General features: G+C 58.8%; 2 protein-coding genes across 22 annotated transcripts; both read left to right on the plus strand.

Moving 5' to 3' along the window:
• Window positions 1-2,071: 2,071 nt before the first annotated feature.
• ELMO2 (engulfment and cell motility 2) lies at window positions 2,072-40,928 on the plus strand. Of its 7 annotated transcripts, XM_089307078.1 has the most exons (23): window positions 2,124-2,206; window positions 11,879-12,031; window positions 14,086-14,213; window positions 15,158-15,198; window positions 15,654-15,726; window positions 16,381-16,431; window positions 19,049-19,230; window positions 20,780-20,879; window positions 21,785-21,936; window positions 25,182-25,260; window positions 26,251-26,286; window positions 28,018-28,068; window positions 32,008-32,130; window positions 32,464-32,598; window positions 33,159-33,263; window positions 33,366-33,474; window positions 33,854-33,990; window positions 35,047-35,210; window positions 35,297-35,409; window positions 35,497-35,604; window positions 36,326-36,408; window positions 38,412-38,489; window positions 39,476-40,928. In XM_089307078.1, the coding sequence occupies exons 3-23, from the start codon at window positions 14,136-14,138 to the stop codon at window positions 39,674-39,676; spliced, it is 2,199 nt and encodes a 732-aa protein (XP_089163204.1). In that variant the 5' UTR covers window positions 2,124-2,206; window positions 11,879-12,031; window positions 14,086-14,135; the 3' UTR covers window positions 39,677-40,928. The 7 variants fall into 7 exon arrangements, with proteins under 7 accessions (XP_002721248.1, XP_089163206.1, XP_069907863.1 ...); XM_002721202.6 differs by lacking the exon at window positions 11,879-12,031 and having other exon boundaries at window positions 2,072-2,206; XM_089307080.1 differs by lacking the exon at window positions 11,879-12,031 and having other exon boundaries at window positions 2,072-2,206; window positions 36,338-36,408.
• Window positions 40,929-42,541: 1,613 nt separating this feature from the next.
• SLC35H1 (solute carrier family 35 member H1) lies at window positions 42,542-54,621 on the plus strand. Of its 15 annotated transcripts, none has more exons than XR_016215803.1 (11): window positions 42,542-42,678; window positions 46,836-47,185; window positions 47,362-47,477; window positions 47,713-47,792; window positions 48,434-48,497; window positions 49,029-49,101; window positions 49,511-49,679; window positions 49,776-49,859; window positions 52,104-52,238; window positions 53,114-53,243; window positions 53,480-54,621. XR_016215803.1 is itself a non-coding variant. In XM_089307083.1 (11 exons), exons 2-11 carry the CDS (start codon window positions 47,066-47,068, stop codon window positions 53,602-53,604), a joined length of 1,137 nt encoding a protein of 378 aa, XP_089163209.1. In that variant the 5' UTR covers window positions 42,542-42,678; window positions 46,836-47,065; the 3' UTR covers window positions 53,605-54,621. The 15 variants fall into 15 exon arrangements, 12 of the variants coding, with proteins under 12 accessions (XP_089163209.1, XP_089163212.1, XP_089163208.1 ...); XR_016215802.1 differs by having other exon boundaries at window positions 47,399-47,477; window positions 48,434-48,624; XM_089307083.1 differs by having other exon boundaries at window positions 52,063-52,238.
• Window positions 54,622-67,625: the final 13,004 nt, after the last annotated feature.

Raw genomic sequence — 67,625 nt, forward strand, 5'->3', positions numbered from 1 at the left:
TCGTCCACTGCCAAGAACTCTCCAAATGGCCACAAGGGCCGGGGCTGGGCCAAGCTGAAGCCAGGACCCTAGAGCCTCTTCCGAGTCGCCCAGGTGGGTGCGGGGGCCCAAGCACTCCCGCTGCTTTCCCAGGAACATTAGTAGGGATCTGGATCAGAAGTGGAGCTGGAGGGACTCGAACCATTGCCCATACGGGACGCATCACAGGCAGTGGCTTTACCCACTATGCCACAGCACCGGCCCCCAACGGGCAATGTTAAAGGCTGCTGAGTGCAGGCATCACCTAGGCTCAGGGAGAGGTGTTTCTGAGCTGCAGCAATTGCAGAAGGCAGGGAGTGAGCCTGAGGAGGGGACTTCAGGAGCAAGCCCTGGAGCTGGGGACATCACAGGGGCATGGCCTGTCATGGGGGGGGGGGCAGAATGGAGAGGGGAGATCTGGGTGGGGCCGTCACCAGGGCTCTAGCCCAGCAGGGTGGACTCTGGAGAGAGGGAAACAACGCCAGGGCCCTGTTGTGATGCAGTGGGTTAGGTCACCGCTCCTGATGCCAGCATCCCACGTCTGAGCCCCTGTTTGAGACCCGGCTGCTCTGCTTCCAATCCAGCTCCCTGCTAATGCACCAGGGGAGGCAGCGGAGGATGGCCCAGCGCTTGGACCCTTGCACCCACGTGGGAGACCCGAACGGAGTTCCTGGCTCCTGCCTTTTGTGGCCATTTGGGAAGTGAAGCAACAGATGGCAAATATCCTCTCTCTCTCTGTCTCTCTGCCTCTCTCTGCCTCTCTCTGTCTCTCTGTCTCTGTCTCTCTCTCTCCCCTTCTCTCTCTGATGTCTGCCTCTCGAATAAATAAGTCTTGTAAAATAATAATGATACCTTAACGATGAACAACAGTGGTCAGGGTAATGATAATTGTGAGGATCCTACAGAGCAATGGCCTCTAAAAGGCTTTGATGCCCTGCAAAGTGATGCATCCCAGGGATGCTGAAACCAACTGGAACCAAGGCGCGGCCTGATTTGTGGGCGAGGTTCTGCTGGGTCACAGCCACACTGGTTTCTCTGTGTCTGCGGCTCCGTTCGCCCCTTGGGAGTGGAGCTGAGCAGCCGGGACTGAGGCTGTAGGGCCGGAAGTCGGTACCGTGGGGACCTCTGGGAAGTCAGGGACAACTGCTGCCCAGCCTTGCACAGGGCCAGCTGTGAGGGCGCCTCAGCCTCTGCTGTGTTCACCTGGAAGACGCACTCATCGAAATCACCTGCCATTCCAGAACATTCTGAGGACTCCATGAAACAACACACGTAGAACTGCTCTGCACACCTGTCGGGGCCATGGAAAATGCAGTCATCGTGTCGGGCCTTTGTGAGTGCCCCGGTCCTCCGACCCTTGTGGGCACAGCCTGGCGCTCTGCCCACCCCCAGTCCCGTGATCTTTCCTCCTCGCTGGGCCTCAGTTTCCTGGCTGGAAAGAGATCCACACACTGCCTACCTCCCAGGGTTGCTGTGCGCCTTCGGGGAAATGGCAGCAGTGGTCCCTGGCGCGGCGCCCGCCCTGCAGGTGCACTAGGAACGCCACCGCCCACGGGCGCTGCCAACAGTCCCGCCGAGCGCGCCCCCTGCCTGTGCTCGGCGCCCACGGGCAGCCCCGGGTGCCGGTATAATTAGCTCCTTCTCGGTGGTGAGCCTCTGACACGGCTGTCACCTCCCACTCAGCTCCCCAAACCGCTGTGGAGGTGCACGCTGGGCACAGAGCTGGGGGCCTCCCGAGGACAGCATCGTCCTTACCGCCTTTCATTTGCCGCGAGGAACCAAAGCCTTTTCCGTCACTCCGGGGCTGTGCATGCAAACAAGCAGACAAAAAGTTTGGGGGCGAGGTTGGGGGTGGAAGCCGCTTCATGGGCTTGCTTGGGAATCACGCTCCTCCAGACCCCTCGGCCAGCGAGGGAGAGGCGTCCTGTTTCTTTAAGAGGCCTCCAGCAGGGGGCGGGAACTGCCGGAGTTCCCCACCCCCTCCCGGCGGCTGCACCCGCCCTCTCATCACTGACAGATAAACTGCCCAATTAAAGAAAGAGAGTTCAGCGTGACGGCAAAACAGAGCAATAGGAGTTCGGGCCGAGCTGCGCGGGGCGGGGTTCCAAGAAGGCCGGGCGGGCGGAGGCTTGGAAGAGCCGCGGCTGCGAGACCCGGGCGCAAGAGCTGGGCCTAGGTCCGCGCCCTGGTGAGTGAGGGGCGCGGCGGGCGGTGGAGAGGGACCCGGCCCGGGGGACACAGGACGAGAGGCCGAGCGGGCATGGGAGCCTGGGGCTGCGGCCTGCTTCTGCCCTGGGGGCTAGGGAGAGGGCGGGCCTGGGCTGGACCGCGCGGGTTAGGCAGGCCCCCCGAGGGTCTTGGCCCAGGAGGGTCCACCCGGCCGGAGGGGAGACTGAGTCCCGGACCTGGAAGGGCCACCGGGTGGGCAAGGGCGCGGGCGGGACCGTGAGGAGCGGGGGTCGGAGGGCGGAGGATGGAGCCGGGCGCGGTGAGGAGATGGGGGCGGGGGTCGAGAGAGCCGATGGGATGGGGCCTGGGAGGAGCCCAGAGAGCTTTTGGGACTGTGCCTGGCCTCGTCCCCCTCCCTGGTTCATCACCCCCTGCCGTCGATCCTGGCGGCTCCGTAGCCGCTTTCTGTCTCCACCGCCTTCCTCGGCCCAGGCCTCGCTCCTTGCCTGGACGGTGGCGATGCCCACAAGCACTGAGGCCGCCCTTCCGTGGGCCTCGCACCGGGCCCCGAGAAGTGTTTTCAAAATGCAGACGAGGATCGGACACTTGGGCTTCAGGCTGGCCGGGTGCTGGGCCCCTGGCAGGGGCGGCGCCCATCGGCACCCGGGCCCTGAGATCCGGTCGCCCGGCCTCAGTGTGCTGCTAGTCCCCCATCCCTTCTCCAGCCCAGGTCTTGTCCCGCGCAGGGTCTCTCCCTCCTCCCTGAGTTCAGTCTGGTACATTTCTCTCCATGCTTCAGATCTCCCCCACGATGTCCAGGGAGCATCCCTGGGCCCTGACCAGGCCAGTTCCCCACTTTAACTCCCCGCAGCCCAAGCACACCTGCAGCTGTGCCTGTTTAACAAGGTGCGCTAGTAGCTGTCCCACCAGATAGGTCCACGAGCGAGAAGACTGTGTGGTTTTGCTCCCTGTTCCGTCTTCAGCGGCTTGCATAGGACTGGGCGCTACACACAGGCGCTAGATAAATGAGTGGAGGGCTTGGATTGGACGAGAGGAAGGGGCTGTGAACCCTGACCCCTGATGCCGTGCCTGGGAAGGAAGGAGACTGCCATTTGGAATACTCCGTGTATGTCCGCCTCTGTGCTAAAGTGATGCTGTCCAATAGGAAGATGGTGTATATCCTGTTTAGATTTTTCCAGTAGCTTCATTATATGAAAAGAAACCGGGCTGGCGCCGCGGCTCACTAGGTAATCCTCCGCCTGCAGCGCTGGCACCCCGGGTTCTAGTCCCGGTCGGGGCGCCGGATTCTGTCCCGGTTGCCCCTCTTCCAGTCCAGCTCTCTGCTGTGGCCCAGGAAGGCAGTGGAGGATGGCCCAGGTGCTTGGGCTCTGTACCCGCATGGGAGACCAGGAGGAAGCACCTGGCTCCTGGCTTCAGATGGGCGCAGCACACTGTGCCAGCCATAGCGGCCACTTGGGGGGGTGAACCAACAGAAAAAGGAAGACCTTTCTCTTTGTCTCTCTCTCTCTCTCACTGTCTAACTCTGCCTGTCCAAAAAAAAAAAAAAAAAAATGGGTGCAAGTAATTATAGTAACATATTTTATTTCACCTGCTATGTTCTCAATATTGTTGTGACATTGTTATAAAAACATTCCTAATGGAATATTTTACAATATTTGTAATAATTTTTTGAAGTCTGGAGTGTGTTTTCCACTTAGGACTGCCTGTCTCTTGTCACAGTAGCCACTTCAGCCAGGTTTTTATTTTTTTAAAAAAGATTATTTATTTGAGAGGCAGAGTGAAAGGTCTTCCATCCGCTGGTTCACTCCCCAAATGGCTGCAATGGCCAGAGCTGTGCTGATCCGAAGCCAGGAGCCAAGAGCTTATTCCAGGTCTCCCACGTGGGTGCAGGGGCCCCAGGACTTGGGCCATCTTCTACTGCTTTCCCAGGCCATAGCAGAGAGCTGGATCGGAAGAGGAGCAGCCAGGACTTGAACCAGCGCCTATATGGGATGCCGCACTGCAGGCGGCGGCTTTACCTGCTGGGCCATGGTGCTGGCCCCTCTGCCAGTTTTGAGATGCTCAGTAGCCACACGTGAGTAAGGGCTGCTGCATCAGGCCGTGCAGCGTCACAAGTGTCTGTCACTCGACGGACCTGCCGAGGCCTAGTTCTCCCTCGGCTGTGCTTTGAGATGACCTTTGTTACCTGGTTTACTGATGAAATAGGGGTGGTCCTATTGTGATCCCCGCCAGGGCTCATCCTGGAGTTTGTGGGTGGAGGGGGCGGGATTAGGACTCCGTGTCTTACTCTCCAGTTGGACTTTTCCCTACCTCATGCTGCCCGTAAGTGGTGCCAAGGTTTAGCAGAGCAGGAAGTGGGGACCCCTGCGTGTTCTGGCTTCTTCTGTGCTGGGGTGACGGGTCTGCATGTATCCACACCCCCTGCCCAGGCGGCTCGAGGGCAAGCGTGCTGGGTACAGTTGAAGGAAATCCTCCAAGGCCAAGTCCTTTTCTGACTCCGTCACGTGGCTCAGCCCGGCTGCGCTGACTCAGCCTGGTCCCAGCATCTGGGCAGAAAACCTTCCACAGCCTGCAGCATCTCAGAGGTGCGGGGAGTGCGGGCTTGGGGCTGCCGTCTGGCTGTCGCGTTCAGCAGCCGCTCACGCAGGCCAGTAGCCACGCGAGACCAGCAAGGCTCTAGGCCCTCTGCGGGGCCAGGCAGGTACAGGCCACAGCCTTCATCCTCACCTCAGAAAGACAAGGCCAGATCACGTAAAATGACCAGGGAAGCTGCATGGCATTGCGTGGGGTGGCCAAGAACCAGAGCCCGCAGGATGCCAGGGCCGCCAAGTGGCCGTCTTGGCCGAGGTGTGGGCTGCTTGGTTTATTTACTCCTCTGCCTGGCCTCTGAAGGGGTTAGAATTTGTGATCCAGTCGTATGCTGGTTTAATCTGAGCTGGTGGGAAACATTTGTTGGGCACCTAGTGTTTGCCCGGTGCTGCGTTGGCTGCCACTCCGAAGAGGACCATGAAGGAGGTCCTTCCATTAGGGAATGGTCATCGCAGTGGTAGACAACACCGACGGTGCTCGCCTCTGTGTTGACTTTCCCCGCCAGGTGCCCTCCTCTGCGTCCTGTCTCTCTCGGAACAAGGCGCCACAGCCTGGCACGTGTGCGTTTTATTTCTCATACCGGGAAACATGGCTGTAATGTGCCTCAAGTTCACACAGCACGCTGCTCACTCGGTGCCAGGTATCCTGCTGGCGCTTTCCACGTCGTATCCCAACAACGCACAGGTAGCGTTAATCCTAATCTCATCTGACAAATGGGGACATTGTTAGAGCCGTCCCACTCTGGAAGGCAGGCTCTGCTCCACTACCCTGCCCCACTGGAAAGTCAGGATCTGCAGAGACCTGGAAGCCCCCTGTGCCAGCCCCCTCCTGTCCATCAGGACTGGGTTCAGAGAGGCCTGTGCTGGGGGCAGGGATGGGCTAAAGCAGAGTGGGAGCCGAGCCCTCCTTCGTGCCCCGCTGTGGCATGGCCTTGCCAGCCTCTCCGGACCTCTGTTCCCTTCTTTATGAGGGCGCTTGGCTGGATTTTACAACGAGAACAGTGCCGTGTTGTTAGGGTTCCTATTGAAGAAGTCGGGCGCACAGCCTGAGGCTGCAGGCGTAACCCGGACCCTCCTCTGCCCCGCCACCCCTCCCTGCGCGACCGCGGGCATCTGTTCACGGGAAACAGTTTCTTCAAGTTCATCTGCACCTTGCGTCTCAGTTTCTGTTTCCTCTGTCACTTCCAAAAACAGGGCAGTGGGCTATGAACTCTGACCCCCTTCTCAGTCCATCTCCTCGGTTACTGCAGTAGGGATTGGAAAGTTGTGGAGGGTGGATTATTCTCTGCTGGTTTACTTTTGTTTAAAGGCATCAGGTCTGGGGTCTGTGGAGGGTGTGTGTGCTGTCAAGTTCTGTGGATGCAGCCGTGTGCTGGGGGCGGGGGTAGACACAGGTTGGCAGCTGTCCTGGAGCTGAGGCCTTAAGGACCTGGGTGGGCAGTGATGACGCAGAGCTGAGAAGCACTGGTTCAGGGCCCACCCCCCAGCCTGTACCAGGCACACGGGCCAGGCCGGGGTCTGTCAGGGCAGATTCTGGCTCGGTGGGCCCCGGGCTGGAGGCGGGCTGTTGCAGGCTGCTGGTGCTGCCCGCGTGCGGATCCCACCTTTATAGCCAGGGAGGAGGCTGTGTGGGGGGAATTAGCACTCAGCAGGCTCGCGAGAACACATGTGCACTCCGGGAGCACAGGTGAGGGCCCGATGAACGCTACCTGAAGTGAGAAGATGCGGAGAGCCGCGTAGGAGAGGCTGAGCTGGCCCTGAAGGTGGAGTGGGAGTGTGCCAGCAGGAGGAGGTGGAGGGGACGGTGCACCTGCAGATGGGGCCCCGGGAGACGTCTGCAGGGCTGAGGCCAGAGCCTGTTCCCTAAGTGTGGGAGTGTGAGAAGCCCAGGGGGTTCTTCGGGGAGGGGCTACGGGGGAGAAGCCCAGTGAGCCACCCCCACCTGCTCGATGCACTCTTGTCCCCGTGCAGCTGAGTGGCTTTGAGTCACGTCTGGCTGAGTCCTAGCAGTGAACGTTGGAACCTGGGTCTCTGCCAACGGAATCCCCCCCTCTTCTGAACTCAGAGCTCGTCCTCGCCCAGTGGCTCTCGGCCCTCGGGGGGAAGTTGAGTCACTTCTCAGATGAGAAGATTTCAGCGGGGGAAGCCTCACTGGCTCGAGATTGTGTTCTCGATGAGAGGGAAGGCGTGGCCCCCCTGGCCTGCCTGGGGAGGTTGCCTTCCGTGGCCGGAAGCAGACTTACCCTGCCTCCCCCACTGAGCCAAAAGTAAAAGAATAGGACAGAAAGCACACATGGATCCAATCCTCAGAGGAGCGGGGGAGGGAGAGCGCAGGCCTCCTCCTAACACAAGGGATCGTCTTTCACTTCCTTCCCCGAGCTGGAGTTGGGCCGGCCCACCCTGCGGTCAGGGTGATTGATCACGCTCCACCCTGGCTCCTGGTGAGCGCGCCTCCCAGAGCGCATGCCCTGATCGGCCCACTGGGGACCCGATCCTCAGCTTTGGCCTTGGCCGGCCGGGCTTTCTCGTGCCTCATAGCAGAACCGTCTCCCGAGCAGTGTGGGCCTCCTGTTCTGTGACATCTCACAGTTTCCAAGCCGTCTGTATATCTGTGTGCTTTAAAGGGGATGAGGAGGAGGAGGGTGGCGAGGTGGACCAGAGGGCCCTGGGTCTGCATGTGAACCCCGGCTCCCGGGTCCTGCCTTGGGCTGTGGAACCACAGTACTGCTGAGGGCAGAGCTATTTATAAGCCAGAGAATTTTGCAATGTTATTGAATGGCTTCGACCTAATTTCCACTTCCTTTGTAAAGTGAAAATGGGGAGTAAGCAAACATGTACTGGAGGCCCCCAGCACGGCTGCGTCTCTTGGGAGTGTGATCGGAGGGTGTTGTAGGTCTGTTCCCGCACCTCCTGCTGCCGCCCCAGGAGGGACGGCAGAGGCTGTCCCTCCCCCTTTTCCTGTGGCTGGAATCTGGCTTTCCAGGGACACTTGTTCTGGTGTTAGGTGTGACACACAGGTGTAAGCAGGGGACCCGCCGGGTGGCCGGCAGGCAATGGGACACGGAGGACACACCAGAAAGCTGGGCAGTCTGTGCCCGCCCTCGTCCCCTTGGAGCAGCACTGGTTCGCGGGGCTGGAGGAAGTCAGAGCCACAGGATTTCAGCAGACACAGGCGCTTCCTGAGCCTTGACGGTGGGGCAGGTGCTGCGCCAGGCTGAGGCCACAGGGTTGTACCTGCCCAGTAGGAGGCGCTGGAGAAGAGGCGATGCAGATACGGACTTTGCTTGTGTGGTTCAGGATCCTTCAGAGAAGTGAGAGCCGGACGCTGTGAGCACACAGCGGCTCCCGTCCTGTTTAGTTTTGCTGGAGGAAGGTGAAGAATGGTGCAGACAGGAGATGACATCTGAGCTCTTCTGACCGGGCAGGGAGAGTGTGCAGAGGCCTCAGAGGGAGAGAGTGTAACCTGCCTTGCAGAGACCATGTAGTCCCGGGCAGGATCCAGCTAGATTGTGAAGGACTGGGTGGCACCCAAGGAGTGCGGGTCACCCTCAGTAGCAGTGGAATGCTCTGTTAAAGCAGTGAATACTTAGGGTCGCCATTGTGGTACAGCAGGTTAAACCACTGCCAGCATCCCATGTGAGCACCGGTTCAAGTCCCGGCTGCTCTACTTCCTGTCCAATTCCCTGTTGATGTGCCTGGGAAAGCAGCAGAAGGTGGAGCAAGTGCTTGGACCCCTGTCACCCACGTGGGAGACCTGGATGGAGTTCCAGGCTCCTGACTTCAGTCTGGTCCAGCCCCGGCCATTGTGGCCATTTGGTGAGTGAACCAGTAGATGGAAGATTGTGTGTGTGTGTGTGTGTGTGTCTTCCTCTCTCTCCAACTCAGCCTTTCAAACAACTAACTAAATAAATATTTAAAAAACACAAACAGTGAGTACTTGTTATGTGGTCCCCTGTGTTCAGTGTAGTTAGCTTCAGGTGCACAACCCGAAACCTGCCGTCCACGCAGGGCTTTCCACCAGCGCCAGACATCCCGGGATCAAAGCTTACTGAGCCACCTACTGGTTGTGTGATGTTGTGTCAGCTGCTCTTCCTGGGAACTGGGGATGACGACGTGCAGCCCTGTATGGATTAAATGACCCAGCCTCTGGAGCATTGCCTTTGCATAACAGAACCGTACACCGGTGTCGTCATGCAGAGGAAGTGTCGTGTAGACAGAAGAATGGACTTTGGAGTCACAAGGCATAGGCTTGGGACCCATTCTGGTGCCCTCCTCCCCCCCCCCTTCCCTCCCTCCTTCCCTCTTTCTTCCTTTTTGCCTCTCTTCTCCCTACTTTCCTTCCTTTTGGGGGAGAGCCTTAGAAGGAGGTGCATGAAGGACAGGGTTCTCAGTCTCTCAAAACCGTAGCTGCCCAGCCCGTAAACCAGGAGTGCTGTCCAGGATTCCGGTCCCGACTGTGCTAAGATACTAGAAGTGAGCAGTCAGCTCAGAAGAGGCCGTCCACACGTCCTGTTTCGCACAGGGCGAGCGCCGCAGACTCACTAATCTCTTAAACAAACCAGACCCTTCCGAGCAGAAGGGCCGTGCTCTCGTTCCCTGAGCCAGTGTTCAGTGCCCCTCACCCCCGCGTCTCACGCCAGTGCTGTGCTGTCGGTTCTGACCCGGCTTTAGAGCTCCTTCAGGTCTTGGGGTCAGTCTTGCCTTAGACCTTCCACTTGCGATGACCGGAAATGCAGGCAGTTTAATGTAGAAATGTCCGATCAGCAGGAGCTTCAGGAACCCCAAATGTAGGAAGTGTAGCCGTGGAGCCTGGCAAGTCACCAGGCCGCGGCTTTTCCATCTCTGAATGGGATTTTGTGGTTTCTTGTTTGAGACCTCAGCTGGTCTGTCTGTGTCTGGAGTCTCCCGCGGAACGGCTGCTTCTGCACGGCTCTCTGTCTGTCCTTCTCCCAGTCCTTGGTGGTGAGTGGCTCTGGCTTGCTCTCAAGCTGACTTGTGACCTTACTGCTCCAGGGCCAATGGTCGCCCAAGTCCCTTAGTCTTTGTCTTTTTTTATTTCCTAATTATTTTTTAAAAAGATTTTATTTATTTTTTAGGAGTCCCTTTTTTTAAAATATTTATTTATTTGAAAGTCAGAGTTACACAGAGAGAGAAGAGAGGCAGAGAGAGAGAAAGAGAGGTCTTCCATCTGCTGGTTCACTCCCCAGTTGGCTGCAATGGCCGGAACTGTACCGATCCAAACCCAGGAGCCAGGAGATTCCTCTGGGTCCCCAACATGGGCGCAGGGACCCAAGAATCTGGGCCATCTTCCACTGCTTTCCCAGGCCATAACAGAGAGCTGGATTGGAAGTGGAGCAGCCGGGTCTTGAACCGGTGCCCATATGGGATGCTGGCACTTCAGGCCAGGGCATTAACCCACTGTGCCACAGCGCAAGGCCCAAAAGATTATTTATTTATTTGAGAGGTCTTCCATCGCTGGTTCACTTCCCAAATGTCCTCAATGGCTGTAGATGCGCTGATCCGAAGCCAGGCACTAGCAGCTTTCTCTAGGCCTCCCATGCCGATGCAGGGTCCCAAGCACTTGGGCCATCTTCCACTGCTTTCCCAGACCAGAGCAGAGAGCTGGATTGAAAGAGGAGCAGCTGGGACACGAACCAGTGCCCATATGGGATGCCGACACTGCAGGCGGAGGCTTAGCCCACTACACCACAGCACTGGCCTCCTGATTCTTAAAATTTATTTTCATCTACCTGAAAGAGCAACTGGAAGCAGAGGGAGAAGGGGAGAGATCTGCCTTCTGTCTGCTGGTTCACTTCCCAGACGCCTGAAACAGTCAGGGCTCGGCCCCAGACCAAAGCAGCAGCCAGGAACTCCATCTGGGTCTTCCACGTGGGTGGCAGGGGCCCACGCCCTTGAGCCAGTGTCTGCTGCCTTCCGGGATGCATTAGCAGGGAGCTGGATCAGAAGCAGAGCGGCCAGGACTCGAACCAGCGCTGTGATATGATGGGCAGGCACTGAGCAGTGGCTTAACCTGCCACGCCACAACACGCGCCCCAGTGTTTGTGTTTTAAGTTCAAGAAAAAGAATTGGATTCCTCCAGCCAAAGTTGGTTTTATTTCAGGCCCCTCTGCTGTGGTGGAGTTGGGGAGAGGGCCACTTTGCACAAGTCACTGCCGGAGCTTTGGGGAAGGGAGAGAACGGGGGCTTGCCAGTGTCTCCTGAGTGGTCTTGGTGGCCGCAGATTTCCCTGTTTCAAAATGACTGTTTTTGGAGCTGCCCCAGATCATTCCGAGCCAGCTTTAATAAACAGACAGTCAACCTGTGAAGTGTCATGTGCAGTCAAAACAAAGCTATCAAGTCACGAGCTTTAGGTTGCCTGTCTCCAACGATGTAGGCAGGAAGAGGTTTTCAAGAATATGGTTTGTTTCTTAGCAGCAACACTGAAATAAGGTTACGGTTTTCGCTGAGGACTTTAAAAGGGCATCCTCATTTGCATTTTTAAGTTCTGCTTTAGATCATGGACTTTTAGACTTAGAAGTCCCCTCGGACACATGTGAGTCCAACATTCAGATCTTACAGCTGAAGAACGCTACACCTGGGTGACGGGACGTGGATACACCGCGGTGGAGTTAGGACTGGGGCCTGAGCCCCTTGCCTGTAAATGCAATTGCTTTCTCAGGCAGGAGAATCATTCCAGCCCTGGGCTCTTTCTGTTCTACCTACATGGCCTACTTACCTTAAAAAGCAGAAGAAATCAGACTAACCAAGAAATGGTCTTGAAAGCCACACTGTGCGAGCACAACTCCTCCATGGCGCTAGGGATCAGAGGTTGCCTTTGCGTGGACCAGAAGGTGGGGGATTGAGGGGAGGAGGTAGGAGGGAATTTTTTGGGCAATGACAGTGCTCAGTGTTTTATTTTGAGGAGCGGTTGCAGTGTGTGTGTGTGTGTGTGTATGCATTTATATATATATATATTTGTATACACATGTACACTTAAGTTCTATGCATTTTGTTGTATGTAAATTATATCTCAGTTCTTAAAAACGATCTCTTCACTGTGCAGTCATATCTCCTAATTACAGCTGACTTCTTGATGGGAGGAGGGTACCTGCTGTAGGCATCCAGGTGTTGGTGGTGCCACCCCTGCTGTGAGAACCCCTCGCCTTGCTGTGGCATCATGGGAGCAGAGCGTTTCGACCCGAAGTGACGCTGATGGGGGCAGTTTCTTTTCAGAGGTCTGTTGGTGTCTAGTTATATACAAACTACAAGTAAAAAATTCTGCCTGCAGCTGCAGAAGTTGTAGAAATTTTAGGGGCGATTCAGGCCAGTCCACTGAAGTCCTCTTAGGACTTAAAAATTCAAGCTGCAGAACAGGCATTTAGCCTGCCGTATCCCACATGGGAGTGCCTGAGTTTGATTCCTGGCACTAGCTCCTAACTCCAGCCCTTGGAGGCAGTGGTGATGGCTCAAGTAACTGGGTTTCTTCCACCCACGTGTGAGACCTGGATTGATTTCCCAGCCGCAGCCCCAGCCGCAGCCCCAGCCTTTGCAGGCATTTGGGGATTGAACCAGCAGATGGGAATGTGCTCACTCTTTCTCTCTCAAATACATTTTTAAAATAATAATAAATTCAGACTAGCTCAGGGGAGCGGGGACAGACACTGTCCAAAGCTGGCTGTAAGGTCTGCCCCACTCTAGTGCAGGGTGAACTTGGGCACGTAACCAAACTCGGAGTTTTAGTTTAGCGGTCTTCATCAACATGAGGAAACGCACTTGGAAAGCCCTTTCTTTATGTTGTCATGTTCTAGAAATGCTGTTTTTGCTTTTGTTTTTTATTCACTTGAAAGACAGAGTGACAGAGAAAAGGGGAAGCAGATTTTCCATCCTCTGCTGCACTCCCCAAATGGCCTCAACAGCCGAGGCTGGGCCTGCCCAGAGCCAGAGCCTAGAGCTTCCTCTGAGTCCCCTACGTGGGTGGCAGGGACCCAAGCCAGCGTCTGCTGCTCCCCAGGCGCAGTCACGGGGAGCTGGGTCTGACGCAGGGCAGCCAGGACTCTGCTGCAGCCGCCACACTGGCCCCTGCTGGTACCTGTGAACACTGACTTCTGAAACAGCCCACCTTCACCTTGACCGTGCTTCCCTCTTGCTGAGGCCTGTGGGTTTGTAGGGGACTGACTTCACACCTTTCCACTAAAGAGGTTTGTACCTACCAGGCTACGCGAGCTGTCACCCGTGTTTGGGCTGAAAAATTGATAGCGCATATGAATCACAGCTCAGCAAACGCTGCGCTAGCGCGCCAGGAGAGGATGGCGGTCCTGTTGGTGAGCCGTGGGTGAGGGGCTGAGCTTGGAAGATGTGGAAGGGCTCTTTTCATTAAGAGAGGGGCCTCTCCTGGGCCCGCAGGCAAGGAGTGTGGACCCTGGAAGAATCCAGTTGAGCGATTTCCCTTCGTCAGACCTTGGGAGAGAAACTGCTCTAGCTATGGCTTGGAATACCACTAAGCTGTCAGGGTTGCCTAGGATACCAGTCACGTGGTCCCATCTTCCAGACTTGCTCAAAATGATTTATTTTTCCTTTATTTTGCAGAAAAGTTGGGTGGGGGGCAGTTAGAGGTACTTTCAAAGCCTTGTTCTTCTATAGAGGGGCCTTTGTGTGGCGATAGCCTTAACCCCCTACACTTGAGCCCTCAGCAGCCCTGCCCTTGGCAGTGGGGACTAAAATAGCATTTCCTGTCCCAGTTCTCTTCCCCATTTTCTGAACCCTGCGTCATCCCACACGGAGGAGGCTCCGCATTCTGTCCTTTGAGGGAAGGAGTCGCAGCCGTGAGTAAGGAGGCGGCCAGCGAGCGTGCCGTGGGCCGTGTGACTCGGGAGCCCCCTCGGGCGTCTGCAGAAAGAGCTCGCTGCTTCCAGGCCACCACTCACCCGGGAAAAGGCTGTTTGTGGCTGTCTTGGAGCATATGCTTCTCCCCTCCCAAGGCCCCAAGGCAGGAGTTCGCAGTAAATACCGTCTTCCACCGCGGCGTCCTCTTGACCCTGAACCGAGTGTCACATTGGCAGATCTCGCTGCTGGCTGATCTGTAGACGAGAGATAGGTTTGTTGCATTTCTGCTTGCTGATGTAATCTACTGAGACAAAAGCCCAAGGAGAGGTTGTGGTATGATCTGGAAAAAACTCAAGCCAAGTTCCATGTATTACCACACGCAGATCCTGTCTCAGACCCCATCGCCCCCAAAACAAGAGTGAAAAATGAAAGCATGCCTGGTGCCCTTGTCCATTCTTCTCTCCAGGCAGCTGTGTCTGCGTGTGTGTCGTGGAGAAGCAGGGCCCACGGGGAGCCATGCCACCGCCATCGGACATTGTCAAAGTGGCCATTGAGTGGCCGGGTGCTAATGCCCAGCTCCTGGAGATTGACCAGGTAAGCTCCTGAAATGAGAAGCTGAGGTGCGAGGGAAGGATACGGGGCACGCGTGGCAGAGGACGTCTGTAGAGACAGGACCACTGGCATCAGAGGAAGAAGCAGCCACACAGGAGGGCCCAGCCACCCCTGGGGCAGGTTGGCTACCCGGCTTGGCGGGGGGCGGCATTCAGCATGGCCCTTAAATACCTGCCTGGGTACCAGACCCCGTGTCTGAGTGCCTGGGTGTGCGACTCAGCTGCAGTCCCAACCCCAGCTTCCTCTAGTGCGCACTGTGGGAGCTGACAGGGGATGGCTCAAGTACTGGGGTCCCTGCCACCCGCATGGAAGACTGGACTGTGCTCTGGGCTTTTGGCTTTGGCCTGGCTTAGTGCGGGTTGTTGTGGGGATTTGGGGAGTGAATCAGTGGATGGGAGATCTTTGTCTCTCTGCCTTTCAAATTAAAAAAGAAAAAAAAGGGAAAGAAAAAAAAAAACTACCAGGAAGGAAATTTATTCTTTTTTTGAAAAACATTTATTTTATTTATTTGAAAGACCAGATTTACAGGGAGAGGTAAGACAGTGAGAGAGAGAGAGAGAGGTCTTCCATCCGCTGGTCTACTCCTCAGTGGCCACAACAGCTGGAGCTGAGCTGATCCGAAGCCAGGAGCCAGGAGCTTCTTCCAGGTCTCCCACGTGGGTGCAGAGACTCAAGGGCTTGGGCCGTCCTCTGCTGCTTTCCCAGGTGCACTAACAGGAAGCTGGATCAGAAGTGGAGCAGCCAGGACTCGACCTGGCACCCACATGGGATGGCAGTGCTGCCGGCTGGGGCTTTAACCTGCTGTGCCACAGCGCGGCCCCAGGAAACGTATTCTTATGCCCCAGCTTTATGCTGCCTGGGAGCCCCCTTGTCAGGATGCGATTGCTGTTGGGATCTCTCTCTCTCTCTCTCTCTCTCTCTTTCAGAAACGTCCCCTGGCATCCATCATCAAGGAGGTCTGCGACGGGTAGGTTGAAGCTGACCTTGTTTTTGACAATGGCAGCTAGGACGAAAGGAGAACAGCCAAAGCTTGAAGAAGGGACTTCTGCGGGGAGCTCCAGTGAGGGGGGCCCCTGGTGGGCTCTTGTGGACCCCCGTCTTGTGAAGGATTCGTAATTGGCAGGAATGCCCCAAAGACTTCCTGTAAATCATAATGTCCCCTTAAGTCCAGGAGTGGCCTGTGTGAGGTCCTGGTAGCACCTGAGATCCACCCTTGCATACTCCTTACGGAAGGCAAAGAAGGCTCTTTTCCGAAACCCAGCCTTAAAGCCTCGTCCTGCCCCATGGCCCACCCTGCCCCTACACACACACACACACTGCACTGCACGGGGGCCTCCCGGTCCCTTGGGCCGCTGTTTATTTGCGCCTTCTGCACAGGCTCCGAGGAGTGGCCGAGTGGGATGTACTGTTTTGCTTCCACAGGTGGTCGTTGCCAAACCCGGAGTACTACACCCTCCGGTATGCGGATGGTCCCCAGCTCTACATCACCGAGCAGGTCAGTGCTCAGAGGGGCAGAGCGACCCGGCAGCCAGCGGGCGCACTGCGGGTCGCACTGAGGAGGAGGCAGGGTCCAAGCAGCTTCCGTCCCCTGGACACATCGGGGCGCACCAGGCCTTGTTCTCTTCTAGTGGCTGGGAATGGTGCCTTTTGCATCCCGGGAGCCCGGGGCGCTGGAAGGGGATCTTAGAAGCTTTTTGCCAAGGAGCCCACGGAGAAGAGGGCCTGACTGGAGGGCCCTTGTTGCAATGGCAGCTGTCCCTTGGTGTCTGGGGGATTCACTCCAGGACCCCCAGGGGATACCATGGTGAAGCCTCTTATCTAACATGGTGCAGCGATTGTATAGAAACCAGCGCGGCCCCTGGACGGCAGGCGTCTCCAGGCTGCGTTGCTGTGTAAGTGGTGGTCGCGCTGTATTGTTTCGAGAATAATGTCAGGAAAAAACAGGGACGTGTTCAGGACGGAGACAGGTGTGTTTCGGGACACTTCTGGTCAGTGGTTGCCCAGCTCCAAGGCTGTGGGACCTGTGGCGTCGCAATGCCAACCGCACTTCAAAGTGACAGAAAGTTCTAGTTGCTTCAGCCTGCTGTGCTACATTAATTGTTCATTTTTGTGACTTTCTGGTCTTTCTGTTTTTCTCTTTGCGCCACAGACTCGCAGTGACATTAAGAATGGGACCATCTTACAGCTGGCCGTCTCCCCGGTAGGTGCTCACCCTCCTTGGTTCCTTTATTTACCCAGCAGCCCCGCGGGGGCGCCTCCCCGCTTCCTGCATGACTTGTCCCTAAAGGTGACTGTGGAAGCAGCCAGAGGCCAGAGAGAAAACCGGGCGTGTGCGGTGCCCCAGGAGCTGCCTGCGGTCCTCGGAGGTCAGGAGGCCGTGGGTGGCCTCAGAAACAGTTTTGAGGGGAGGTTGGGCGGCCGATGGCCGTGGGTTGAGTACAAGAAGGGTTCAAAGGTGACGCCCTTGGGTCCACCACTCTACCAAGGAGCTGGGTTTTAAAAGGAAGCAAACGGGGAAGGTAGCGTCTAAAATACGCGCTGTTTGAAAACAGGTTAGCATCACTCTGTTTCAGACATCAAAAGCTTTGACCAAGGTCAGTGAAAGGTCTCTGCCACACACGCTCCTGCCCCCCATCGACTCGGTTCCCCACCTTCCCGAGCCTTCACAGGTGCAACGCAGATCTCAGTGTTGTGTGCGTCCTCGAGATGGACGAAGGAGAGGTGGGAGGTGGGAGGTGCCGGGAAGAAGGGGTGATTGACAGAACAGAACAGAACCCTGCAAGGTGGGGCACCCTGACTGCCAGGCGCCGAGGAAGGTGGTCGGCCTGGGTGTATCTTTGCTTCTGTTTGTGCCCGAATTAAGGGCATGCTGGCAGCCGTTTGCTTGGCGGTGGTGGGGAAGTGGTTCATCTGAGAGGCGGGAGGCACGGGGGATGCCAGCCAACCTGACTGACGGCCCGTATCCTGCTAGGTGCTTGGTGTCCCTGATGAGACAGGGACTGTTGATAGCTCCATCTTGCAGGAAAGGGAACCAGGACTCGAGAGGTTAAATGCCTTGCCTCCTGCCACTCAGCTAAATCAAGCTGACCCTCAAGCTGACCCTCAAGCCCAGCCCTGTCTGTCTGGGGCCCCTTTCCTCACTGTCATGTTCTGCCCCTGTCTTCCCCCTGAACTCTCCTCAGCTTAAGGACTTGATGCCTCCCTCCTGAGTGTGGCCAGTCTGGCTTCCCGGGAGGTATTCTCTCGAACGGAAGTGCGGAGGCATCTCACAGACCTCTGCACGGCATAGCCGGCTCTCCCAGAAGCGCATCTCTGGAGCGGGAGCAGCAGCCTGGGAAGGCTGTCCCAGGAGGAAAATTGACATTTGGGGCTGGAAGTTGCTAAGTGTGAGGCGGACCAGTGCTCTTCCGATCCTTCTATCCTGTGACCTTTTCTTGTGGGGCTCGTTTTCTCCGCCGCAGGATTTGCAGGATTTCTGTGTGGACAAGGGCTGTCTTTGTGCTACTAAAAGAGGGGAGTTGGGGGGAGGGATAGTGGGCCTGACCGAGTGGCCAGAGCAGGAACTGGGTTCCGGACACACCCTGAGCACCGCAAGACAAAACACTGCAGGAATGTGTGTGCCCCTGACTCTTCCTTCTTTTTTTTTTAAGATTTATTTATTTATTTGAAAGGCACAGTTACACAGAGAGAGGTCTTCCATCCGCTGGTTCACTCCCCAATTGGCCACAATGGCCAGAGCTGAGCCGATCCGAAGCCAGGAGCCAGGAGCCAGGATCTTCTGGGTGTCCCACGTGGGTGCAGGGGCCCAAGCACTTGGGCCATCTTCTACTGCTTTCCCAGGCCACAGCAGAGAGCTGGATTGGAAGAGGAGCACCCGGGACTAGAACTGGCGCCCATATGGGATGCCAGCGCTTCAGGCTAGGGCGTTAATCCGCTGAGCCACAGTGCCGGCCCCCTGACTCCTCCTCTGCAGGGGAGAAAGTTAAATGAACACTCCTAAAAAATAGAGAATGAAGAAGTGGTAAGTGGTGAGGCTCTGGCTTTGCAGTTAATAAACCCAGCAAAGGGAAAGATCGATGAACTCGGAGCGGGGACGTTAGCCACAGCATGCGGGCAGGAGGCAAGCGTCCCGCTAGGAGACGTCCACGTGCCGGGAGAGAGAAGCCTCGTCTTTGCCAGCCATCGTTTTAAAAAAGGCATATTTGGAAATTAACTGTGTGTGGCTTCCTAAAAGCTCCCCAGACTATTGCCTGGAGGAATGATGATGCCGACTTAGAGCACACGTTAAGAAGACATTGTTAGGCTTATCGCATTCTAGGACTGAAAGGCCTGCAGAGGTCGTCAGACTAAATCCTCTACCCAGACGAGAAGCTCTTCCGCAGCGTCTTTGACATGCTGTTGGCTGGACTCTTCTTGATTGCTGCCGGGGACAGGGAGCTCAGTGTCTCCGAGGAACCTTTTCTACTGTCTGATGGCTATACTTAGTAGAAAACCCTGCTCTGTTAAGCCAGTATCTGTTTTTCTGTGACTTACCATAGGTAGTGGATCTCTCCTGTTTTTCCTTGGCGGAAATTATTTTTTAATCCATACACCAAAGTGGTACAGAAAAGATGCACATTACTATAGACTGGTCTTGGCATGCTGGTAATTCCCTGATTGATCTTCAAATAAACATTTATTTAGCAACTCCTAAGCAGTGTGAACAACTCGTTATGCCCTGGGCTTGGATGTCCATAGACAGGCCCAGGCGAGCTGTCCACAGACTAGTAACCCGGAGCAAGGAGCAGATGGCCAATGTCTTGTCCCTGGTCTCACAGTCCCGGGCTGCCCGCCAGCTGATGGAGAGGACCCAGTCATCCAGCATGGAGACCCGGCTGGACGCCATGAAGGAGCTGGCCAAGCTCTCTGCCGACGTGACGTTTGCTACCGAGTTCATCAACATGGATGGCATCGTTGTGCTGACAAGGCTCGTGGAAAGTGGAACCAAGCTCTTGTCCCAGTGAGTGGCACCACGCTCACGCCCTTGTTCTGGGGCTCTCATGGGTTCATTACACTCTGCAGGGCCCTGATTTCCGTTGAGTCAAATGAGGAGTTTATTGAACACGTTCTGTGCACAGAGCCGTGGGCCAAGCCCTGGAGCCCACCCAGAGGTCTGATTTACTTGTGGGTCTAAACCTTGTAGTCTAGCTGGACTCCCACAAGTTAAGTAGCAGTCCAGACAGTGCTGCTCCAAGTGTGTAGCAGAACGGGGGCTACAGAAGTAAGGAGGCGGGGTCAGTCCAGGGCAGACCTCTTCCTCGATAGGAAGTGCTGGGCCGGGGAGGAGGGTGTGGATGAGCAGAGTGTCCATTGTCTCCCTGAACAAGTGTTTTTCTACTTCTGACCATCACCCCCACACACCCTGTATGCACACCTGCACACAGGCCTGCCTTGTGTTTGCCACAGGCTGCCCCTACCTATTTGCCACCTATTTTCAGGGGTGTGGGGGTAGGGAGGAGACCCAGAGGTTTATAACACTGCAGAGCGGAGGTGAGTTTGTTAGGGAGCTGTGCCTGTGACAAGCAGTGAGTAAACAGACGTGGAGGTTTCCAGCGAAGCCTGCAGAGCCGAAGCTGGCAGAGAGGGAGTCAGAAATCTCTCAGCCGAGGGATCAGCTGCGGACATTTCCAGCTAACACGCAGCTGATCGTAGCTGTTTGCTTTCCGTCTTGGGCCTGCAGCTGCACCGAAGTTCTGAAGCCCTCAGCTGCCGTCCACGCTGACTTGGGAGTTTTGCAGTCTCCCAAGAGTGCAGGCTTAGACTGGCCTTAGTTTCCTTCTCTTTAAAATGGGGTAATACCTCCCTTGGCAGCGCAGCTGTGAGGCTGTGTGTCTGCACTCGCTTTATAAATGGGACTGTGGTTTGTTAATTATGGAGCACAGCGCAGATGTCTCAGGGATTAGGCATTTACAGAGGAGGAACAAGGAGAGAGCATTAGATCCGCCTGCCCCACCAGCCCTGCCGTGAGGGCTCTGCACACGTCTCACCAGAGCCCTGTGGGGTACGGCTGTGAGGCCGACCTGACTCTACAGAGGGAGGGATTGAAGTCGGAAGGGATTTCGTGTGCACAGTCAGTACTTGGACAGGAATTGAACCCATGCCGCTCTCTGTGCTCTGTCTCGTGCACTCTGCTGCCTCTTGGCTGCAGGTGAACCTGGGACGTAAGCGCCTTGGGTTCCCAGCAGATGCTGCAGACCGACAGTGGTCTCCCGTCCCTTGGTCTTGGGGAGCAGGTGAGTGATTCTGCTTCCCTGAGATGCTGCAGTCTGCAGAAGGCAAAGCTATAGGCGAGCAGTCGGGTTTTTCTCTGGTGGTAGAAACCCGAGCTGAGTCTGCTCCACATCTGGTTAAGGGTGCACACGGGCGTTGGTGCTACGCTGACGGATTTCCCGAGGGGTGTTTACATTGACATCTGTCCCTTTGTGGCTGTCTTTGCACCTGAGTTCCCCGACTGAATCTTTATTATTTTGTGTATGTGTGTGTGCGTGTGTGTGTTGCACGTGTCTCAGCTACAGTGAGATGCTGGCATTCACCCTGACTGCCTTCTTAGAGCTCATGGACCATGGCATTGTCTCCTGGGACATGGTTTCAATCACCTTCATTAAGCAGGTGAGGCCTGTGACATTCACTCATCCTCTCTCGCGCTCCCTCCCTCTCTCCCTCTCTCCTCCCCCTTCTCTCCTCCCCCTTCTCTCCTCCCTCAGTTGCTGGTTGTCCTGTGGGCTAAAGGGGAGATTCTGGGCCGTACAGCCGCCCTCCCGAGGGTCGGCTTCTATCTGGGGCCAGATTTTCCATCCTCAAACGCCAGTCTCCCTGGGGCTCCTGAAAGATTTAGACCCTGTTGCACTTTCAAGGGCCTGTGCTGGGAGGCTGGAACGGGGCTCTCAGAATGGACTGTGGTCAGAGCAGAACTGGGTTGTCAGTGAGATTTGGGATGAAGCCAGCCCGTGAGCCAATACGATCCCTGAGGGCTGCTTCCTGAGCGCTTCCTCCTCTCTGGATCAAAACATGTGCATTGATTCCCAACTCCGCGCAGCAGCCTGTTTGGATTGTCAGAGTGAACTCAGCGGGCAGGGGGGCTTCCTTCTGGTTGTGCTCTCTTCCATCTGGAGGGGCAGTGCCCGTTGAAAAAGTGAACTGAAGCTAATGAATGCTGCTATATCCACTGACCCAGAATTTCACTGATCCTCGGCTTGTGACATTGGGAGTGCACCCACACTGGAGATATTCGGACAAAAGTGAAGTGGCCACGTGCGGAGGATCTGATGGGATTGAGCAGGGGGATCAGATGATAAGGTTCACGGCCCTTTCAGCCTCCTGGCTTTCTCACACTAAACTGTTATTCTGGGGAACAGGACTAAGCTATTAGATTCCGAGGAAATACCATTGTATGGAGACTATGATCTGAGCGTGAATTACCCTCGCCTAGGGTTCGTGTCTCAGAGGAGAGATGCGAGGGCTAGCGTCAGGTGCCTGAAGATCCAGCCCTGATCTGTTGCCCCCTCTGGCTCCAGATTGCAGGGTACGTGAGCCAGCCCATGGTGGACGTGTCCATTCTTCAGAGGTCCCTGGCCATCCTGGAGAGCATGGTCTTGAACAGCCAGAGTCTGTACCAGAAGATCGCCGAGGAAGTCACCGTGGGGCAGCTCATCGCCCACCTGCAGGTGTGAGTAGGAGACCCCACCCACCCCGCCCCACACTTCGCTGCTCCCTCCTCTCCCCTAACTCGTTGAAGTCTTCCAGTCCTGCCTCTGCCTCGCTCCTATCGCAGGCTGCAGGCTGCAGGCTGCTGGTTCATTCATGTCACCTTCCACACCGCTGCCGAGTTCAGGCCTGACCAGGGCACAGGCCTGCCTGGAACCCTCTGTGCTCCAAAGTGAAGGCTGCCACCCCCTCCCCCACACTGGTGCCAGACAGTATTCGAGGCTTTCTCCCCTGAGGGCCCAGTAGTCTCTGTACCTGTCATGGTGTTTATATAAGATACTGTGTGTGTATTATCTGTTGCCCATTTTGAACTGTGAGCTCCTTGAGAACAGGGGCCAATCATTTTGCATCCCCTACTTTAAGCAGAAACTCAGCCAGTATTTGTTGAACGAGTGTTTACTGAGCTCACGACGCGCCGTGCGAATTGTGAGAAGCACCGTGTGAGACGTGAGCTCGGGTGTCAGTCCAGATCCAGGCCCTGCTGCTTCCCGGGCCTGTTTCAGCAGGTGGCTTGCTCTCTTCTGACCTCAGTTTCTCATCCCTAGACCCCAACTCTCAGACAGTGAGATGATCAAAAGAGTTTAGGGCACAAAAGGGCTTAGCATAGAGGCCAGCGTAGGTTAGGTATTTAAGAAATTTGGGGCTTTTTTTAATTTTTAAATTTTTTCCAGTTTATTCAAAAGGCAGAGACAGATAGCCCAAGAGAGGGAGAGAGCTCCCATCCACTGGTTCACTTCCCAAAAGCCCAGAACAGCTGGAGCTGGGCTGGGCTGCAGCTGGAAGCCAGTATCTCAATCTAGGTCTCCCATGTGGGTGGCAGGAATTCTGTTACTGGAGCCACCACGGCTGCCCTCCAGCGTCTGCTTTGTCAGGAAGCTGGGGTCAGGAGCCAGAGCCAGGAGTCAAACCCAGGAACCTGAACGTGTGCTGCGGATGTCCTGACCGCCAGGCCAAACAGCGCCTCCTTTTGTTTGTTTTTTAAGAAGCACATCCTAAAATATTTTACCAGATAAGAGACTCGGATGGCGCCGAGTGTCTCTGCTCTCTGTTGGTTTGACTTCACCCCTAGCCGGTCTGCGCAGCGGAAGGCTGCTGGACTTCCCCAGCAAGCGCCGCCATCCTGCTGACCCCTTCCTGACCCTTGTCACTTCTAGTCCAGTGGGTGCGGCCAGAACGCGGCCAGATTCCACTGCCAGTTCCAGAGGGAGTCCCGGCTCCCAGATCTGGGGGTTTATAGCAGCCTCATCCTCGTTCAGCTACACTCCCAACCTGCGTCTCCCCACCAGCCCAAGTAAAAAGAAGGCAGCGATTTTTTTTTATTTATTTTTTTTTTTTTTGCAGCTCTGATTTCTCCTGGTCACTTTTCAGAAGTTCTTTAGCCTCAGCTTTTAACATCCAAAGAGCCAACAAGACTAATGAGACACGGGGACACGGAGACATTGGTTGGTGTGAGGACACTGTGAACTCTGGGTAGACAGTTCTGATCTTCCTGTGACCTCGCGCCTGCCTCTGTTTCTTTGCCTCTGAGTAGGGAATGAGTAGGACAGTAGAGAAATATGGCATTTCTCAGGGGTCCCTTGTGAATACTTTGACCCCAGAGCTGTCACTGGCACTCGTGTGCTCTGCTGGGGGTCGCTTGGTTCCCTTCATGAGACTCCTAGGAGTCCCTGCCTGACCAGGAAGCCCATCAGCCGCCATGGAGAGAGATCCACAGAACACACCCAAGATACGGCAGGTGGACACGTGGTATCAAGTGACAGGATTACAGATTCCAGAGTGTGGTTGTAGTTGTTTTGTTTGTTTAAAATAATGTAAGTGTGGCCGGCACCGTGGCTCACTTGGCTAATCCTCCACCTGTGGCACCGGCACCCCGGGTTCTAGTCCCTGTTGGGGTGCCAGGTACTAGTCCCAGTTGCTCCTCTTCCAGTCCAGCTCTCTGCTGTGGCCCAGGAGGGCAGCAGAGGATGGCCCGAGTGCTTGGGCCCCTGCACCCGCATGGGAGACTGGGAGGAAGCACCTGGCTCCTGGCTTCGGATTGGCGCGGCACCGGCCGTAGCAGCCATTAGGGGAGTGAACCAACAGAAGGAAGACCTTTCTCTCTGTCTCTCTCTCTCTCACTGTCTATAACTCTACCTATCAAATTAAAAAATAATAATGTAAGTGTGTAGTCAAAGCCTGACAATGCAGAAAGCACAAACAGTAACTCACCTGCCTGCCGTCTCACCTCCAAACGTGAGCACTGTTAACCACTGACCTGAACATCCTTCCAGTCTTCATTCTCTATGCATATTTGTGCCACAAGCAGGATCTTACTACACATAATTTGCATACCTTGATTACTGCTATTCTTTTTTCAAAATTTATTTTATTTATTTGAAAGAGTTACAGAGAGACGTAGAGACACACACACACACACACACACACACACACAGAGTGAGAGAGATATCTTTCATGTGCTGCAGCAGCCAGAGCTGCGCCAGTCCGAAGCCAGGAGCTTCTTCCAGGTCTCCCACATGGGTGCAGGGGCCCAAGGACTTGGGTCATCTCTGCTGCTTTCCCAGGCACATTAGCAGGGAGCTGGATGGGAAGCAGAGCAGCCGGGACTGGAACCTGTGCCCATACCGGATGACCAGGGCTTTAACCCACTGCTATTCTTTTACTGAATAATATATCTTGAATATTTCTCCATGACAAAGATCGCTCTGAAAGGGTCGTTCTGATTTGCATCTCAGATACCTTTCAAAATCCAGTGATTACCTCGGACTCCCGCCTCCTTGGGAAAAGTAGTCTCGGTTAATGAACTACTCAGAAGGTTTCCATACTAGTGCTGGGGTTCACAGACACTCTAAGCCCATCCCTGACCCTAGGTTAAGAAGCTTTACCCTAAAACATGGTTTGAATAATTGCCTAGGATTCTCATGTATCAGCTGAGTTGCTGTTGGGAGCGTCTGGATTACTTACCACTCTTTCTGTTTTTAAGAGTACTTCAGTGTAACACCTGTCGGTGAATTTGCACAGCTCTCTGATAACTGTCTTAGGATGAAGTCCTATTGGAGGAATTGCTGGGTCAAGAACATCCCCGCTTTGAATGGTTTCAGACTTAGCCCTGGATCCTTATCTGATTCTAGCCTGTGAGTGGTTGTCTCTAAGCGCAGTCCTGCTATTCGGCCCTCTAATCCCCCTCTGCTTCCTTCTCCATTGACACAGCTCCAACCAGGAGATCCAGACCTACGCCATTGCCCTGATTAACGCGCTCTTCCTGAAGGCTCCCGAGGACAAGCGACAGGTCTGTGGCTGCCTTTGCAAACTTCCCACCTGGGCTCCTCTGTGAGAACTCTCACCCCACTCTCCCCAGAGTTCCCCCCAGCCCGCCGTGGTCAGAGTCCAGCAGGGCGGCTTTGCCAAGGAAGACCTGGGGAAGACCTGGGGGCAGGGTGGGGAGGGGGTAGCCAGGCCTTTCCTCTACAGGCCCAGAGAGCAAACACTTCCTGCTTCATGGGCCATGTTTGGCCACAACTCCACCTTACCATTGTAGCCAGAACCACTCTGATAGGCGAGTGAACGGCACAGCTGTCTTGCTGTAAAACCTCATTTACATGAGCAGCTGATGTGCCAGCGTGGCCATCGTTGCTGACTCCTGATCCGGAGGATCGAGAGATCAGCAGTAAGGAAGAGGAACCCCCGGGCATCGCTGTTGAGGCCAGTGAGTCCAACACCAGGCCTTAGCGTGACGTTGCTGCGTGACGATTAGCCATGTGATGTTAAACACACCTTCCGCCCCGCCTCAGTTTCCTCACCTGTGACGCGGGAGTGCCCTCTGCCCTGATTACAACTGGAGAAACCAGGAGCAAACTCCTGACCCGCGAGTGCAGGGGCCTGGGACTGAGCCCCTCTCCTGCCACCGGCTGTAGTGCTGTTAGCCTCTGTGCGCCCCAGTTTCTCCTTTGAAAGGAAGAGGCCAGGTGAAATGACTCCTGAAGGGCCCTTCCAACCCTAGCATTTCAGTGTCTCTGATAGAAGCGCACGTGCGACACAAAAGTCGGACGTTTCTACTCTGTCAACACCATGGGCGCAGCAGGATGAAATCCCAGTGGGGCCTTCTGCCAAGCTCTTGAGATTCGAGAGGGAGGACCTGTACCATCTGTGGTTCTGTCTGTCCTCGTCTTTTTTGGATGGCTTGGCTCCGTTAACCTCTTCCTTCCCGGTCCTCGTTTGAACGTAAGCTGAAAGCTCATTCCGTCTGCTTCTCTCTGTGCCTTTTGCTTTCTGCCGGCAGGACAAGCACCTTAATCCTCTAGACCTGCCTGTCACTGTAAGTAGCCCCGCTGTGTGGAAAGGTGGGAAGGTCAGAGCTGGGCTGGTCTCCGTGTCAGGGAGAGGTGGCGCGCTGGCAGGACACTCAGCACGAGTGAGGCTGGAGTCCCAGGAAGGATCAGCGGGTGCCTACCCCAGGGACGGGGACCCAGGCTCCCCTCTGCCGCTTGCCTTTGCGCGGGTCTCTGGTTCAACCAGGGAAGACCAGAGTCAGGAACAGCCTGTGGCTTTCATCTAGACGACGCGGAAGCATCGCCTTCCACCTCATGCTAGCACAAGACTCAAGGTAGATCCGTGCCCTTTCTGGACTCCGAGTAGACGGCAGGGCTGTGACAGGTTCGGCAGTTGACAGAAGGGAGCGCGGATGCTGTCCCTGGGCTAGAGGAAGCTCTGGGGAGGTCAGCCGCACGAGGCTGAGAGAGGGCGCGCTGCCCCCGGCCCTGTGAGAGGCTTTGGTCTACGACCTTTATGTCCAGCTCTAGACCACTGTCAGTTACCCACTCGGTGGGTTTCATCTCAGCTGACCCCCTGCGGCTTCCAAAGAAGCTTCTAGGCTTCCTTCCTCCTTTGCCAGCCGGGACGTGCGCAGAGGACGCGAAGTGAAATGTAATGTTGCTGGCAGCCTCGGCCACGTGGAATGTGTCTGGGAAGCCAGAGTGAGGGCGGCCTGCAAGCCCTGGGCGAGATGACAGAGCTCACAGATACGGCTCCGCGGGAGGGTGACAGCTCCCTCAGGCCTGCTGAGGTAGAATTATCTCTGCAGTGGAGTGAAGGCAGCAGTCTGGAATGGGAAGTCATGCTAATTAACATTAGTGAGAAGCGATGGCTGACATTGGAGGGAGGAGACAGAGAATTATGAAAAGCTGTCAGAAAAATTAAAAGCATTGTAATCCAGGACCGTTTTGTTTAGGGGGAAATAGCTTCGCATCTCTATAGCTCCTCGGGGTATTCTAGCGACACAACACAGAATAATAACTGATGTTCTTTCTGATGAAGCCAAGGCCTTGGCAGTGATTAAATTATAATCACTGTGGACTCTTCAGAAATAAATGTATGTGATGGATTTTTTTTTCTCACTCGCTTATAATGTATTTTTTTAAGATTTGCATAAGAATGGTCAAAATAATGACTCCAAGAGAACCCTTCCAGCTTTGTTCCTGAGAAGACTGATTTATTGCAGGGCACTTTATTTCCTGGGTGTGCTAAATAAATAAAACACGTAGCTGTCAAAATCTGAGCCAAATACAATAAAAAAGATCATCTCTTATGAAAATTTGCCCAAAAGTACTCGACACATCGCTCTTCTGGCCAGTCAGAATCCCGGGTCCGTTTGCTCTGGAGCAGCCGTGCCAAGCCCTTTCCTCACCTGCAGCTTCGGGAGAGCCCCTCCCCGCCCTGGCAGGGGGTCCGCCTGGAACACTGCATGTGGCTTTGAAACCGTCATCTGCTGTGTGCCCCACGCGCGTGCAGTGTCCACGCCCGGCATCTTTGTCCCACGGTGTCTCGGCATCTTTGTCCCACGATGTCTTGTCCTTGAGCCGTCTGTGTCCCTCTTTGAAGACGAGGCAGCGAGTGTGCCACTGGGAAGGGGACGCCACTTGAGGACATCTGCAGAGGGCGGGGAGTTTTCAGAGGAGATGCCCCAGAGCTCGGCTCGGCCTGCCTCTCCGTAGCACGCCCAGGTGCGTGTCTGCCGCTCTGCCTCACCCTCGCTCCTTCTTCTCCCTAGGACATGGCCAACGCCTTCGCACAGAAGCACCTTCGGTCCATAATCCTGAACGTGAGTGCCTGGAACACAGTGTATTTGGTTACGTTTGTGGCAGTAAACACTCAGTATAGGTAATGTGCTATTGAATCACTACTGCGTGGGGAGGGCATGCAGAGCAAACTTAGGACAGGTACCAAACCTTCTTAAACTGGAAGCCTCCTTCTAGTACTTCTCCGTGAGCCGAGCTGAGCCTAGGACACCGTCGCACCCGGGTTCACAGAGCCTCTGGGAGGGCTCCACCAGCTATACTGTTTGTTCACCTGCAGCCCCAGAGGGAACACGTGGGAATAGATACATCAAAGGAACGGAATTCATCCGCTAACCCCAACCAGAGAGAAATAAGCAAGTCCTCTGGCCCAGCGGGACAGTGACCGTGGCAAGGTGTCGGCAGGGTTTTGTAGAGGTGTAGAGTGTAGGGAGACAGAGCAGGGTCCTGCTGGAGTGGCTCTCAGGAGCCCCCAGGTGAGCCTAGGAGGATCAGGGCAGACCAGCTGGGGCAGGGGTTCCAGCCGGAAGCCCCCTGGAACCCAGCAGCGAATGGAGTTGGGGAGGGGGGTGCCGAGGAGCATTGGTCATTCCTAAGGACAACTGAGGGCCTGGAATCAGGTTGGAGAAGTCGCCAACGGTCAGCTTAGGAGGAGCGCACCAAAGGACTTGCATGGTGATGAGAGTGTCTGAGGAAAGAAAGCAGAATAGGAGTCGGGGGCCAGGGTCTGGAAAGAGGTCTGAGTCCCTGTAACCCCGAGGGCTGAGGGAAGGGGGCTGGGGGCTGGGCTGAGAGCCAAGGATCTGGATAAAAAGGAGACAGTGGCAGCAGTTGTCAAAGACAAGGGGAACAGAGACACAGTGAGGGGCGTGAAATGCAAGCTCAGGAGCCGTGTCGAAGGCTCAGGAACGCAGCATCTGGGCCTCGAAGCCCACCCGCCCCTGCTCTGCCGCTGGCCGGCCTTTGATCCCGAGCAGGTCACATCACTGCCCTGGGCTTCCATCTGCTTCTCTGGTTGTGAGGACTAGAGTAGCTGATGCGTGCACAGCGCTTAGCGGGTGCCTGGCGCGTGGCTAGCACCCTGCCTCCCCGACCTGATCAGATGCAGAGGTGAGAGAATTCGGGAGTAAGCTCTGCGCGTCTGCAGACGTGAGTGGTCTGCCAGACTTCACCTCGAGGACCTGGTTCCTCCCTGCTGGCTGTGGCCCTGGTCGCCGCCCGGCAGGAGCCCCCGCCCCAGCAATCCTAGCCTGCTGCCTCCCGGTGACGGCACGCGCAGGTGGCCGCCCTGGACACCGCCCCTGCCTGTGGGCTGAGGGCGGCCTTCTGACGCAAGTGCACTCAGGCGTGATTCTCATCATTTACCTTGTGGGCTCAGAAATCCAGCTCCCTTCCGCATCAAGCCTGTGAACCAGCCAGGATCCCACCGTAGAAGAGAAGTCAGTGCCGGGACTCGGGCTTGGGCGCTCTGCAGGATCGTTCCTGCCCGCTCACTGGCGTACAGGGGTGGGACTGAGTCATGCCAGAGAGCTTCAGCTGCAGGGTTCCTGGCAGCGGAGTAAGGCCCCCGGTGGAACCTCTGAAACTGCTCCTCGGGATGGAGCTGTGCCGTGAGCCGGTGCTGCCCAGTGATTGACTTCCTCCCCGCCACGGTTTCTGCTAAGGGAAGGGATTGAAGTGAACGCAGACCAAGAGCGCGTGAACCTTCCTCTCTTCACAGTGTCTTATAAATTATGGAGAGGAGTGAGGAGGCAGGAAGGAGAGGCAGGTAGGAGGAAATCAGGGTGTAGAGAGAGGAGAGAGTAGGGAAGAAAAGGCTTAGAGAGGCAAACGAAGAGACGCAGAGGAGGCTAGCACGGGCAGGGGGCAGGAGGAGGCCCCGGGCTCTGGGAGGGACGGGGAGGAAGGTGCAGGGGGAGGAGGCACAGAGCCCAAAAGCAGGAGAAAGTAAGCTTGGGGAGTGGGGGGAGTGGACAGGGACGTTGGGACTGAGCCTGTGCGAGCGAGCGTGGCGCATCTCGGAGAGAGAGCCTGGTCCTGAGGCTGGAAGCTGTCCCCTGTGGGGGCGGGTGGGGGCAGGGATCAACTCAGGCAGGCTCACGGAAGCCCTGTGTGGCTGCTGAGCACCTAGAATAAGCCCAGTGTGGCCGGGGAGCCACGTGTGTGATTATAGTACTAGTTTACTTTTTTAATAATTTTAAGGGTTATTTAAAGGCAGAGTTGGAGAGAGATCTTCCATCTGCTAGTTCACTCCCCAGATTGCTGTTAACAGCCAGGGGTAGGCCAGCTGAAACCAGGAACCAAGAACTTCCTCTGGGTCTCCCACATGGCTGCAGGGGCCCAAGTACTCTGGCCAGCTTCTGCTGCTTTCCCAGGTGCGTTAGCAGGGAGCTGGATAGGAAGTGGAGCAGCCCTGCTATGCCACAGCGCCAGCCCCTCTAGTTCCACTCGCCCATATGTGAGTGGTGGCGACCGTGGTGGGCTGCACAGCGTAGGAAGGAGACCACAGGGCGGGGAGAGAACTCTGGCGTCACACCGCGAGGGAGGAGGTCTGAGCAGCACTGTCCCCTGCACATGTGACGAAGCCACATGGGTAATGTTGAACATTCTCGTAGCGACTTTAAAAAGAGGAATAGGAAAAATGAAGTTTAAAAATTATTTAATCCAGGCTACCCAAAACATCGCTTCCATCAGTGCTAAGGGTGAAATACCACTAAGGAGGTACTTCACACTTCCTCCTAAGACTTGGAGGTCTGGGGTCTGTCTTACAGCACGTCTTGCTGTGGACGAGCCTCACTTCCAGTGTTCAACAGCTCCACGCACCTGTAGCTGCCACACTGGGCTGCACACATCTAAAGCAAATGATCTAGAACCAGAACAAGCTCTGAGAGTCGACCTGAAGTTAGAGGGAGCTTGAAAGACACTGGCCCAAGGTTGCAGAGCTGGGAGCAGTGCTGTCGGTAGACCTTCTGTGCCAAGGGAAGTGCGCCACGTCTCCACTGCCCCGTACCATGGCCACCTGCCACAGGGGCCTGCCGGGCGCTGAAAGGGTGGCTGGTGCAACCGAGGAGCTGAACATGTAACTTCAACTGGCTTTCACTGGTTTAACTGCAAATGACCACATGTGACTAGGGGCAGCCGCATCGGCCCCGCACAGCCCTGGAGACAGAACTGCCCAGTAGAGGGCCTAGCCGTGGTCTGCGGGGAAGTGAGGGGACAGAATTCAAGACAGAGGGGGACCCAGCAGCACGGGAGCAAAAAGGAAAGAACAGGACATGGCAGGGGTGAGAACACAGTGCAGTGTGGATCGACCGGGACAGACAGCGGGGGAGGTCGGTGCGAGAGAGACACGCAGGGGCACAGCCTGAGAAGACGGGAGGCCGAAAGTGGGGGGTGGGCAGCGGAAGCACAGGGCGGGGTGGGTAGAGGGAGCTGGAGAGTAGGGGGTGGGAGGGGACACAGGGAGGGGCACACAGAGTAGGGACAACACGGGGTGGCGGGAGTAGGGGGGGCTGCATCGCAGAGTTCCACCTCCTCCTCTGTGTGGGTGTCTCGGGAGCGTTGCAAGGAAATGACCCTGTCTGAGGGCTCCCTGGCTGCTGAAGCTATCGAGAGGTTCCATTTTTCTACGGGGAAAATGAGCATCGGGCACGCTATCCACTCCCTGGACTGAGTAGCCCTGGGAGGTGCCTGATTGACAGGGCCTAGCCTCCTCCGTGTGGGGAGTCTAGGGTGGGCTGTGGTCCCGGCCCTGGGAGTGCGGAGGAAGGGATAGCGCCCTTCAGGCCTGCAGTGACTCGCGTCTGCCTGAATGCAGCTCATTCATAGTGCAGCCCCCTCTGGAACGCAGAGTCCCAAGTCCCCGAGGGTGGGAGGAGGCGCTGTTCCGCCCGTGGCATGGGCGTGCCTCCTCAGCGAACCAGGCGGTCCATTCAGTCCTTTGCTCCCGCCTTCGCTTTTTTTAGCATGTGATCCGCGGGAACCGCCCAATCAAAACAGAGATGGCCCATCAGCTCTATGTCCTTCAAGTCCTGACCTTTAACCTCCTGGAAGAAAGGATGATGACCAAGATGGACCCCAATGACCAGGTAGGTGCTCAGAGGGGCGCTGCCCTCCTGGCTTAAATCCTACACTGCCTGTCATGGCTGTGCTGCCCCGCGCCCTGCTCTGTGGGCCAGGCACTGGGCGTGGTCTTTGCAGAAGTGGTTTGCATCTGCCCTGGAAACTAGCATGAGCTGCGCCTGCTGGCAACTTCCTGTGGGCCGTGCCCATTTCTGTTGGGCTGCGGTAGAGGTGATGCCTCCTAAGAGACTGGCTGGGGCCAGAGGTTGGTCCAGAGGGGCCTGGCCCCAGCCCGCTGTTTCCTTCCTCACTTCCCTTACCTGGCTGACTCACCTGCTGCTGTCTGTTCCACCTCCCAGGCTCAGAGAGACATTATATTTGAACTGAGGAGGATCGCATTTGATGCGGACTCTGACCCCAGCAACGTCCCTGGGAGTGGGACTGAAAAACGCAAAGCCATGTACACCAAGGACTACAAAATGCTGGGGTTTACTGTGAGTACTCAAAACATGGGTGATGGTAGGCCTCCTCCCCAGACAGGAGGTTGGAGGCCCAGCCAGATAGGGCCCCGAGGACCTCTTCTTCCGGATGGTTTCCCTGGGACGGGTGGCAGCGGGAAGCTGGCAGGGCCCTGATGCTTGGTTTGCTTTGAGGAGGCGCTTTGCAGGTGCACTGTTTGGCCCCATGAAACGAACCTACCTGTAGGAGGACCCAGGAGGCCGGCCGGGGTGGGGAGGGGATCTTGGCGCCCCAGCGGCTCAGTTCTTTGCAGAGCTACAGTGGATATTTGTGACAGCTGATAGGTGAAGATGGGGTTAATTTGCTGAAGTATGTGTCGTGCATACGGCATATACAGCGCTGGGAACACAAGTGAGGCCGCCACAGTCCTGCACCCCGGGGCTCACGGTTCTGAAGCAGAGATGGGTGTGTAAAAAGATCCCGGACAGGAGAATCGGGTGCCGGCGGCACAGGGAGCAGGGTGATGGGGCTTCCGCTCGGTTCGTGCCGCACACGGCAGGGCACCGCATCGCAGACCAAACCTTTCCTTCTCCAGAACCACATCAACCCAGCCCTGGACTTCACCCAGACTCCTCCGGGCATGCTGGCCTTGGACAACATGCTGTACTTGGCGAAGGTCCACCAGGACACCTACATCCGGGTAAAGGCGGGGCCTTCCCTCCTGCTCCTGGAGCCGCATCTCTTGCCTTCCTTCCTCCCCTCCCTGACCCTCCCTGACCCTCCCATTCCTCTCCCCCCACAGATCGTCTTGGAGAACAGCAGCCGAGAAGACAAGCACGAGTGCCCCTTTGGCCGCAGTGCCATCGAGCTCACGAAAATGCTCTGTGAGATCCTGCAGGTTGGGGAGCTCCGTAAGTCCCTGCGGTCGAGAGCCCGGTGACCCCGAGGTCATAAGCGGATGTCAGTAGGACTGACAGCCTCGGGGGGTGGGGGTTTCAGTTGTTCCTAATTACTGCATGAAATGACGCACCCTGGTCTGATATCCGGGAGTCACAGGTGTTGCTCTGGTTTGAGCCTTGTTCAAGAGCTATCCCACAGCCTCGTGTGAGGCCAGCTGAGCCTGTAACAGGGCAAACCCCGGAGCAGACGGCCGAGGACATGGAGAAAGGCCCGCCCCACACCCTTGTTAGCCACAGTCCTCGGGACTCGGATGGAGAAGGCAGGTCCTGGACGTGAGCTCCAGGCCCACGGCGGGCCCTTCATGCTTCCCCCGCTTCTCTACCTGCACAGCAAATGAAGGGCGCAACGACTACCACCCCATGTTCTTCACTCACGACCGAGCATTTGAAGAGCTCTTCGGTATCTGCATCCAGCTACTGAACAAGACCTGGAAGGAGATGAGGGCGACAGCAGAGGACTTCAACAAGGTCAGTGTCACAGCGGCCCTGGGGCGCACAGAGGGAAGCTGTCACACACAGCCTCTGACCACTGGCCACTGCCGGGGGACCCCACAGCTGGAAAACCAGCTGGCCTGCGGGCTGAGTCAGAAAGCTGGGGTGTCGGAGGGCCCCAGGCACAGCTCATTGTGGCTTCCTCTGCGACCCCAGCAAGTGTCCTTCCCATGGTGCCCCGGGCCTTCATTTGCTCCAGGAGCCAGCACTTTCTCCTGCCCCTGTGCGGGCACGGCCGGAACAGCTGGCGCTTCCCAAGCACCTGCTGTGTGCAGGCACTGCTGTGGTTTTGTGAACTGGAAGAGTGAGGAGAGGCAGGAGTGGACTGCCGTGGTGTGCACGTCCCAGGTTCTCAGGAGATTGCCATCCCTCAGTGCTTTCTGGGGGCCCACTCCAGTGGAGCATTGTGTGGAGCCCCCAAAGCTGAGCCCCTCAGAGCTGAGTGTGTTGAAGGTGGTCCTCCCATCGTAACCCGTCTGGGAAGCAGGAAGAGGAGAGAGTCAGCCGACCGCATCGCTTCCTGTGTTCCTCCAGTCTCCCCTCCAGTCTCTGCATCTGCCCCGCTAGCGAGGCTGCACTGCAGGGCTGTGTGGGGTCCTGCTTGTTGCTCTGACGGGCGTCGATTGAGAGGAGCAGACACGTGTTCCAGCACGCGGCGTGCCACGTGCCGGGCTCTCCGTGCATCGGCGTCTCGCACTGCAGGAGACGCCGCTTCCTTCCCTTCACTTTAAACACAAGTAGATGGAAGCCCCAGGATGTCGAGCGAGTTGCTCCGTCAACAGACGAGGGGACAGAATCTGCGCCTTTTCTCTCTGACTCCAGAGCCCCCAGCTCCTTCCCTCTATTTGAAATGTGTGAGAACTAAGCCGTGTGTCGTCACCAGTCACCTGCCCGGGGAACCTAGGAAGGTGTGCACGCTCTCTCGCCCGGCCGGGGTCTGTAGTGGCCGCTCTGCCCAGACCCCGGCCCGGGTGAGCACACAGGTGCACGGCAGCTGGCCGTGCCGTCACCGCGGCGGTCCTCTCCCCGCAGGTCATGCAGGTGGTCCGAGAGCAAATCACCCGAGCCTTGCCGTCCAAGCCCAACTCCCTGGATCAGTTCAAGAGCAAACTGCGCAGCCTGAGCTACTCAGAGATCCTGCGTCTGCGCCAGTCAGAGAGGATGAGTCAGGATGACTTCCAGTCCCCGCCCATCGTGTAAGTGCCGCCCCGCACAGCCCCGCCGGCCCCCAACAACCGCCACCGTGGCCGGGCCCTTGGCTTACGCGCCGTGTCTGCCCCAGGGAGCTGAGGGAGAAGATCCAGCCCGAGATCCTGGAGTTGATCAAGCAGCAGCGCCTGAACCGCCTCTGCGAGGGCAGCAGCTTCCGCAAGATTGGGAATCGCCGGAGACAAGGTGCAGCAGGCGGCCCACACGCCGCCCTTGGCAGCCCGGGCCTTGCCCGGCACCGCCCTGACCTGCTTGGCTTCCCCTGTGTTCCAGAGCGCTTCTGGTACTGCCGCCTGGCCCTGAACCACAAGGTCCTGCACTATGGCGACTTGGACGACAACCCTCAGGGGGAGGTGACGTTCGAATCCCTGCAGGAGAAAAGTAGGCTCTCGCTCTGTTGCTGCGTCGTAGCTGGGCCCGTCAGGAGGCCTGCGTGCGGTGCTGGCTGTGCCAGCCGCTTCCCTGGCCTTCGGGCCCTCGCTGCCCCAGACCTGTTTCCCTGTCTCAGAGGCTGCCTCTCCCTGGCTTGCCTCACCAGGCTGTGTGGGAAATGCATGTGATCAGCCATGGGGACGCGTGTGCGCATCATGACCAAGTTGAAAGGCAGTCGTTAAGAGCCCAATCTCCAAAGCCACATCCTGAATTCAGATCCTGGCCTTATCCCCGCTGGGCCGTCAGTTCTAATGAACTGCAAGTGCATTCTGCCGCCTTCCTTGGTTTCTTCTCCTGTACAACAGGAGTAATAGCCTCACTTCCCTCCTAGGGGGACAGCGTGAGTAATACATGCAGAATGGCCCCAGCTTTCTTATGGGGAGGGGGAGGGGAGGGGAGGGGTGTCCAAGGCCCCGTTCCCTGGGGAGATGAATCCAGGAGCCCTGAAGTGACCCCTGGAGAGCTTTGACACAGCTTCGCCAGGCCCTGGTCTACCGGAAGTGACCGCCGAGGAGGGAGCCGTCCAAGGCCACCCTCCCCTGCCCCCCCACCCCCGAGCAAGTGTGGCCTTTGAGGCTGGGGACTGCGCCTCCTGGGCACCCTGCCCAGGCTTCCCTGCCGGCACCGACACCAGCACAGACCCCCAGAGGCTAATGCCCCGCTCTGTCAGTTCCTGTTGCAGACATTAAGGCCATCGTCACTGGGAAGGACTGTCCCCACATGAAGGAGAAAAGCGCTCTGAAACAGAACAAGGTGAGGGGCCGCCCCGTCCGGCGGGTGAGCAGCTCTGGCCCAGGGGAGGGTGGTCTGCTGGGGTACAGCTGCTTGAGCTGGGTGCTCCCTCCGTTGAAATTCTTCCCGAACGTGCTGTGTCGTTAAGGAGAACTTGGGACGTACATGAGACCAGGTGGAACCCCGGATGTGGATCACGTGGCCTCGCAGCCAGGCAGAGTTCCTCTGCAAATATTTAGTATAGATCTTTTTTTTCCCTAAAGATTTATTTATTACTTACTTGAAAGTCAGAATTACACAGAGAGAGGAGAGGAAGAGAGAGAGAACGAGAGAGAGAGAGAGCTAGAGACTGAGAGAGAGGTCTTCCAACTGCTGGTTCACTCCCCAGATGCCTACAACAGCCAGAGCTGTGCCAATCTGAAGCCAGGAGATTTCTCCAGGTCTCCCACGTGGGTGCAGGGGCCCAAGGACTTGGGCCATCTTCTACTGCTTTCCCAGGTGCATTATCAGGGAGCTGGATCAGAAGTGGAGCAGCCAGAAACACAGGGAGTCTTAAAAAAAAAAAAAAAAAAAAAAAACACAGGGAGTCTTTGCACATAACCACAATCCCATTATCATACCTAACAGGAAATAAAAATGTAGTAATTTAATATCAAATATTTCATCGATGTTTGAATTTCTACCAGTTGTCTCATAAAGGTTATAAGGTACATATTTACGTGTATAACACACACAGACACACACACATACCTACTTTTGTTCAAATCATGATCCAAACAAGGCTGCTGTGATAATTAGCCTTTCACATTTCTTAATTCTGATGCTCTCTTCTGTCTTTTCCATTCATTGCTTTGCAGTTTGGTAGTAAAAATGCCAGTTGCAGCCGGCACCGAGGCTCACTAGGCTAATCCTCCACCTAACAGCGCCGGCACACCGGGTTCTAGTCCTGGTCGGGGCACCAGATTCTGTCCCGGTTGCCCCTCTTCCAGGCCAGCTCTCTGCTGTGGCCCGGGAGTGCAGTGGAGGATGGCCCAAGTGCTTGGGCCCTGCACCCGCATGGGAGACCAGGAGAAGCACCTGGCTCCTGCCATCGGATCAGCACAGTGCGCTGGCCGTAGCGCGTCGGGCGCGGCAGCCGTTGGAGGGTGAACCAACGGCAAAAGGAAGACCTTTCTCTCTCTCTCTCTTTCACTGTCCACTCTGCCTGTCAAAAACAAACAAAAAAATGCCAGTTGCTTGTCTGATAGTTTTCCAGGGATTTTGTGGGTTATTTCCCCGTGACACAATTTAAGCTATCTGCCTGTGCCAGCTCTGTGAATTGGTGGTGGCATCCCAGAGGCCAGCCCAGTGCCGGCAGGACCCTGTCACAGCCCAGTGCCTGCCGTCTCCTCCGACAGCAGCAGACTGGCGGTGCTCGCTGCTTCATCCCGGTAGTAGATTCAGCTTCGCAAATGAGCGATAGTCGTGCGGTCATCCCTTTTCATTTAAGAGCCGAACTCCTTCTGTAAGGGGAAGCTTGCCCTTGTGCCCTGTTGGTAGGAAAGGGGGACAGATGTGTGCTGCTGCTTGTGTGGACCGCTCTGAAACAACGAGTGAATCCCCTGCTATCCTCCAGCGGTGGCCTCGTTGTCTCCTCCTTGTCTGCCCGCTGTTTTGCTCTGACTTTTTCAGCTGTTCTGAATTCCCCACGCTGATCACAGCACGACAGAGGAAGTCGCTGTCGTGGTCTTGAAGCACAAAAGCCATGGGCTAGGCCGTCATGGGCTCTGACATTCAAGAGTGCGAGTGTGGAGGACGAGCTTCTCCAGTCTTAAAAGCACCACGTCTTAGGGGCGGCTCGGTCTCCAGCCGCACCTGAGCGTGTGCCGGGGGTGGGGAGTGGAGGGAGGCCGCGAAGGCTCACCGCACACCTGAATCCTCACAATTGGTGATGATGCCCAACTGCTAGGACTCTGGCCCCGGTCTTGGTGTGCACAGCCCAGGCCGTCCACTGCGCCGAGGAACTGAACCCCTTTCTCCTGCAGGAGGTGTTGGAATTGGCCTTCTCCATCCTGTATGACCCTGATGAGACCTTAAACTTCATCGCACCTAATAAATATGAGGTGAGCAGTGCGACGCTGTGCCGGGTAGGGAGCTCTCGCCGTGACTGTGCCGCTGGGCAGCACAGGAACGTCCCCTAAGCCAGGTGGCCGCAGCGCAGCCAAGGCCATTGGACACCAGGGCCTGCTGTGCTGTGGGCGGGGGCTCCGCAGTGGCTGCAGGTTGCCTCCAGGCAGGCAGGGTCAGCTGGGGATGGCTGCCCTGCCTGAGGGAGGGAAACTCCCCCCTTTCAGTTCCTCTGGCCCCCCGCCCAAGTGACCTCAACGGAGTCCGTCTCCTCAGGGCTCCTGTTCACACGCAGTAGCGAGTCCGGCGTGGGCTGTGAGCTGGATGGAGCTCTTCTGACTTAGGTCCCCCGGGCTCCAGGTCCTGGTGAGCTCCGGAGCCGCCAGCTGGGACCAGGGGGGGCCTCTGCAAGAGGGGACACCGGCGGGGCCTGAGCGCCCGGGGTTTGGTTGGGAGGAGATGAACAGCAGGTGGGGGAGCAGGTGAGCAAAGGCCTGGGGGAGGGAACAGCGCCGAGGCGGGCGTCCAGGGGACGGGGGCTGGGCAGGCGAGAGGCGCTCTGTCACCCTGAGACCCTCTGGTCCCATCTTAAACAGTTTTTGTTTACACATTTAATGACTAGGTTGCTTTCAATTTGCTATTTCTGGGACAGAATTAGGACCCTACAGGGATTCCTGCGCGTGTCCCTTTTCCCACCCAGTGCGTGTTTCCCCTCCCATTCCTAATTCTAGGGGGAGTTCCGGGGAGGTGACGGCCCAGTACTTAGGTCTCACGCTGCTGTATTTCTTAGTTGTATTTTTAGGTCATGTTTGATAAAAACCAAAAGGTCTCTCGGGAAAGTGGTTAATCAGTGCCGTTACCACGTCTGCCCATACCGGACACTGCCGGGGCAGTGCTGTGAGTCCCGGCAGCAGAGGGGCCTCGGCGGGCGCTCCTGCTGCCCGGGGCCAGCAGGTGACATTTGGCAACTTTCTCCCCACAGTACTGCATCTGGATCGACGGCCTCAGTGCCCTCCTGGGAAAGGACATGTCCAGTGAGCTGACCAAGAGTGACCTGGACACGCTGCTGACCATGGAGATGAAGCTGCGGCTGCTGGACCTGGAGAATGTTCAGATCCCCGAGGCGCCCCCGCCGGTGCCCAAGGAGCCCAGCAGCTACGACTTCGTCTATCACTACGGCTGAGCCCGGAGCCGGGGAGCGCAGGACCAGGCGGGCACTGGGGCCCCGGAGCCGCACTCCCCGTCTGCTGCCTTGTCTCTCGCTTGTACAGAATCTGTAGTGATCGTGGTGGCCGGTAAATGCCAGCCGCTCCTCAACCCCACGCGGGCCACCCAGCACTTCCTCTTGGCCCCTGTCCACGGAGAGTCCCGAAGGCGGGGCGCTCTGCCCTCCCCGCAGCCGTGAAGCCTGGGAACGGGCCACGAGGAATGAGCAGCAGATGCCCTTGCCTGCCAGCCCGAGGAACCGAGTGTGCAACTGGACTGCACAACGGCAGGTCGCCCTTCCGCCGTCAGCCTGCTGCCCGGCTGGCGGGGGCCCCTGTGAGCAGGAGCCGGCCCAGCAAGGGTTGCGTGCAGAGGACAGATGTGCTGGGTGTGCAGAGCCTGGGAGGGCCACCCGTGGGTGACTGTGCCCGTGCCTCAGCTCCAGTACAGGCCGCGGGCCTCTGCTTTGTCTTCTCCGTGAGGGCTCGCCCCCGCTCATCCGGTGCCAAGATGCTGCTGCCTCTGACGGCTGGCTCAAACACCTCTGGTCTCTTGAGCCACCAGGTCCCTCCTGCCCAAACAGGTGGAAATGCGTCCCTACGCAGTCTCCTCCTGGCCAGTCAGAGCCCCCAAGGCCAAGTCCTGCCCTCTTAGCCTGCGGGACGGCTCCAGAGAAAGCCCCGGCGGAGGCCTGGCCTGGACTGTGGTGAGGCCATGCCGCGTCCCCATGTTTCTCTCTTTGCCATCCTCAGGAGAAATCTCCCACTGACCTGAACTGTGTCCCCCCAACTGTGCCCCCCCCCGCGTTTGCTTTCCTCTGTGCTTCTAGTCCCCAGGAGATTTGCCATCCCCTGCTCCCCTGTGGGTCCCGCCGTCGGCCATGACTTCAGGGAGCTGGCTGGAGCCGGCTGAGGCCACAGCTTGCCAGCGGGCCTTCCCTGGTGCTCGGCACTCGTAACCACGCACGTAGCCCCTCTCCTGTAGGTGAACACGGTGGCACTCAGTATTGGTAGCTGGCGTGGTGGGTACTGCCCAGTGAAGAGTGGACTACGTGCTCTCTCTAGGCCATACTTACACAGCCGTGTATATATATTTATACAACATCCGCCTGTCCTGATGGAATGCTGGGGCGGGGGGATAAAGTGAGGAACAAAAGTACCACTTCCAGCAGTGAGCAGTCCAGCTTCCTGTCGGTAACGGTGTTTTCAATAAATACTCTTTCCTGTACAGACTGCGGTCCCCGTGACAGTTCCTCAGCCTCGGTCCCTGCCCCAGGCTGGGGAGTCACCTCGGCAGGCAGGCAGGTAGGCAGGCCTTCATATCGGGGAGCCCAGAGAGCTCCCCCAGACAGCCCTCAGGCACCCTCCCAGAGCCGCCGCCTCCTGTCACCCACCCTGCCACCACCACACACACACACATGTGCACACATGCACACACATGTGCACACACGCACAGACAGGCAGAGCTCCCCCAGACAGCCCTCAGGCACCCTCCCAGAGCCGCCTCCTCTCACCCACCCTGCCCCCACCACACACATGTGCACACATGCACACACATGTGCACACACATACAGGCAGGCAGAGCTCCCCCAGGCAGCCCTCAGGCACCCTCCCAGAGCCGCCGCCTCCTGTCACCCACCCTGCCCCCACCACACACATGCACTTGCACACACACACATACACACACACACCCTGGGGATGGGGGCTCAGACTTGCACGGGACAGGTTCTCTGCTCAGCCCTGCCAGGCACAGCAGGCGGCACACTACGCCCCTGTGAACACGCCCGCCTCTTCTCCCTGCCAGGGAACAGCGCGAGCACTTGTGCCCCACAAAGACGACACGTTCTTCACCCTGTGTGTGCTGGACCCAGGCCCCGCCTTCCAGCTGGTGTTTTAGGCTGTTGCTCCAGACCTCGTCCTTGGGAGCTGGGAGACTTGAATGACTGCAGTGATGAAAATAGATGCTTTCTCTTGCGTCTGAGAGAGAAGGGGGCGAGGACAACCTCTTTCAAAAGGCACAGAATGTGCACGCAGTGCAGGCCTTGGGGCTGCAGAGAGCCAAGACCTTGGGCAGCGATGGGTACCATTGTAGGTGCTTGGTAAGCACTGAATGAACTAACGCCTCATGATGCCAGCTGGCGGCGGCGACAGCAGCAGTTTGCACAAAGCACTGCTTACTCTCTGGCCCAGAGCCTTCTGTTCAGAGGGGCCGGGGAGCCCAGCTGAGTCACTTGCATGGATCCATGTTTGCAGCCAGTCTTGGTGCGGAGAGCCCAGGGGGAGAGCAGAGAACAAAATGCACAAAAGTGGGCTTCAGTGTGCAGCCCAGTCGGCCCGGCCGAGTGGTTCACCCTGCCCACAAATGCTGCCCCTTTTAATGGATCCTGCAAGAGGAGGAAAAGCTGAGCTCCCCAGAATAACATTTTGGGGCCACTGCAGCCTGCCCCTCAGCTCCTGCACCCACCGGTGTGAGTGCCTGGGCTCCAGGCAAGGCTGGCTGGAGCCTCCTCTCTCTGGGATGCTCGCCCCTGGCTCCACCTGTTGAAACTGAGATGGAGGCACACAGACAACAGTCCACAAACGTCACTCGCCAGCCGGCTTCAGCTCCCAGAAGGGGAGAGCTCGGGAGAGACTTAACATCGTAGCTTCCTCCACGGATGCGCGGCACTTTGGACATAAGACAAGCAATTCGTTCCATAAAACTAAACAGGTGACCGTTTGGGGGACGCTTGCTGTGGGCAGGACGCCCAGCTCCGCAGTGGGGATCCAGAGCAAGTCTCAGGCTCACAGGGCTCCGCCCCGGCCCCGCCCAGTCCCGCCCCGGCCCGCCCCGGCTCCGCCCACAGCGCCCCACGCCCGGCTCCGCCCCCCTCGGCGGCTTCCGGCGGAAGTCGCTTTCCCTCCCCGCCCCGCGCGAAGTGGCGGTGCCTGGCCTCGTACTTCCGGCCGCGGGACCCATCTGGGAGCGCCCCGAGCGGAGGTAGGTGGGCGCGCGGCGGCAGCCCGGGGGGCGAGGAGTTCCGGAGCCCGGGAGGCGCGACCCTGGCCAGGCCCTGCGCGCGGCCGTGTAGGGCGCGTCCGAGCTCCTGCCCTTCCCTGAGCCTCAGCTTCCCCGTGCCTGGGGTGTCCGGGGGTCTCCGGCGCCTGCCTGCGAGCCGGCTGCCCTCCGCTCGTTCACCTGGCGTTGACTGAGTACCTAGGACGTACCGGCACCAGGGCCTGGCCGCATCCCGCCGTGTAGGCGGGGTGGGGTGGGTGGTGACCACGTGAGCAAACAAGACCACGTCAGACGGTGGCAGTGCCACGAGGATGGGGGCGGGGGCCGGGGGAGGTGGAGCCCAGCAGAGGCCTGGGGACAGCAGGTGCCAAGAACGGACTTTGACGCTTGGCAGACGCCGAGACCACGGTGCGGGCGCGTTGCGGAGGGCAGAGGGGTCCCTGCCGGCCGTGCCCTGGGGTGGCCCCTGAGGGCGGGGTCTCCCCTCTGCCCTGAAGCCACCCCCTGGCTACCTGGTGGAGTCCAGGCTGTTGGGGCAGAGGAGGGAGCTGGGGACCAGCCGGGAGGCCAGTTGCAGGTCAGGAGGTGAAAGCAGTTGGGGCGTGGGCTGAGGGCCCGTGAAGAGAAGCAGAGGGGCCAGGAAATGTTGGCGGGGACCCGACGCAGGAGGTGAGAGACGAGACGAGCGAAAGAGCGGGAAGCAGGGAGTTAAGAGATGTTAGGCCAACTTAAGTCCTCGCTGTATTATTATTTGAAAGGCAGAGTTGGAGGGAGAGGTCTTCCACCCACTGGTCCACTCCTCAGATGGCCACAATGGCCAGGACTGGGCCAGTCTGAAGCCAAGAGCTTCTTCCAGGTCTCCCACGTGGGTGCAGGGGCCCACGGACTTGGGCCATCTTCTACTGCTCTCCCAGGCCACAGCAGAGAGCTGGATCGGAAGTGGAGCAGCCGGGACTCGAAACCAGTGCCCATATGGGATGCTGGTGTCACAGGTGCCGGCCCCAAGTTCTCTTGAGCAGGGCTGCTGAGCAGGTGGTTAGATACCCTGGTCTGAAACTTTCAGAAAAAGGACTGATGCAAAGAATGTAGCAGCCCTTGGCAAGTCCACTGGGTGGGGGGAGGCGGGCTGGGCGGAGCAACCAGGCTCCACCGCTCGGGCACCTCATTGTGCTGGTTGGCTGAAGGGGGAGGTGTCAGCAGAAAAAGACCCAGAAAGCAGAAGGAAGGCCGGTGAGTGGGCCGAGGCATCCAAAAGGCTTCTCTGGGAAGGGAAGGGGTGAGCTGTGTAAGATAGGAGAGGTGTGGGAGCAGGGTGGGTGGGCGGGCGGTGAGGGGGCCGGGCCAGCAGCAGGGGCCTCTGGGGACCAGGAAGAGAGGGGCCCCTACCGTGAGCCGGCGCCACGCGTGGTACCTGAGCCCAGTGACTCCCTTCCGGCTCCCTTTATGGCTGGAGGAGAGTCCAGAGATCCCACGGCAGGGTCACGCAGAGTGAGTGTCAGGATTCGATCCCAGGTCTCTGACTCCAAAGCCCCCACTTGGAAGCCCTGAGCTGTGTGGCCCATGTTAAGAGCTGCAGCAGTGCCCTGGCCCGACCCCGATGTGGCCACGGCTCCCAGCTCAGCCCCCTGGGGCTACTGAGGCCATGTAGGGAGTTTCTTTCCTGGAGAAGTAAGGCGTGAAAAAGCGCCCTGTCCTTGTCTTTCCTTAGCGTAAAATCAGGGTAGGGGAGACCAGGCCCCCGCAGTGTAGGCCTGAGGGGCGCTGGATGCATGCCTTGAACAAGGGCTGGGTGGTCTCCAAGGCCCTTCCAGCTGAGGCCGTGCGTCGTGCTTGTGGGCTAGGAGTGCGTGGACGTTGAGCAGCGCTTCGGTTGGCAGGTGGTCACGGGCACTTCCTCCTCCAGGTCTGGGGGGCAGGAGGGGATTTCAGCGGTGCAGGGATGGCCCTGGCGCGCCGGAGCAGGACCTGCAGCCAGTGCAGGAAACTGGTTCGCAGTGGCGGCCCTGGCTTGGGCAGGGGACAGTGCCGGGAAGAAAGCACCCGGCACCCGCCGCTGTAGGGCAGGCAGCGGTTCTCTACGGGGAGCAGTTCTGATCCCCAGGTAACAGGTGGCCGTGTCGGCAGACAGTTTTGGTTGTCGCAACCTGGGACTGAGAGGGGAGGGGTGCTGCTGTCATCAGGTGGGCAGAGGCCAGGGACACTGCCGAACACCCTCCAATGCGCCGGAGAGGGCGCCTACCCACCGAGAGGAGAAACCCAGTAGACACAGGTTCAAGGCCTGCACGGCCCGCTCTTGCCGCCGGGGAGTTGCAGGAGGGCAGAGCGAGCTCTGGAGGAGACGGCTCGGGCGTTTGGGGAGATGAGGGGCTTGCGTGGTGGAGGTGGAGGGCGGGACTGGAAGCTGGAGCTGGCAGGAGTTGCTGGGCTGAGTGAAGGAAGCAGGGATGCGAGCGAGGGCTCAGCCTGGGCAGGGGATGGGTGGTGGTGCTGCCTGCTGTGCTGGGCGTGGGCAGAGACCGGAGCGGCGGTGGAGGGAGGAGCCAGTTCTGGACACAGTGGACAGGAGCTGCCTGCTGTTAGACGCCCACGTGAAGAGGACGTCCTTGGGCTCACGGGGCGTCAGAGCTGGGCTTCACCTGGCACCTGGCAGCCTAGAGGAGGCGCCGCAGAGTGGGACTGCGCTGGTCGCGCAGGGCAGTGGCTTCAGCCCACCGAGTCTTGAGTCGTCGTCACTGCAGGTGTGTGGTAGCAGCGCCCTTATCCTGGAAAGGAACGCGGCTGATAAAGCTGCCTCCACCTCCTTGTCTGCAGCCCAGCGGTGCCCCAGCCGTAACCTGCAAGGCAAGGAGTTGACGATGGGGGAGCGTGCGTCTCGGTGTCTGCCTCCCCCGCGCCAGTGACGCAGCCGGGGCCTCCCCTCTCTGCCGCCCCTGGGCCTGGGACAGCCGCACGGGCAGGCTGGCACGGCCCTGCCGCGCTGGCGGCTCGAGGCCCCCAGTGCCCTTGCTGCCAGTGACGTGGATTCTCAGATAAGAACACGTGGTCCCATTTGAGTTCAGTCTCCCCTCGGCGTCCGCAGCAGCTGTCTTCTTGGACGCGTGTCTGCGTAGCAGGTAGATCTGTGCTGGGCTCGCGGTCACGCGGGAGGCGGAGTTAGTCCTGTGGAGGGCCTCTTGCTCGCCCTCCTCACGGGCATCAGGAGCAGGCCCCAGGCCCCTCTGCAGGTTCCCAGAGCTGCCCTAAGGAAACCCGTAACCCCGGCATCCTCGGGCCTCTGGCCAGAGGGCAAGTGATAACCCTGGGTACATAGTACAGAGCACAGAGCGGGCGGTACTGAGAGGGGGAGAGGACGGGGCGGGGTCTGCTGAGACTGTCCCCGAAGGCAGGTTGGGAAAGGGAGGGAGGAGGGGACGTTCTGGCGAAGTGGCAGGTGTGACTGTGCCCGGCCCAGTGCTCCTCCAGGCACAGACAGGTCCGCCCGGCCTCCGCACTCCTGGCAGGCTCTGGGCTCTCCTTAGGCTCGGCCGCACTGATAGGGAGGCAGGGAGTGGCTGAGCAGTCGGTGCAGGCCAGGGCAAGGTGGCTGTGGCCTTCCTGGCCCATGTTAACCCTTTAACACCAGATTGGTGCCTTGAGCGGCGCACGCACGTTCTGCTGCCGAGTGGAGAACTCAGGACGCCAGGTGGGCAGGAGGCTCGTGTGGACATGCTGCCCCTGTCTTCCTGAGGCTCAGCCTTGCCAGGGACACACGTGTCTCAAGCCACACTCTGCACACGTGCCGGGAAGGACAGAGCTGCGTGTCTCTCAGAGGGACAAGGTGGGGGACAGCCACCTTAGAGCAGACAGTAGGCCAGACCGAGGGGGGACTGGGGGGCTGAAGGGAGTGCGGTTCTTGGGGAGCAGGGCCGAGCCCGGTGTGTCTGGGGCCCTGGCCTTTGACCTAAGAGAAGGGCTTGCAGCAGCGTGGCGTGACGTGATCCGACCTGCGTTTCCGGGTCACTGAGGTGGCGGCCCGTGGGCTGGAGCTCCGTGAGTGCCTGTGCTGGCTCTGGGCTCCTGCGTGGAGCCAGACACGGGCCTGTGGTCACAGGACGCTCGGTCTCGGCCTCGCCTGCCCAGCTGCCTCTCTGTCTCCCCAGCAGCGGACCTGGGCACCCGAGAGCCCCGCCTCCCGTTGGCCATGGGAAGGGTCGGCTCGGGCCAGCAGCCCCGCAGTTGAGGACTGCCGGCTCCGCGGAGCGCAGGGAGCGCTCTGGCCATGAGCCGTCCTTGCTGAAAGCCGAGGTCCAGCTCAGGGCCCCGCTGTGGGCGCTCTCCACGAGAGGTGCTGTCCCCGCTGGCCCGAGCTGGGGTGCTGCGGCCTCCGCGGATGGGGAGGTGGGCCCTGGACGTGGCCTTTGTGTGGAAGGCAGTGCTGACGCTGGGGCTGGTCCTGCTCTACTACTGCTTCTCCATCGGCATCACCTTCTACAACAAATGGCTGACCAAGGTACCTGTGGGCCGGGAGGGCGCGGCGCAGCGCGGGCCGGGAGGCAGGGGGCCCTCCCCGTGTGCCAGAGCTGGGCCTCCCCTTCACATGTGCGGGTCAGTGGGAGATGTGGAGGGGTGAGCCGGGAACCTCGGGGGGCCGAGGCAGCAGCTTCCTACCGCCCGGCCGCCGGGCAGTCTGGGATTTCAGCTGATACAGCGCATTGGTGCACAGCGGCTCTTACCTGGCCAGAGGCTGAGGGGAGGGCCGAGCAGGTGGCTGGCAAGTGTGTTGAAGTGGTGGAAACTACAAGGTCAGGCCCCTGGGCTGCCCCTCCCGTGGGACCTCCAGAGGGAGGCCGACTGGGCCCCTCGCAGGCATGGCCCCCTCACCCGGCGGCCAGGTGGTGGTGGGGAGGGGCCGGGGCGGGGCAGGCTGTCTAAACCCGGCCTGGGCGTCTGCTTTGGGCCCGCGCAGAGCTTCCACTTCCCCCTCTTCATGACGATGCTGCACCTGGCCGTGATCTTCCTCTTCTCCGCCCTGTGCAGGGCGCTGGTTCAGTGCTCCAGCCACAGGGCCCGCGTGGTGCTCAGCTGGGCCGACTACCTCAGAAGAGTGGCTCCCACGGGTACGTGCCTGGGGTGGGGCGGGGCCTGAGAGGGCTGCGGGGGACCCTTCAGCCAAGAACCGGAGCGAGGCCCTCGTGCCCCTGCGTCCCCCTCGCTTCACCCTGCTCCTGCTGACCCCGTCTCCCACAGCCCCGGAGAGCCCCGCTGTGGTGTTGCCCTTGGGGCGCCCCTCGCCCTGAGCGCACGCTCTGGCCTGGAGCTGGAGTCCATGCAGGGCTGCGGTGGGGACCCGGAGGGCTCCCGGAGCCCAGGGGAGTGGGGCCTAACCAAGGCAGGGCGCTCAGGATTCCTGGGCCTGGGCCTTCAGGGCTGACCTGAGCGGGCTGGGGGTGCCTGGGGGCATCATGGGCCCAGGGGTCTGGGCGCTCTGAGAGGGAAGTGAAAGGGTATGAGGAGTATGAGGATGGGGGGGGGGGGCGGGAGAGGCGGAGGGAGAAGAGAGAAGTCCGCTCCTAGGGGACGGGGACCGGGAGATGAGAAGTGTTACAATGAAGTGAGACCCCACAGGCCGCAGCTCCAGGCACACCCGCTCCTGCCTGGCTGGGCAGACGTTAACCCTGGAGTTACTGGGTGGCAAGGAAGGCCTGGGGGCCTCCGAGCCGTGTCCAGGCTGAGTGTGGTGAGGGCGCTGTCTCCGCAGCCCTGGCGACGGCCCTGGACGTGGGCTTGTCCAACTGGAGCTTCCTCTACATCACCGTCTCACTGTGAGTGCCCGCCGCGCCCGCCGCCTCCACGCGCTCGGCTCCTCCCTGGCAGCCAGCAGCTCTGGAGAGGGGAAGTCGGGGGAGCTGAACCCGCCGCCAGGCAGCGCGGGAAACCAGAGCAGAGCAGGCAGGGTGGCGGTGGGGGGGCGGGCCGGGAAGGGGCGGGTGCGTGTGGCTGGGACCGGCAGTGGCACTCCCTGCTGTTGCTTAGCTTCAGAGCGCGCAGTCCTGCCCGCCTGTCCTTCTCCGCTCCCCTCATCCCTCCCACGGCCTGGACTCCGCTGAGGGCCGAGTCGGGGAGGGGACTCTGGGCTCAGTGTCGGCCTGCAGCCTCTGCTCCCTGGTGGCACTCAGGCCTCTCAGACAGTGCTGCCCGGAAGACGCAGGCCGGCTGCTTTTGATCTTTGTACCTAGGCTGCCCAGTGTCCCCCTCCTTTCCCTGCCCCGCCATGATTGCTCCGGGGCCTCTTCTGGGTGGGGGGTCTGAGCCGCAGGCGCCCGTGCTGCATTGTGGGTAATGTTCCCTTCCAGGTACACAATGACCAAATCCTCCGCTGTCCTCTTCATCTTGATCTTCTCTCTGATCTTCAAGCTGGAGGAGCTGGTGAGGCCCGCGCTGCTCTTCCCTCCTTCCTGCCCCTGCAGGTGCTCAGGGTAAAACGGGATCTGAGCACTGTGCGTGAGAGGAGCCGGGCCCAGCCCAGCAGTGACTCCCTTTCCGGAGAACGTGCCAGGCCCGGCAGGGTACCGAGCGAAGGGGAAGGCAGGAGGGTGTGGAGAGGTGGGGCCGCCTGGGGACTGCGGCAGAGCGCTGCAGCGTTCAGAGCTGGCCGGAAGGCTGGGGACACAGCCGCGGACCGGCAGCCGTGCGTGCGTGCGTGTGTGCGTGCGTGCATTGGGGGCTGTCTGGGACCCCTGGGTGGGGGTGAAGGACGCAGGGCCCCCAACTCTACCTGTGCCAAGCTCTTGCGCCTTGAGCGCCCGGGTCAGCTCGGCTGCTCCCTGCCCCCTAGCGCGCAGCCCTGGTCCTGGTGGTCCTGCTCATCGCCGGGGGCCTCTTCATGTTCACGTACAAGTCCACACAGTTCAACGTGGAGGGCTTCGCCCTGGTGCTGGGCGCCTCGTTCATCGGCGGCATTCGCTGGACCCTCACGCAGATGCTGCTGCAGAAGGCCGAGCTCGGTGAGCACGTGCCGCCGCCCCGGGGAGGGGCCCGGCGCGGGCCGGGTGGAGGCAGCGCGGGCCCGGCCTGACGGGGCCCATCTCCCCGCCCCACAGGCCTGCAGAACCCCATCGACACCATGTTCCACCTGCAGCCGCTCATGTTCCTGGGGCTCTTCCCTCTCTTTGCTGTGTTTGAAGGTACGCTGGGTCATCCGCTTCGGGGGCACCTTGGTAAGGCAGATCCAGCAAACAAAATGGCTGGGCTCCCACGTGAGAAATCCTAGCTAGCAAGTCTGTGCGGTGTAAACAAGGAGGTGGCCATGACAGTGACCTGCCCACCCCTGAGGGCACGTCAGGACTGTCATTGGAGCATACTGACTCACAGTTCTCCCACCGCTGCCCCGTTTGCAGCTGAGAAGCTGAGGTGTGGGAGTGAAGACAGCCTGCTCAAGCCTGGCCCCAGTGCTGACCTGTCACGGCTGAGGGCCAGGCAGGGGCAGGGCATGCTGGGAAATGGGCCCAGAGGTTCGGCGGTGCCCAGGGGTCCCGGCAGTGCAGAGGTGGGCTGGGGACGGGAGTGATCATCCCCGCCTCCCGACCACACCATCATCCTCCAGAGGAGGGGGGCAGGGAGGCGCCACCCACCTCTGGGCCTTCGGGCTTGGGCTTTGTCCTGTCTGTCTCTCTGTCCTTCTGCCCTTGGGGGCCTTACAGAAAGCTCTGAGCCACACCTGTGTAGGCTGCAGGTGGCACGAGCCTCCCCGGGAAGGTTATTCTGCCGCCTGTTGTCCGGGAAACTTCCGTTCAGAGCCTCGTTTTTTTCCTTCTTAAAATCTCCGCCTTCCTTCCCTCTGCCCCCTTGGCGCCAGCGCCGCACTCGCTCCCTCGCTGGGTGTTTATGCCATTCCCCGTCCCTGCAAACCCACGGCCAAAAGCCCCCGGTCGTCGTCACTTAGCAAAGCTGCATGGATTTAGCTCCTTTAATCTTTTCTGGTAAATTAATCCCCCGAGCGCCTGCATGACTTACGTCGCTCTCCCCCGAACTGCGCCTTTGCAGCACTGCCGAGCCCCGCGCAGACGAGTGCCCTGCCCTGGGGGGGCTGGGGGGGCTGGGGGGCCGGCACTCTGGTTTCCGCAGCTTCCCTCCCCCACCCTGCGGCCCGCTGCTACGCTTGTGCTGAGTTGGGGCTGACCTTGCCCCTGCTGAGACCCCACGGGGACCATTCACTCGGGACAGTGCTGGAGGGGCCGTGGCTGTCCCTGAAGTGGTTTGTGTGTGCGTCTGCAGCGAGGGCCCCGGTCCTTGTCGCCTCCTTATGTGTTCATGTGTTTTCTTTTTTTTTTTTTTTTTTTTTTTTTTTTTTTTTTTTTAATTTTAATTTTTATTTTTTTTGACAGGCAGAGTGGACAGTGAGAGAGAGAGACAGAGAGAAAGGTCTTCCTTTGCCGTTGGTTCACCCTCCAATGGCCGCCGCGGCCAGCGCGCTGCGGCCGGCGCACCACGCTGATCCGATGGCAGGAGCCAGGAGCCAGGTGCTTTTCCTGGTCTCCCATGGGGTGCAGGGCCCAAGCACCTGGGCCATCCTCCACTGCACTCCCGGGCCACAGCAGAGAGCTGGCCTGGAAGAGGGGCAACCGGGACAGAATCCGGCGCCCCGACCGGGACTAGAACCCGGTGTGCCGGCGCCACTAGGCGGAGGATTAGCCTAGTGAGCCGCGGCGCCGGCCTCATGTGTTTTCTTTTGAAGAAGTGGTTGGCAGGTTACACTGCTCCTTAGAGCCACAACCCGGTCTACACCCGGTCCATTCCCTTTATCAGTAGGGAGACCAAAGGTCCAGTCCCCCAGCTCTGTCCCACCAGGATCTAGCCTAAAGTGGAGATGTACAGGGTTCACTGGTTGGTGGGACCAAGGGATGAGCCTCGTGGGCCGGCACTTCCCAGCTCTCCTGGGTCCCTCCGGCCTCACGGCTGCAAGGACCACACGCCGTCCCCGACCCCTCCACGCCAGGAGGTGAACACGAGGGGACTGCACGGGGCTTGTAAGGAGATGGAGTTAAAGATAACTTCGTTTTGGTGCCCAGAAGCCCCGTTGGCATCGCATGTGTAGTTTGTCCGTGATACACGTTTTCCTTGAGGCTTCTGAAGCCCGGCCGAGGCCCAGCAGGTGGATGTGGCAGAGGAGCAGGGCGCGGCCTTCTCGGTCTGTGCCGGGCAGCCTGGGGCTCAGGCGCTCGCTGCCTCAGTGCCTGGTTTACATGGCCCGGGGCGCGCTGGCAGCCTCTGCTGCTGCCTGGTGTCGCCAGGTCTCTGGCCCTCACTGTTTCCCAGGGCCTCAGACATCAGCAGGTGCTCAGACGGCACCCCCGAACCCAGCCTCCCCCTCTCTCCCATTGCTTCCAGGTCTCCATTTGTCCACATCTGAGAAAATCTTCCGTTTCCAGGACACAGGGCTGCTCCTGCGGGTACTTGGGAGCCTCTTGCTTGGCGGGATTCTCGCCTTTGGCTTGGGTTTCTCTGAGTTCCTCCTGGTTTCCAGAACCTCCAGCCTCACCCTCTCCATCGCCGGCATCTTTAAGGTACAGACCTGGAGGTGACCCCGTGCGGTAGTACGGGGAGCCCCAGAGGGGCTTCCTCCTGCAGCTTCCACCCCAGCTCCTGTACCGCGGGTCTGCAGAGAAGAGGAGGGGGCCACTTGGGTGCTGGGTACGCAGCTCTGAGTGGGACGGAGATGGGGAGGCAGCAGGAGCAGCCACCCCCACGGGGGGTGTTCAGCAAGGGGCTCCCCCCCATGGCTGACTCCGAGGCCTGGCGTGCCCCTTCTGGTCATGTAGCAGTGGCCTGGAGCCATCAGTGGAAGAGGCCCAGCATGCACTCAGTCCGTAGAGTTCCATGATCGATTGGTGATGCCTGCCCAAGGCACAGCAAGGCAGAGTTGATTTATGAGGGAGTGCCCTGTGTGGCCAGTCTCTCCTTGACCGCTGCTCAACTCCACCCGCCCTGCCTCTCTCCCCCCACTCCTCCCCACTTCTCCCTTTTCCTCCCTGCCCCCACCCCCGCCACTTCTCCAGTCCTCCGTGCTCAGGGCCCGAGCCCAGGCTGCAGCCGAAATGCTGGGCTCCTGAGGGTCTTCCAGGAGAGCTGCCAGCCAGGGGCGGGGGCCGCTGGGGTTCTCTGCAGGCGGTTTGTGAGGGACCTGGCGTGATGCCGCACTGGACAGGGGAGCCCTCAGCACCCTCACTCCCGCGGCCCTGGTCTGCGCTGGACCCACTCTGCTCCGGCCCCTTCTGGTTTGCCTCTTTTATAACTGACAGGCAGAATTCTGCAGAAAGCACCTCTGTGTTGCATCTCAGAGCAGGAAGGAGGCCGGCGGGAGGGCACTGCAGGCGGCCTGGGCCCTGCCCCCGCCCTGCCCAGGGCACGCGCTCATCCCCTCCCTCCCTCCCTGCCCCAGGAAGTCTGCACTCTGCTGCTGGCAGCTCACCTGCTGGGCGACCAGATCAGCCTGGTGAACTGGCTGGGCTTCGCCCTCTGCCTCTCGGGGATTTGCCTGCACGTGGCCCTCAAAGCGCTCCACTCACCAGGTACGCAGAGCCCCTCCCAGAGGCCCCCGCCTGGGCTCCTAGTGCCTCCAAGTTCCCCTCGACCCTGCCCCAGCCCTGCCAGCGAGAGCCAGGTGGCTCTGGACTTGCCCAGGAGCTGCGTGCCCTGCACTGCCTGTCCCCAAGATTCAGAAAGTAGGCCTGGCCATGCTGCCGCCGCTGCACCTCTGGGGCCTGCTTGGCTCTGCACGCGCCGCAGCCGTGGTCTCTCATCGCAGGTGACCCCGGCCCCAAGCCCCTGAAAGCGCAGGGCTCCAGCCCCGACCTGGAGCTGCTGCTGCAGAGCGGCCAGCAGGAGGACGACGACAATGAGGACGACGACTTGGCGCAGGCGCGGCAGTGAGCCGGGCAGCGGCACGGAAGCACAGCTGTGGGCCCGGCCGCCCTTGGCAGCGGTTGGAAGCGTGGATCAGGAGCCACAGGTGTGGCGAGGGGCCTGTAGCTCCCACCCTGCCCTCCGGATTCAGCGGGAGGAACGAGCGGGCCGGCCTCGGCTGCTGGCCGGGCTCTGGCGGCCAGGACCATTCGGAGGCATCACAGCTCTCCGAGGGGCGCGCGGGGGCTGGGGCCTCCTCACCTGGACGGCCTTTCTCACGCTGCAGTGGCCACGTTGTGTGCCTGGAGGAGTGGGATCAGGGAGATACTGTGGGCCGGGCCTCTCCGCTCCCTCCCCTGCCTGAGGCCTTCGCCCAGTGCGGGCCACGAACTAGGCTTCCCATGTCCGCGTGTGCGCCTCGGGGCCCTCTGTGGGCACCACCACGCCCGGCAGGCAGGAAGTGGGTGTTTGCTGGGTGCCGGGCCTCGCAGTCCTGACGCGTTCTCACAGCCTGGGTTTGAGTCCTAGCTCTGTGACCTTAAGCGAAGCACCTGCAGCTCTGTGCTGTAGTTTTCGCATTTGTGAAATGGGGACAGTAATGTCTCAGAGTCGTTCTGAAGATTAAGGGAGTCAATATTGCTAACAGTTATTTTTAATTATCTTTATTTTAAAAATCATTTCAACAACCAAGGAACCAAGATCCAAAAGGTTAAAAAAACAAAACAAAAACTCCTTAATGTGTAGTGGAGGAACCAGCACTGTGGTGCAGTGGGCGAAGCAGCCGCACAGCGCCTGCATCCTGTATGGGCACTGATTGGGGTCCCAGCTGCTCCACTTCCGTTCCCACTTCCTGCCGATGCACCTGGGAAAGCAGTGGAAAATGGCCCAAGTGCTTGGGCACCTGCACCATGTGGGAGACCCTGAAGAAGCTCCTGGCTTTGAATCAGCCCAGATCTGGCCATCTGGGGAGTGAACCAGCGGTTGGAGCTTCTCTGTAACTCTGCCTTTCAATAAATACATCTTTAAAAAACAACAACAACAAAACCTGTGGTGGAATGAGGATCCACGGTCAGGCTGTGTGCGCCACATATCCATGGCCGTCACCAGCTGCTTCCTGGGAGGGTCTGGGAGCCCCAGGGGCACCTGCCACTCACCGACCTGGATGAGGCCTGTGCTGCTGTGCACTGCAGTTCCCTCTCCAAAGTAGGGCCGGGAGCTCCAGGCCCTGGCCCTGGCGCTGTGGTCCTGCGCCTGTCCTGCCTGGGGTGGAGGTAGAGGGGTTGGGGTCTGAGGCTCCAGGGGCACAAGCGCTTCCATGCACTCACAGCAGGTGGCGCCATTGCCCCACACTGCGGCTCCCAGAGCCCAGCCGGCCCGAGCACTCTTCATCCCAGCAGAAAGGGTTCTTGGAAGGGGCCAGGGTGGGGCTTGGAAAGCTACTCCGACTGGGTGGAGCCACTGACGTTCCTTCAATTACCCCGACAAGGGCTCCAGTCCTTGGGAAACATCCGCAAAGTTCCTGTGGAGGGCCAGCTAGTCATGGTCTCTGGGGACATTCAGCATCTGTCGCGACTACTTGCTCCGCCCTCGTGGTTTGAAAGAAGCCGCAGACCACACAGAAACAAGCACAGGCCCTGTTGCAGAGGTGGGACCCAGCTCCGGTTGACTGACTCACACTCCTGGGCTTACCAGCCAGGGAGGCTGAGCCCCAGGGGGCCAGCGACTGGCCTCTGCCCTTGGGGGGAGTAGAACCGAGAGCCACCTCCAGGCCCAGTTCCCAGCGCACTGGAGCAGGCAGAGGTGTGGCACCTAGGGCTCTCCACGGGGTGCCTTCTCTGCACCGGCACCTCTGTCCACCTTGGGTTCTGCAGGCCCAGAGGCCAGGATCAGAGGAAGCCCCTGCTCCCGATGGGCAAGGTCGTGGGGAGAGTCGGCCAGGAGAGCAGAGGGCACTTGCCAGGGCCCACTGGCTCAGGTGGCTGGGGGCGCCCTGCGCGTCTCCACCGACCCCTCCCCAGCACAGGGAGCCAGCGCTGCCGTCTGGTGCAGTAATTACAAGGTGCAAAGCAGAGCCCTCGCCAAATGCGTGTTGGGTTCAATGACGGCCCCTCGCTTAGCGGCAATTACCAGCCAGGCCTCGAGGGGGCTGCCCTCTCCTCCCCCACCCGCCCGCCCAATCGCCTGGCTTCTCAGACCACACAGCGTCCACCCTTGGCCGTGAGCCCTAGAACCACCCATGCTGTCTGCAGCCATTGCATCTCGGGGCTGCAGCGTCACCATGGCAACTCGGCACTTGCACAGGTTGAGGGAAGCCGAGGATGTGACTTGTCTCTCCGAGGCTGCGGTGTCTGTCCCCGCACAGCCTCCAGCTCCAGGGCCCCCGTGGGAGGGGAGGGGGGGAGGACCCACCTGCAGGTGCGGGTTGTAAGTGTTGACATGTCCACCACCTCTCCCAGCAGCCTCTGGGGGAAGCAAGGCTGACGCCCCCCCTAGAGGGGCATCTGCAGTCGCTGTGGAGGTGGCAGGAGGGCGGGCTGGGGTTTGCCCGTGGGAGAGACCTGAGCCATCGGGCAGGAACTGGCGTCCCGCACCCTCCCTTCCACTTCCCCTCTCCCCTTGTGGGCTTGGGGGTGTCGTCTCCATCTGTTTCTGCTCCACTCTGCTGTGAAAACCCTGAAAACCCCAGTGGCTGCAGAGCCGAGCCACGTGGCACCAAGAGAACCCGCCTGTGGTGCTTGCTGCAGCTCCCTGTGTCACGGACTGACGACAGGCTGAGACTGGTCCCCGCGGGTTGGCGGTGGAGGGGGGGGACACCCAGATCATCCACTTAGGTCGACAGCATTCAGTGAGCGCCAGCCAAGTGGCTGACACTCGTGGACTTGGGGACAGGCACGTTTGTCCTTGGAGCCACGCTTCCTCCCAGCCCAGGGAAGTGTTGGGGCAGGGGCGTGGGCAATGGGGACGAGACAGCGGAACGGACCGCTCACTGGGCTCCCTCTGGGAGTTCTCAGGGGCCGGTTAATCCCTACGAGCCCAGAGCAGGAGGAATCGGTGGCTGCTGTTTCACAGACGTGGAGACCGAGCTCACAGGGTCAAGCACAGGTGGCAGAGGCGGCAGCAGGTGCACACTGGCCTGGGTTGCACACGGTATCGGCTATGTGGTCCCGAGCTGGCCCCCCTGAGCCGCTACAGAAGGAAGAACTGGCGTCTGATGTGAAGATGTAACAAAATGCCGCCAGTCAAGCGGTTCGCACGGTGCTGCCGCGTGGTCCTGACCACTGTGGAGGCGTCACAGCGAGGACACCCTGCAGCACGCCCAGTGAACGCAGGAGCCAGCCCCGGAGCCCCGCCCCCGAGGGCCCTCTCCTCGCCGCCCTGCCCGGCAGTGTCCCATGGAGGACTTCCCAGTAGCGGGGGCCTCACGGGTCCCAGCAGGAAAATGGTTTGCCCTGGAAGCAGAGCTGTTCCCCACCACTGCCACCCGCTTCCTGCCGGCCCCCAGCCCCCTCCACCCAGCCTCGGCCTCCCGCTCAGCCCTGACGTCTGCCGGGCCCCTTCACCCTGCTTTGTAATAACCAATTAGCTTGAGTCTGTTCCCATGGTTATTTACAGTCTCGTTGGCAACTCACACATTCATTCCCCTGATGCAGGCCCGCTGGCCTCCTGCTGGTGGGGCTGTCCCTGTCTCTGGGATGGCTGATGGACGCTCACCTGCTGGGGACAACCGAGGGACGGCATCGGACCGGAAGAAAATGCGTCCGGTGCCTTCCTGTTTCTGGAGCACCTAGGATCCCTGCCCAGTGACAGCGGCTGTGGGCGCAGACACCACTGTGAAGGCACTCCCCGGCCTCCAGGGACTTCCGCTGGGCTTTTAAAAAAAGTTTTATTCATTTGTTCATTCATTCAATCATTCTTTCATTCATTTGAAAGGCAGAGTAACAGAGAGAGGGAGAGATCTTCCATCCACTATTTCACCACCCAAATGCCGCAGCAGCCATGGCTAGGGCTGGCCCAGGCCAAAGCCAGGAGCCAGGAACTCCCAGGTGGTGTGTCTGGCTGCTACAGCACAACGCCTGCCCCTCTGCCCGGCTTCAAGCCCATCGGGCTCCCCGGGTGGAGACGCGTGCAGGGCCTTGATCAGAAAGTGGTCTGGCGCGGGCAGGAGAAGGGCGCGGGCTTGGCAGAGGAACAAGCCGAGCTGCAGGGCAGCCCCAGGGCTCCCGGCCCGCCCAAGAGCAGCTCTGTGGCTGAGCTGGCACCGCAGGCCGGTCCCCAGCGGGCGGAAGGTTCCAGCATCCGTGCCCCAGTTACCTGCCCCCAAGGAGGCGTGGCTTTGGGCGAGGCGGCTTTCTTCAAAACAAGGCAGTCCCCCAGGGCTGCGCCACGGGCTGCCTGCCAGCCTTGCTCCCGGCTGCTGGGGCATAAATCCTCCACCCCAAAGAGGACCTGGGCACCACAGGCAGCATCCGCCACACCCAGGGGCACGCACGGAGAGGGGCGAGCACCCTGCGTGTGTGCGGGCTCTCCTGGGAGACTGAGTCCTTCACCCCCAGCGGGTGAAGACTCATTGGTCTGAGGAAAGCCCCGTGGGGCCAGAAAAGCCCCCTCCAGGAGTTCAGTGAGATTGAAAGGCAGGGTGGGAGGTGTGCCGGGGCTCCGTGGCACAGTGGGTTAAGCCACTGCCTTTAATGCCTGCATGCCATGTCAGAGTGCCGGGCATAGTCCCAGCTGCTCCACTTCCAGTCCAGCTCCCCGCTACCGTGCCTAGAAAAGCAGCAAATGATGGGCCAACACCTCAATGGGAGACCTGAACCTGAGTGGGGTTCTATGCTTCTGGCTTCGACGTGGCCCAGCCCTAGCCACAGTAGCCATTTGGGGAGTGAACCAGCAGATGGAAGATCTGTGTGTGTGTGTGTATGTGTGTGTGTGTCACTCTGGCTCTCAAATAAATAAATACATCTTTTAAAAGTATGAAAGGGGTCTGTGCTGCAGCTCACTAGGCTAATCCTCCACCTGCAGCACTGGCACCCTGGGTTCTAGTCCTGGTCGGGGCGCCAGTTCTGTCCTGGTTGCTCCTCTTCCAGTCCAGCTCTCTGCTGTGGCCTGGGAAAGCAGCGGAGGATGGCCCAAGTGCTTGAGCCCCTGTACCTGTGTGGGAAACCTAGAAGAAGCTCCTGGGTTCATATGGGCTCAGTTCCAGCCGTTGTGGCCGTGTGGGGAGTGAGCCAGCAGAAGGAAGACCTCTCTCTCTGTGTCTCTCCTTCTCTCTACAACTCTTTCAAATAAGTAAAATAAATCTTCAAAGAAATGTTTTTTAAAGGCAGGGGAAGAGCATACCCAGAGGCACAGAGCTGTGAGTGGGTGCCCCGGTGGTGCATTGGTCACCACGGCCGGCCAGCGGTGCGCGCGGGGAGACGGGAGGGGCGGGGCTTGGACTGCCTCTGCAACGCCCACAGGTGCCCAGGAGGAAGGCTGGTGGGAATGTTGCCCTCTCTCTGGAGCACTGTGGCTTAGGGAGAGAAGTCCACGCACGTGAGAAGCGCTGGGACGTGTGCCACATCTGTCCCTTCAGTCCTGGGCTCCTGGTCCTGAAGCCGGGTCCTGGGAGGTCATCGCTATTAGCAGCCTGGCTCTCCAGAGAAGCAGGCTGAGAGGCTAAGCGACTTGCCCGAGGGCACTCACCTCATTAGTCACACAGCAGGGAGCGGCCCCACCGGGACTCACCACCTCATCCGGCTTGCTGGCCCCCTGGGACCGGCACAATGGGCTGCGGGGAGCAAGGGCTGGCTGTGGCTGGCGATGTTTTGCCTGGGGAGGTATCCCCCACTGAGCCCAGGCCTCCCCCTGTTCCTGGGCTGCCCCATGAATTAAACATGCCCCCATGGTTAACTCAGTAATGCTTTTATTAATAGTTAATTACTCACCGTGCACTGGGGAAATGAGACTTACTCAGGCCTCGTAAATTAAGGCAGTGATCTCGTGAAGGAAGCCAATGGGAGTTCATTACCCCGGCCCCCTCCGCTGCTGCGCCTCTGGGCTTGCCATTTAGCAGGGCTAAACTCGATGTACTGGGGGGGGGGGGGACGTGGGGCCCCTCCCACAGGCAGAGGTGGGGACTGGAGCAGGGAGGAGCCTCCAGTGCGGCTGGGAAATGTCATTCTTGCACCCAGGTGGCCGGCACCAGCTGTGCGCCCTGTCACTGCCTGGGGCTCGGAAGGCCACCTGCCCACCGTGTGCGTGTGGGACCCCCTCACTCGATCTGGGCCTGGGCCTGGACCTGTGGTTTCCTGTCAAGACCCTCGGGTCCCAGGCACTCCCCTCCAAACGTCCACACGGCCCCAGAGCCCCTGGTCTGCGGCCAGCTGGGGACTGAGCTGCTTACCTGGCCGGCTTCTCGGCATGGAACTTCCTGCCTTGTTTTGTTTCCGGGACAGAGAAGCCCCTCCTCGTGTTCCCGTGGGAGAGGGGCCAGCGTCCGCTCTGCTCTCCCGTGTGCCGGGCTGGTGCCGGGGGTTCATGGTCATCGGCTTCCATTTCTAACCCCTGCCAGTCTCCGTTTCTTCACCTGGACATAAGCACACGGTTAATACCTGGGCCTGCGGATGCGGTGGTGACTAAAGGAGGTTCTCTGAACGCTGCTTAGAGCATGGTGGGTCCTGGGGCACAGCAGACCACACCACTGCTCACAGCGCCGGCCTCGTGTCCCAGCGGCTCTGTTTTTGATCCAGCTCCTGCTAACGCACCTGGGAAGGCAGCAGACGATGACTCAAGTACTCGGGTCCCTGCCATCCATGTGGGAGACCAAGAAGAAGCTCCTGGCTCCTGGCTTTGGTCTGGCCCAGCCCTGGCTGCTTTGATCATTTGTTGAGTGAACCAGCAGATGGAAGATTCTCCCTCCCTCCCTTTCTCTCTCTCTCTCAAGCAGCCCTCTAAGAGACACTGTTACATTTCTCTTCTTCACAATCATGCTGCCGGCTGTGGCCATTTTACAGATAAGCAAAGCAAGGCTTTGAGTATGTTCTCTGACAACACAGAACTCCACATCGCCAACGCTCCAGCATTTTCCTTCCATGGAGGCAAAGTGGGGCTCCCGGCCCTTCCTGCAGAAGAGCACAGTGGCCAAGCCCCCAGGGCCTGGAAAGATCGGCCTGTGCCCCACCCCCACTCCATCACAGAGCCTCACCAGGCAAGGCAAGTGTGGGATGAGATGAAGGGGCTCAGCTCCGAAGCTGGGCTGGCCCCGGTTCAAATCCCACTGCCCCCGGGGCCAGCGCTTTGGTCCCCAGGGCCTCAGCGTCCATGTCTGGAAAGATGGGGCCGCCGGTAATACCTGTGCCACAGCCTCTTTACCTGTGACGTGGGGTTATGATGGCCTCCCTGGCCGGGCGATTGGAGGCCCCGCAGGGACCACGGGCGCCCGGTCTGCCTTGCAAGCAGGACAACATGGAAGAGGCGAGCTGCTGCGGTTCTCAGTGGAGGGTTGGGCAGAGCTTTCAGGGGTAAACACTGCCCTGGGGGACGAGGCGACCCTTGCTCTCCTGAGTGTGGTCATGGCGATTGCCACCCCACACCCACTCAGGCAGCGGTGGGCCGCTGGCCGTGCCCCCGAAACTGCAAAGCCATGCATGGGCAAGGAGCCGGGGGCGGGAGCTTGCAGGCTCGCCGGTCAGGGAGCAGGAGGCGCGGAGGCGTGTGGCTCCAGGTTCATATATAATCTGTGGCATCGGATTTAAATGTCAGTGCTGCAGGCGGCTGACCCGGGTTCCCGCACAATGGGCCGCAAGGGGCGCCTCCGCCGCCTCTTCATCTTCCTGGCGGTAGCTGACCAAAGGGAGGGAGATTTGGTTTCTTAAAAAACTAAACAGTTGTTGAGCACTCCGGCGTTGCCTGGGCAACAGCCGAGGGGAGAGAGAAGCATCTTATTGTTTAAAGTTATTCTTGCTCGATTTCAAAGGTCTGCTCTGAAAAGCCCGCATTCTCGGAGCAGCCCGGCGGCTCCTCTCCGCCGGCCCAGCCGAGCCGGCGCGGCTCCTGCCCACCCTCGGCCTCCAGCCCCACCCCCCAGCTCTGTGCTTTTGCCGCGAGTCAGTCCAGCAGGATCCTGACCCCTCCCTGCCACCCTGCCCAGCCACTGGCTGCTTGTCCAGACGTCCCCTGCCGGGGCCTGGGGACCCGAGGGCGCTGTCGGTCTCAGGGACATAGGGGTCGGCTCGCCACGTGATCCTGACCTGCAGCAGAGGGCGGGAGGAGTCTTGACCATGGACCGTCCAGAGGCGGGCATCTTGGTTCTGGAGCCAGCCAGGGGCAGGTCAGGTGGCTCCTGGGGGACAGGATCGCTGAGACCGCGTCAGGTGGCCTCTGGCCTCCTGCCGCGTGGTGTGGGGACTGTTTGCTCATCTCTCTTCCCCAGAAGACTGTCAGCTCCTGACAGCCGGGCTGGGCCTGCTCGTGTCTGAATACTGTAAGCTGCCTCAAATCCTTTCAGGAGCGAGGCAAACTCTGAAAACCCAAATGGGATGCACATATATTTTTAATTACAAAGTGTTTAGATAGCAACTACACACACGCACACAATTCCAAAGCTTCTGCAGGAATCACTCCCCGTGTCTCCCGGGGCCTGGTTTCCTTCCGAGGGGACACTCAGGATTCCTCGCTTCCTGCCATATCCCACTGACGATGCTGTTCATAGGAGGAGACTAAGAAGTTCATGGGGAAATGGATTAAAAGATGTTTATTTTGGTGTGAAGATTTTTGAAGTCCATGCATAGCTTTTTTTCATGCATTTTCCGTGAACTTTTTAAAAACCAGTATGCATTAATTTCATAATTTTTTGCACCAAAATAAACTTTTTGCAATGCCATTTTCCACGAACTTTCTGAAGTTCCCTCATATAGGCACAAATGGGCAAAAAATGAAGACTTGTTTTTGCAGCTCTAGCCCCTGTGTGTACCACATGGCCAAGTGCACAGTAGGTACTCATTACAAGTTTGTCGGCTAGTTGGATGTGCAGATGAGTGGATGGATGGATGGTAGGGTGGGTGAACGATGGATGGTGGAGGGTTGGGTGGATGGAACAGTTGGTGGGAGGGTGATGGACGGGTGGATGGGTGATTGGATGAAGGATGATGGATGGATGGGTGGATGGGCCAGTGATGGATGGGTGGATGAATGGGTCCATGGACAGATGGACAGGTGGATGGGTGGGTAGTGGATGGATGAATGGATAAAGGATGGATGGATGATGGATTGGTGGATGGATGAAATGAATGAATAGGTGGATTGGTCAGTGATGGATGGGTGGATGGGTGGATGGGTGGATGTGTGGATAGGTGGGTGGATGGATGGATGGGTGGATGGATGGATGGGTGGGTGGGTGGATGGATGGGTGGATGGGTGGGTGGATGGGTGGATAGGTGTGTGGATGGATGGATAGGTGGGTGGATGGGTGGATGGATGGGTGGGTGGGTGGATGGGTGGATGGATAGGTGGGTGGATGGGTGGGTGAAGGATTGATGGGAGGAGGGTGGGTTGGTGAAAGATGAGTGGATAAGTGCAGTTCTTGCTCTGCTCCTTTTTCTCCTGATGTCTGCGCCCCCCAAGGGGCTCCTCGGGAGACATGTTGAGTCTGAGGGGCCTATGCAACTCAGACGGAGCTGTCCAACAAGCAGCTGACTTTGTGGTTGTCAGGTGGGAATTTTGTTTACTGCTTAAAAATGACCTAGCTCCAGAGACTTGACCTCCTAGAAGTTTGTTTACTCCTACTGAGCAATCCCGAGGCAGGGTTAGCTCTCAGAGATACCAGGGTCAGGGGCACCCTTAACATTTCCCTCATAGTCTCAAAAATGCCATGGGCGAGAGGGCCTAAAGCATCAGGCCCACGTTCCAGGGAGGAGAAAGAGGAAGAAGAGGCCAGAGGATGGTCGACCCCTGTGGAACACCCGTCCCAGAAGCCCCGCCCCTGACTCCAGCTGCCCCATTCCTTGTCTTCCTGCTTCTGTCACCCACCCCTCGGTGCCCATCCTCTGCCCAGCATCCAGAATGACTCTTCTGATCAACAGATCTGAGGGGGCCGCCCCACTCAGAGCATCCAGCAGCAGCCTGGGGCCTTGCGGGGCCGGCAGGAAGCCCCTGCTCCTCCCTGCCCCTTGGCCCTGGCAGTCACTCTGCCACAGCCACCCCGACCTCCTCCCACCTGCCCAGCCCACTGCCCTGACACTCGTTCTGGCCCTGCCTGTGGGAAGTTCCCTCAGACCCTCGGTCTGCAGCTCCTTGGCATCAACACCCCCGGGTGGAGAACCCTGGTGACCACTCAGGCGAGGCCCACCCCGCCGCCCCCTCCCTGGCCCCTCTGGGAGGGAACCTACCTGGACTGTGGGCGCCTGGGCATCCTCCAAGCTGGTGACGCCTCCAGCTCCTTCCCCAGGATCGAGTTTTCCAATGCATAGAAGAAAACACGTGGGGTTACAAAGGCAGCCAATTATATTGAAATGCAGTTTTCAAAATATTTACAAAACAAATGTGTGTTGCAGCACTATATGTGCTGCGTTATTAATGCATTAAGTAACGAGCTTGAGCGGCAGTTCTATTAAGCGCCACAGTTTGGAAGCAGTGATGAGTGTCAGTGATATTTCGGAATGTCTACAGCAGCCGTAATGGGAGAGGAAATATCGGATTTCTGTTGGTGACAGAGTCACAGCCCTGCTGATGCTACCGTGATGCCTCGCCACCATCCATAATTGAAGAGCGGCAGGCACTATATTTCAGTTAGAGGCTAGTGAACAAAAATGTGATTTTTCCCCCCATCTCACATCACTTACCCCCAAATCCTAGCAATAGATGCCTGGGTTGGGGTTGAAGGATTTTTTTTCTTTTTTAAGTCTGCTTGGCTGCCTGGCATCACACATGTATTTGTTAACTTGCTATTGTCAGGGGTGCCGGAAGCAGAGCTCCTATCTGTTCTGTCCTCTGCTGTATCTTCAGTACCAAGAGCACTGTCACGCACAGAGGAGACCAACAAAGATTTTTTTTTTTTTTAAGATTTTTATTTATTTGAAAGTCAGAGTTACACAGAGAGAGGAGAGGCAGAGTGAGAGACAGATCTTCCGTCCGATGGTTCACTCCCCAGATGGCCGGAGCTGCGCTGATCCGAAGCCAGGAGCTTCCTCCAGGTCTCCCATGTGGGTGCAGGGACCCAAGGACTTGGGCCATCCTCTACTGCTTTCCCAGGCCACAGCAGAGAGCTGGATGGGAAGTGGAGCAGCCAGGACCAGAACCAGCACCCATATGGGCTGCTAGCACTGCAGGTCAGGACGTTAACCCACTGCACCACAGCGCCAGCCCCAACAAAGATTTTTTAAAATTAAATGAACCAATAAGAGATGAGGTTGCAGGGGGCAGGCACTGTGGTATAGCAGGTAAAGCTGCTGCCTGCAGTGCCGGCATCCCATATGGGTGCCGGTTCGAGTCCCGGCTGCTCCTCTTCCAATCCAGCTCTCTGCTATGGCCTGGGAAAGCAGTAGAAGATGGCCCAAGTCCTTGGGCCCCTGCATCCACGTGGGAGACCCAGAAGAAGCTCCTGACTCCTGGCTTCGGATTGGCACAATTCCAACTGTTGTGGCCATCTGGGGAGTAAACCAGAGGATAGAAGACCTCTCTCTCTCTCTCTCTCTTTCTCTCTCTCTCTCGGCCTCTCTGTAACTCTGCCTTTCAAATAAATAAATAAATCTTAGAAATAAAAGAGAGAGGTGAGGTTGCAGAGCCAGGGAACGCTGGAGCCGGATGTGAGAGGCCTTGAATGCCACACTCAGGAGCATGGCCGGGACCGGTGGGGGTGGGGACGGGCAGGCCAGCTGCGAGGGCCGCTTTCTGCAGGAGGCCCCAGCATGGACGGGTCTCCCCATCAATCGCGGATGACAGCAGCTGCTCCCCTGCCTACTCCCCCGTCTCCCTCTGGCCTCCCTCCGTGTTAAACAGGGACCTTGGAGAGGCTGGGCCCAAGGTGCTGTCATCATTCATCAGTGCTTCGCAGGCAACAGTGTCGTGCCGGGTGACAGGGACGGGGTCCACGGGGAGGTGGCGAAGGAGAGCCCCCAAGGCTCCAGATGCATGGTAGGGACATCTCTGTGACAAGGGACCCCACGTGCCGGACCCTGCAGCCAAGGAGGAGACTGGAGCTGGTCGTTCAGGGCCGTCTCCCAGCGACCTGAGAAGCCCGGGAGACAGGCAGCTTCTGGAACCAGCTCGGCCGCTCGTGTCTTAGTCTCATGCTGTTGAGCAGGCCGGGTGCCCTCTCCAAGCCCACCCCGTCTCCAGCGTGAGGCTGGTTCTTTCTCCATCACAGGTGCGGGGCGGGGATTCGCCGGGGTGGATGCCTGCTCTCAAGTGCTCGGCAGACTAGCGGCCACCCTTGTCACCTAAAGCAGGGGCTGACGGGGGCTGAGCCACCACTTGGGACAACAGCATCCTATCTGGGAGCACTGGCCCGAGTCCCCGCTGCTCCGCTTCCAACCCAGCTCCCTGCTAATGCGTCTGGGAGAGCAGCAGAGGACGGCCCAAGTCCTTGGTCCCCTGCACCCACGTAGAAGACCCAGATGGAGCTGTGGGCTCCTGGGTTCGGCCTGGCCTAGCCCTGGCCACTGTGGCTATTTGGGGAGTGAACAAGTGGATGGAAGACTCTCTCTCTCTCTCTGTCTCCCTTTCTCTCTCCCTCTCTCTCTGACACTCTGGCCTTCAGATAATTAATTAAGTTAAAAACAGCATAAAGCAAAACAACTTGGCGATGGGGCCAAGTCTCCGTGCTGCCAGCATCCCTTCATAACCCAACTCGTCACCCTGCCCAGAACAGGAGGGTGCCAAGAAACCAGAGTGGAGGGAAGACAGTTTTAAAGTCAGGCAGCTCTGGGTTCAGCTCACAGCTGTGTGACCTTGGGTGAGCCACGTCACCTCTCTGAGCCTCATCTATCCCCAGCGCTGCAAGCAGGAAGTAGAATGCGCTGTGAGCGTTCCCACGGACAGGGCCCACCCAGTCATAAACACACCAGGAGCTGAGAGGGTGGAGGGAATGGTACCTGCCCTCCTCGTGCCTGCAGGCAGTGCCGCCTCAGGGAGCGCTCAGACCCATCGTTGCCCTGGGCCCTCGCTGAGCGCTTGAGAGAGAGAGAGAGAGAGAGAGAGAGAGAGAGACAGAGAGAATCAACCATCTGCTGCTTACTTCCCCAAGGCCAGGAGCCATGAACTCCATCCGGGTCTTCCACGTGGGTGGCAGGGGCCCAAGCACTTGCTCCATCCTCCACTGCTTTCCCACACTGGATCGGAAGCAGAGCAGCCAGGATTTGAACCTGCGCTCTGATACAGGATGGTGACATTGCAAGTGGTGGCTTAACCCGCTGCACCACCTCGCCAGCCCCTCCTGTCTTCATTATAGACACTCACTCGTCCCGTCACTCAGCGCGAGGTCCTTAGCCAAACTGAAGGATCCGGCGCTAAATAAAGCAGAGGCAGCTCCTGCCCCGGAGGAACGTACAGAGAACTCCGCCCACACTCCCCCATCGGCAGGAACGTCTGCGTTTGCTCCCGGAAGACCGATCCGCAAGTGCCCGAGTCCAGAGTCACGGCTCCCGTGGTCTCCCCGGGCAGTGGGCAGGCTGGGCACGGAAGAGCTCACCGCTGTGGTTGTGAAACCCACCCCCCCGGGGATAACACCACGACCCCAGCGTGATCGAGGCTCCTTGCACAAGGGAGTGCACGAGCAGACGCGGCCGGGAGAGGCTGCACGCGGGCCGGCCCTGCCCAAGACTCACACTGCCGCCCCTGAGGCTCCTGGAAAAGTCATGCAGCAAAGAACCTGAGACTCAACTCGGAGCTTCCCACCACCCGGGGCCAACAGAGGCTTTTCTCAAACCGCACCTGCCGACTCTGGAACACGCCAGGGCAGAGGGAGGAGCAGGGCGTCCGGACGGACCTGGTTCAAGGCCAGCCTTAGTGTGATTTGCGCCTGATGAACCGTGGAGACGTAACTCAGAGAGGGGCATTGAGTGGCCCAGGTCACT

The sequence above is a fragment of the Oryctolagus cuniculus genome, chromosome 11 (assembly GCF_051225735.1).
Source record: "Oryctolagus cuniculus isolate XC-2025 breed Fujian yellow rabbit chromosome 11, ASM5122573v1, whole genome shotgun sequence".
Lineage (NCBI taxonomy): Eukaryota > Metazoa > Chordata > Mammalia > Lagomorpha > Leporidae > Oryctolagus > Oryctolagus cuniculus.

Bases quoted from the DNA above. Each gene is read 5' to 3' on its own strand.
- SLC35H1 (XM_089307082.1), top strand. From the start codon at position 47,066: ATGGGGAGGTGGGCCCTGGACGTGGCCTTTGTGTGGAAGGCAGTGCTG. The intron at 47,793-48,433 runs GTACGTGCCTGG...CTGTCTCCGCAG, and splicing joins CAGAAGAGTGGCTCCCACGG to CCCTGGCGACGGCCCTGGAC. The intron at 49,680-49,775 runs GTGAGCACGTGC...CCCGCCCCACAG, and splicing joins GCTGCAGAAGGCCGAGCTCG to GCCTGCAGAACCCCATCGAC.
- ELMO2 (XM_002721202.6), top strand. From the start codon at position 14,136: ATGCCACCGCCATCGGACATTGTCAAAGTGGCCATTGAGTGGCCGGGT. The intron at 20,880-21,784 runs GTGAGGCCTGTG...CTCTGGCTCCAG, and splicing joins CAATCACCTTCATTAAGCAG to ATTGCAGGGTACGTGAGCCA. The intron at 35,410-35,496 runs GTGCAGCAGGCG...CCTGTGTTCCAG, and splicing joins TGGGAATCGCCGGAGACAAG to AGCGCTTCTGGTACTGCCGC.